Raw genomic sequence first — 72,089 nt, 5'->3', positions numbered from 1 at the left:
TTAAACCACCATCTACCACCAGGACTTAATAATCCACTCCTCTTACCTTGTGATAACTTGATATTCACCCCCATTACTGCTATATGATCCATAACATCATTGATTCTTCTGATGATCCCCCCTCTCCCACTTTACATTAAACTCTTTAATTCCATCTTATATTATTCAACCATATAGTAGGTTATAGATTTATATTTATTACTATAGGTAAAGTTACATAAGACATACTTGGGATGGTCGGGATCATTGTCCATCCATATGGGACAAACCAGGCCAATAGCTGGAACCTGGCCCCGTTTGGATGGACTCCTTTCCTGACAGAACCTAGATAGATCTGTCATAAATAGACAATACTTTGTTTATTCAATCTTTACAAATATTGTACTATTATTCTTCTAGTTTAATCTTAACCTCACCAAGTATTGTACTAACAATAATAATTATAATTTGAAAAGTGCAGAAAAGTTTACACATACTCGTATACCTTGTTTTTAAGACATGAATTTATTATTTTTACTCTTCTATGTTTATTTGAGAAGTTTCTCTATTCATGTTATATATATCATATTTTATTGTAAAATATGTACTAATAATATGTACTGTATTATCTTCAATAAAATGGAGAAATAGGCCTTCTGTGTACAAAGAAAAAGTCGTAGATCTTTAAGTTCAGATCATGATAAATAGGGGCAAACACAAAAGTGTTGCATTTGTAATATTGCTCAGTATATATAAAAATAAACTATTTAATAAAATCACCAGATCTGGCAATTAGTGGTTACTTCCAGTAGGCAATGATGTCAGCAAGAGGGTCCACTGACGCATTTCATCATCAAAGAACGCTTTCCGGGGTATAGATTGATATATACATCTTATTTGACAGCTGGTGAGCAGAGGGGCTGTTTTTAACTGCCATTTGATGCCCGCTCCTTTTTCCTAAATTGGTGCCTATGAGAGGAACTATACTAAAAGGAACATATGACACACATTTGAGACCAGAAGAAGTGGATCAGTCCACGAAACGCATCGTCTTTGGTTCCACTTCTTGTCTATCCTGTAGACTCATGTTTTAAAAAACAAAACAAAAAACCACACGTCAATTTCCTCTGTAAACATACATCCAATGCATATTTAAAATGTGACTTTAATGCCCATTTGGGTGGATTTTATTGTAACTTTGTATTCACATAGAATATATTTTTACTGGCTTGTTGTGCTACAAGTTTACTATGGGAGGTAGGGATGAGCTTCGTGTTCGAGTCGAACGTACGTTCGACTCGAACATTGGCTGTTCGCCCGTTCGGCGAATTCCGAACGTTTTGGCCGTTCGCGTCAAAATTCGAGTGACGCGCACGCGGACCACAATGCACTGCGTTGGCGCAGTGCATTGCTGTCCGATGATTGGCCAAGCATGCACTGTGACCCCGCATGCTTGGCCAATCGCAGCACCGGCAGCGAGGAGAGCCATGATTGGCCACAGGCAGGATGCCTGTGGCCAATCATAGCTCAGGCTGTGTAGTGCACGCCCCACACTATATAAGGCCGCCTTTAAGGCGGCCTCCTGTAGTGTGTTACTTTGTATCTGAAGCAGTGGGTGTTCTGTGTACCTTCAACACAGTACACACCAATCGTTTTTGGCTGATTTCCTATCTTGCTGCTGTGTAGTGGTTGTTGTCTGTGCCCTGACTGCAGTATACACCACTATATTCACCTCACCTATATAGCTAGTGATCTAGCTTTAACCACTTAACAACTGCCCATTGCCGATTAATGGCTTCAGGGCGGTTGTTTAACTCAGAGAGGCCGTTAATTAACGGCCTCCCAGAATTCTGCTCTCGCGTGCCCCGAGGTGTGCGCACTCGAGAGCATCCGTGACCGCCGGGTCCATAGGACCCGGCGCATCACGGTAAACGGCCGCTCATAGCGGCCGTTTACCACGTGATTGCTCCGTCAAATGACGGAGTGATCACTTGGAAACAAACCGGCGTCATGTTATGACGCCTGTTCCTCCCTCCCCTTTCTGTACCGATCGGTACAGCGGAGGGGAAAGAGATCGGTGTCAGCAGCGATGTGGGCTGCATCTGCAGTGCCCACATCGCTGCTCACCGAATTTAACCCCTCAATTCCCTGCCAATACTCTGCAATACCAGTGCATACTCTGCAGTACCCTGCCATTACTCTGCAGTACCCCCCATTACTCTGCAGTAACCCCCATTACTCTGCAGTACCCCCCAATACTCTGCAGTACCCGCCATTACTCTGCAGTACCCCACCATTACTCTGCAGTGCAGTACCCCGCCATTACTCTGCAGTGCAGTACCCCGCCATTACTCTGCAGTGCAGTACCCCGCCATTACTCTGCAGTGCAGTACCCCGCCATTACTCTGCAGTGCAGTACCCTGCTATTACTCTGCAGTACCCCCAATACTCTGCAGTACCCTGCTATTACTCTGTAGTACCCCGCCAATACCCCGCCAATACTCTGTAATACCCTGCCATAAATTGCCATACCCAGCCATACTCAGAGATACCCAGCCATACTCGGTGATACCCTGAAGTACCCAGCCATAGACGCCCCCCACCCCTCACCGCCCTCCGGTGCTTCTACCAACTCGCCAGTACGATAGGTGAGATGTGGGGTCATATTGACCCCCCAGATTTCACTGTAAAGAGGACCTGTCACCCCATATTCCTATTACAAGGGATGTTTACATTTCTTGTAATAGGAATAAAAGTGATCAAAAATATATTTTTGGGAAAAAAAATGTCAAACTAAAATAAAGTAAAATGAACAATAAAAAAATAAAATAAAAATTAAAGCGCCCATGTCCCCATGTGCTCGCATGTGCCACACATGTGAGGTATCGCCAAGAATGTTAGAGCGAGAGCAATAATTCTAGTCCTAGACCTCCTCTGCAACTCAAAACATGTAACCAGTAAAAAAATATTTAAAGCGTCGCCTATGGGGATTTTTTAAGTAGCGACATTTGGCGCCATTCCACGGGCATGTGCAATTTTGAAGAGTGACATGTTTGATATCTATTTACTCAGCATAACTTCATCTTTCACTTTATGCAAACATTGGGCTAACAAGTGGTTAATAATAGAGCTTGCAGTCAGTAGTGTTAGGAGATAGTGCGTGCTGTCTGCATGCTCTGTACCCAGTACATGCCGCTATAATATAGGGCAGGCCCCTACTTTCAAACATCCAACTTACAAACATCTCCTACTTGCAAACGGAAGGAGACAGCAGCAAGTGAGATGAAAAAAGATGGACGACAAAACAAATTATACAGGGGTGATAACCCTTCCCTATGTTTTCCAAAAAGCTTAAAAATATTTTTTTTGACTGGAGCTACACTTTAAAAATGTACCAGTTGAAAATGACAAACAGATTCAACTTAACACAACAAACCTACACAGTCCCTGTCTTGTTTGCATCGCCTGTATACTGCTGTTCTGAGTATATAGGGCCTGGGGGCCACACGCATTTCCTTTTTTTAATATGGGTACGGGGTTCCCCTTAATATGTGTACAAGACCCAAATAGGCTGGTAATGGGCAGGGAGGGCTACCCATGCCATTTTTCTGAATGATTTTCAACCATATTGCAGGAACCAGATATAACATTAAAACTGCAAGCAGTTTTAAATGGTGTTATTTCCGTTTAATGTCATTTTGTGCAGGGACTGTTCTAAACACGGGAAACACGTGGCACTTCACAGGCATACTATAGACACCCCCCAGGCACCATATTTAAAGGAATACTTCACTTTTTTTTTTCACTTTAATCGTCATTAAAATCAGTGCTCCCGCCAAAACGGTAGTTTTTAAAACTTTTTTTTGCAGTGACCCATGTCCCCTGAGGCAGGAGGCAGATCGCCAAACCCTTTTTAGCACACTATCTTGCATATCAGCCGTTAAAATTAGCATTTTCCAATTCGAACGTTCGAGTCCCATAGACTTCAATGGGGTTCTAACGTTCGTACCGAACGCGGGGGTCGTTCGCAAGTTCTGGTGCGAACCGAACCGGGGGGTGTTCGGCTCATCCCTAATGGGAGGTATACCTAAAATCCCTTTTCTTGATCATACATCACGGGACACAGGAGCTTCATTACATAGTGGGTTATATAGGCACCTCTGGTGATTGGACACTGGTTGACCCAATTAAAGAAAATTCCTCCCCTATATAACCCCTCCCATTAGGGAGGCACCTCAGTTTTTTCGCCAGTGTCTGGTCGATGGTCACGTAAAACTTAGCTCTATGCGGGTCCCGGCGAGGGCCGAAGGGCTACAACAAACCGGATCCATACCTCGGGCCGATAATTGACTCCCAAGATGGTATGGTACCCGGGCCTCGTCTGCCGAAGACACGAGGTTTTGCCTGTAAGTCCTCTCCATTGGAAGACTGGACTCTGGGACAACCAGACTTGGGGTACTGTTTACTCAGGGCGCCCGTAAGTTCTGGCAGAGTTTTCTACAAGGCCCAGGTAGGAGAATCTTTTCGTAAGATTCCCAGATACGCCTGAAGGTTGGCTAACAATACCCGCCGTGATGGGTGAAGGCTGGAATTGGTCTGAAATCAGCAATTCCTGCGGCGGGGAACAGGTATGGGAAGTCATCCTATATATTTAATATATGAATGGATTTCTTCATTTTGAGTAGTTGTATGTCTTACCTGGTTTCCACCACTTGAGGGAGTAAGAGCAAGCCTGATGCATACTTACATGCCTTTCAAACAAACACGCTCAGTGAAATGCCTGGTCCTCCCAGCTATCACGTTTCCTTGCAGTCCCTGCCACAATACAAATGAAAAAGGGGTCCCACGCAGATCAGGGGGTCCCAGGTCACTCCTTTTGGGTTCCCCTTCCCCCCTCCGGATCCCACGGTCCTCGTGCACGCGCGCGGGCGCGTGCACGCGCGCCGGGCGCGCTCCCGGCCTAATAGGGAAAGGGGGGGGGGTGTGGTTGCCAGCTGTGCACAATCAAGTGCTCCAGACTGCAATGCAGGCGCCAAAACGGCCGTTTTTAAAAGCCCAGAGCGTCAGGGGACTGTAAGGTGAGACACAGGAGCTGTGGGCTGTAAGCATCCGTGGGATTGGATCCAGGCGAACCTTAAGACACCTACTCAGCATCATATTGTGCAGTTAAGCTTATATTGATTTATTGTGAGACTTTAAGCACAACAAAGTGATTGCATTTTACACTAGTAACTCTGCTTTGTAGCTCAGTACTATGTCTCCTCGTAAGAGGGTTTCAGGGGCAGGTAACAAAAGCACTGGCAGGTCACCGCCTAGGTCTAGGGGTTCTAAAAGTGCATGCAGATTACCATCCCCCTCTGCAAGAGTGGAGCCTGCATCTCAAGACGAGTCAGTGCCCCTTTCAGGCTTTGCAGCCTCTCCTAATGTCGCAGCCCCGGTCTATGTCACGGAGGACTCCCTTAGGGCTTCATTGGAGAGTTTTGAAGGGAGGATAATGAATTTTATTTCTGCTTCCCTAAAAGATAGCAAGAAAAGGGGTAGATCCCCTCCCTCTGCTGAAATCCCTCTCTCAGACAGCTGCTCTGAAAATGAGGAGAGATCCCTATCTTTGGAAAGGGATCATGAGCAGTCGGATCAGTCAGAGGATGAGGAGTCAGTCCCCTCCTCCCAGGCACTCAGAAAGCAGGTGCAGTATTACACTGAATTGGTGCGTACCACGTTCAGAATGCCAGCTGCTGAAGTCGCTACATCCTCTGTCTCTTCCCTGGGAGTCAGGAAAGCTCCACAGACTGCTTGTTCCTTCCCAATTCATCCTTTAATGGCTGACTTGATGTATAAGGACTGGGGACATCCCGATAAACTGTTTACTCCTCCCAAGAGGTTTTCTATGTATTATCCCGTGGAGGAAAGCTTCACCAAGAGATGGGGGGCCCCATCTGTGGATGCGGCTATCTCTTGTGTGAATAAAAACCTAACTTGTCCTTTGGATAATGCGCAGGTATTTAAGGACCCAGCTGACAAAAGGCTGGAAACCTTGTTAAAAGCCTCCTTTTCCATGGCCGGCGCTGTGGTGCAACCTACAGTCGCAGCCGTGGGGTTGTGTCAGTTCCTTAAGGAACAGGTTAAACAGATGTTTGAACTCCTTCCTAATGAGGAAGTAGAGAAATATGCAGAGATGCCTCACATCTTATGTTTCATAATTGATGCGATTTTGGATTCTGTCCAACAAGCATCACGTTTGTCCCTCATGTTGGTACACATGCGTAGGGCTCTATGGCTAAAAAATTGGGCTGCTGAAATGTCATGCAAAAAGCATTTGACTGGGTTCCCGTTTAAAGGGGAACGGTTGTTTGGAGAGGAATTAGATAAATTCGTCCAAAATATTTCGGGAGGTAAATCTACACTCCTTCCAGTCAAGAAGAGTAAACGTCCTTCATTCAGGCGTACTCTCTCTCCCGAAGCGTCAAGCTCTAAACAGTGGCGACGGCCTTCTCAGCCCTCCTCGGCTGCAAAGCCTCAGGGCCGAGCCCAGGGACAGAAAAAGACTTGGGGGCGGAAGCCTGCCAAGCAGACCTCCAAGACATCCTTGTGAAGGGGCGCCCCCGCTCGGCCGAGTGGGGGGAAGGCTCCTGCAGTTTGCAGGCGCCTGGCGGGAAGAGATTCAGGACAAATGGGTGATCTCTTCAGTATCTCTGGGCTACAAGCTAGAGTTTCAGGAGATTCCACCTTCCCGTTTTCTAAGGTCAAGGATCCCCAGGGATCCGATAAAGCAGAAACCGCTATTTCTGGCCTTAGATCAATTACTATCCCAAGGTGTGATAGTAGAGATGAGCCCGAAAGATCAGGGTTCAGGTTTCTATTCGAATCTCTTCACCGTTCCAAAACCAAACGGAAGTGTCAGACCTATCTTGGATCTGAGAGACTTAAACCGGTTTCTACACATCCAGACCTTCCGGATGCAGTCAATACGCACTGTGGTCTCCTCCCTGCAAGGAGGAGAATTCATGGCATCAATAGATATCAAAGACGCATATCTCCATGTGCCAATATTTCCCGCACACCAGAAGTTTCTGAGGTTCGCGGTAGAGCAGCGCCATTTTCAATTTGTGGCCCTGCCGTTCGGCCTAGCCACGGCCCCTCGAGTCTTCACGAAGATTCTAGACCCTCTCTTAGCAATCTTAAGAGTTCAGGGCATAGCCGTCATGGCTTACCTAGACGACTTGCTTCTCGTAGAGAGAACTGCAACATGCCTAAGTCGCAGCGTCACCAAAACGCTAGAACATCTGGGCCGCCTAGGTTGGATTATAAACCTAGAAAAGTCGTCTTTACAACCGACCACCAGGTTGGATTACCTGGGTCTGATTATCGACACCGCTCAGGGCGGGGTGTTCCTTCCAAAGCCAAAGGCCTTGGTCATTGGAGATCTAGTGCGCCTGATTCTGGGCAGAAGATCCTCCTCCATTCGGTTGTACATGAGACTGTTGGGAAAGATGGTCGCCTCTTTCGAGGCCGTTCCATTTGCCCAGTTCCACTCAAGGCCCCTGCAAAGATGCATCCTTGCGATTTGGAACAGGAAGCCCCAATCCCTGGATCTTCCTATGCGTTTATCCCCTCGGGCACGCAAAAGTCTTGTCTGGTGGTTACAGACCAAAAATTTGCTGAAAGGCAAAACCTTTCTTCCCCTCTCATGGAAGATTGTCACCACGGATGCCAGCCTGACAGGCTGGGGAGCCGTGTTGCAGGAAACATGCTCGCAGGGAAAATGGTCTGCGACCGAAAGTCTGCTGCCCATAAATGTCTTGGAGATTCGGGCAGTTTACATGGCACTCAGAGAGTGGTCTCACAGACTGCGAGGTTTCCCAGTTCGGATTCAGTCCGACAATGCCACCGCAGTGGCTTACATCAATCACCAGGGCGGTACCAGAAGTCTGGTGGCCCAAAAGGAGGTGAATCGCATACTTGTCTGGGCAGAAGAGCATGTTCCGTGCCTCTCTGCAGTCTTTATCCCAGGAGTGGAGAATTGGCAGGCAGATTATCTCAGCCGCCAGCAGTTGTGCCCAGGAGAATGGGCTCTGCACCCCGATGTGTTTCAAGACATATGTCACAAGTGGGGCACTCCAGACGTGGATTTGTTTGCGTCCAGATTCAACAGGAAACTGGACAACTTTGTGTCAAGGACAAGAGATGCACTTGCTCGGGGGTCAGATGCTCTGACAGTTCCCTGGGATCAGTACAATCTGATCTATGCCTTCCCCCCGAACCCGCTGTTATCGAGGTTCTTGGGAAGGGTCAAGAGGGAGACGAAGCCGGTCCTTCTAGTGGCCTCGGCTTGGCCCAGGCGACCATGGTTCGCAGAAATCATGAAGTTGGCAGTAGGCAGGTCATGGACCCTCCCTCTCCGGCCAGATCTGCTCTCACAGGGTCCAATTTACCACCCTGCTTTACGCAGTCTGAATTTGACGGTCTGGCTGCTGAGACCCACATTTTGAGAGGCCGTGGTCTTTCGGGGCCAGTCCTCTCCACTCTGGTCAATGCCAGAAAACCGGCCTCCAGGCGTATCTATTACAAGATCTGGAGGGCATATGTTTCCTGGTGTGAACCCAGGAGATGGCATCCTAGAAGGTATGTCATTAGCAGAATCTTGGCCTTTCTCCAATCAGGCCTTGAAATGAATTTGGCCATAAGCACCATCAAGGTGCAGATTTCGGCCCTATCGGTCTTTTTTCAAAGATCGCTTGCATCACATTCCCTAGTACGGGCTTTTATCCAGGGGGCTATGCGGGTGAGACCGCCAGTCAAACCTCCGGTATGCCCTTGGGATCTGAATTTGGTTCTCTCGGCCTTAGAAGCCCAACCATTTGAACCTCTGCATCTGGCTTCTTTAACTCTCCTGACAAAGAAGCTGGTGTTCCTAGTAGCCATATCCACGGCTAGAAGGGTATCAGAATTGGCAGCTCTTTCCTGTAAAGAGCCCTATTTAATTATCCATAAGGACCGAGTGGTCATGCGTCCCAACGGGTCCTTTCTACCTAAGGTAGTTTCAGGTTTTCACCTGAATCAGGATGTAATCCTACCATCCTTTTTTCCAAACCCTCAGTCCATAGAGGAAGAATCCTTACACACTTTAGATGTGGTTAGAGCAATCAGTCTTTATCTTCAGGCAACTGCTCAGATAAGGAAAACTGACTGTTTATTTATTCTGCCAGAAGGCCCTAAAAGGGGTCAGGCAGCGTCAAAGTCCACTCTCTCGAGGTGGATCAGACAGGTTATTTCTCAGGCCTATGACTTAAAGGGGAAGATTCCTCCTTTTCAGGTGAAAGCGCACTCTACTAGGGCTGTAAGTGCTTCTTGGGCAGTGCATCACCAGGCCTCCCTGGCTCAGATCTGTAAGGCTGCGACTTGGTCATCAGTCCACACATTCACCAGATTCTATCAGGTGGATGTCAGAGGGCAGGAGGATATTGCCTTTGGGCGCAGTGTACTGCAGGCTGCAGTTTAGGTCCTCAAGTCCCTGGCGGTCTTCAATTATGATCTGTGTCTCCCTCCCCTCAACCTGAGCATTGCTATGGGACATCCCACTATGTAATGAAGCTCCTGTGTCCCGTGATGTATGATCAAGAAAATAGGATTTTTATATACAGCTTACCTGTAAAATCCTTTTCTTGAGAGTACATCACGGGACACAGGGCTCCCACCCCTCTTGGGTTTTACGTGGTTTCTTATTGCTTTGCTACAAAACTGAGGTGCCTCCCTAATGGGAGGGGTTATATAGGGGAGGAATTCTCTTTAATTGGGTCAACCAGTGTCCAATCACCAGAGGTGCCTATATAACCCACTATGTAATGAAGCTCCTGTGTCCCGTGATGTACTCTCAAGAAAAGGATTTTACAGGTAAGCTGTATATAAAAATCCTATTTTTTTGTATATAGATATTGGTAAATGACTTTTTGGGGAGGATAGCTCCTTTAGCGTCATTAACCTAATTACGACATCCCACCTATAGCAGACTTGTTAGTACAAGATGGTCAGTTTGGCACGGATCACAATCCAGACTCCGATCCACTCAACAATGAAATGAGGGCAGCAGAAAACATGAGTAGAGAAACAAAGCCGACCACATAACTTAGATTCAGCATTAATCATTATTAATCCCAAAAGGAAATTATTGCAACACATGCCACACACAAAAGACAACACAAGATCACAACAATGAACAGAAAGACATTACAAAATAAACGATAGTATAACACTGTATAAAACTGCTGCATTTATTCAGAATAGAGGATCCTCACATGAAAATAAATGAAAGAAGCTCAAAGTCCGTTCGGAAGCCTTGGCAAACCTAATGGAGACCATAGCTTAGGTTCCACCCAACATGTTTTGTCACAGAAAACATCTTCAGGCGTCCTGGCCCACTCCTGGTATAAGTATGGATAAAGCTTTGTAATGGAGCCCCCAGATATCAGTTAAAGCCCGACAGGGCTATTTATATCCAAAACTCAGAAGTTTTAGCTGAACACACCATTTAAAAGTCAGTACCTCCCTGAACTGAGGGATAACCCTTTCTGGGCTGCCATAAGAGGGTAAAAGTGTCCATTTACATATGTCTTGTTTAAACCTGCGAACACCTAGGTTATTTGATAGGGTCTGCTATTAGAATGGAGCTCAATCAAGAGTTGGTATAGCAGTACAACCTGATATTTCTGCTTCGACAGGGATTTAATACGAGTACATTGTAAACAAACACAAATATTTGCACTTTTTGTTTAAAAAAAAAAAAAAAGGGGGAGATGCCTGCAGGACCATTAGGCTCCATTCACACTTGACTCCAAAGTTGTGCAACTATGATGCAACTTTGGATGGGTGCGACTTGGATGCAACTTTGGCTTTGACCAAAGATAATGAACAACTGTCACACATCTAACTTTCAGGAGCAACTTTCATGTGACTTGAGGGTGTATATTGCAGTCTATGACACTCAAGTCTCATGAAAGTCGTCATGTGACTTTAGTGTTCACAGTCACGACACATCGCACAAGTGTGAATGGAGCCTAAAAGTAGGCTATATCTAAAATAAAAATATATAAAAGTAGAGCCTGCTATACCAGGTAAATTCACTACTAGGGGACAACAGGTGCCCGGAAAATGGAAAATTAATAATCCAAACTCCAAGTGATTTGCTTTGCTATATGGTAGAATACTGCCTGATTTTTTTTTTTTTTTTAGTGCCACCAAAAGTAAATTTTTCAGGACAAGCTTTAAGAGATTTACCCCCTTTTTGGTCCAAGCAGTACTAATTACTAGAGCTTTTGCAAAATATTAAGTAAAACCTCCTACAGGCCTCCTTAAAGTGGAGGGCCACCCAAAAAAAAATAAAAAAAAATTTTTTTACAAAAATGTACCTTACCAGAAATCCCTGTTGCTAGGCAGTCTTCCTAATCTGCCTCTTCCTACTCCGCTGTGATCTTCGGTCTTCTGGATAATGGGGCACGCTGTTTTCTGGGAACTGTGCGTTTCCCAACACAGCGCTTCCCATTCACAAAGCGCTGTGCGACTCGCACATGCGCAGTAGGAAACAGGCAGTGAAGACGCAAGGCTCCACTGTCAGTTTCCCTTAGTGAGGATGGTGGCACCGGGACCAGAGAGACGGGCCCGGCCTCGGGCGGCCGACATCGCGGGCGCCATGGAAAGGTGAGTGTCCTTATTAAAAAAAAATCCCCGCTGGAACACCTTTAAACATACATGATCACAAACCCCAAACCCTCTACAAATTATAATAGGTACTGTATGTCACAAGAGAACTATTGCTGAATAAAGCCGGGTGCCTGGCCTCAAACATGCAACAAATAACAGAAAGGGAAAAATGCAGAATTCCTTATCTGTTTGTTACATGTCAAGTGACTCGAGATGTAATGAAGCCAGAGGATTAACAGCCAGAAAACTAGCATTCTAAGAAGGTCAAAAATGTAACTCATATGAACAAACCCCTCTAACAGGTTTCCTTTCATTCTACATCATTGCTAAACTACAAACAAGGATCCTATGTGCACTGCATAATGTAATTAGATACACTATATCAGCGGTCTCCAACCTTTTTGGTACAAGGGCCAGCCAGTTTTTCCAGGGACCAGGAGGTTGATATATTCATGGAGTCATGCCTCAGCCCCCTTCACACCGCAACCCCCTTTATATCAGTGTCAACAGTCCCCCATTTAAGGCAGTTCCACAGTGTCTTCAGTTGTCACACAAGCCCCTCTTTTACATTAGTGTCCCTTTACAGTGCAGTCCCCTTTACATGAATGTAATTAGGACTGCACTGGAAAGGGGGCCGTGATGTGAATGCACCGTGATATATACAGGGGACTGCACTGTAAAGGGGCACAGTAACAACTACAGTGCCCTTTATAGTGCAGTCACCTTTATACCCCAGTGCACCATGCCCTCCACCCTGTTCAGGCTCTGCCTCCCCTGCACAGTCCTACCTTTAGCAGGGCAGAGGCAGGATTCTGCCTGTTTGTCCCATCTAGGGTCTCCCACCGTCTGCCAATGATATCCTACCAGCAGGACAGGGGGCGAGAGAAACAGGTCATACAGCAGGAGTTCAGTGGCAACTGCGGTCTGCGCTAGTCCTATCCGGGACTGTGGTCACCACTCACCTTCTGCCGTGCGGCTCGATCATCAACAGGCCACAGACTGGTGCCTGGGGGTTGCACTATATGGCCAAAAGCTTTATGGACACCTGGCCATCGCACATATATGAGCTTGGACACCCAATACTAAAACCACACCCTTTAATGTGGAGTTGGGCCTCCTTTGCAGCTGCAACAGATTCCACGCTTCTGGCAAGGCTTTAAATTAGATTTTAAATGGGCATCAATTTCAAAATACAGACCTTACAGGGATGTTCTATTTAGGTGAATAACAAATGCATCAGATGTATCAAAATACATTGACTGTAGCACCCTCCTATAGCTAGGTTGCTATAGTTGAGGCAAATTTAGCTTTTGGTTCCCTAGTAAAAGAGGAGCAGTGTTCAAATGCTTTTGGCTGTTACAGGTTCAACTACTTCCCACTGCATTCTGCCAAGTTCTGGAATATAATGGGTGGAAGAAGCGAACCCTGGGCTGATAATTCATGTGGTCTCAGCCAATTCCTGGTTGGGGTGGGTGACCTGCAGGGGGCTGGAGGTGGGCATAACTAGTCTTTATTCCTATGGGAAAAGACCCAGCCTTGGGGCTGAGGGACTCTGGACTGCTAGCTGCAGATAAGAAAAAAAACATCTGGGTCCCAGCTCCAGCTAGAGCTCAGGGACCCATATACAGTGGTGTGAAAAAGTGTTTGCCCCCTTCCTCATTTCCTGTTCCTTTGCATGTTTGTCACACTTTAGGCCGCGTACACACGGGCGGACTGTTCGCCCAACCTTGTCCGCTGAACAGTGTTTGGGCGGACAGTCCGCTCGTGTGTGGGCTTTCAGCGGACAGTTTCAGCGGACAGTTGGACGGACAAAGTCTTTCGGAAATTCCGAAAAACTGTCCGCTGAAACTGTGTTTGAGCGAACAGTCCGCCCGTGTGTGGGCCTGTCCGCTGTACTTTCGAAATGAGCGGACTGTTCCCGCTCGGAAAGTCCGCCCATTTCGAGCGCGTGTACAGGTAGGCGGGGCCCGCGAAGGAGACGTCGCGGACTCCGCCGCCTGGAATGGGCTTAAAGGGGAACCCCAACGCCGAAAAAAATCGGCGTGGGGGTTCCCCCCAAGTCCACACCAGACCCTTGTCCGAGCACGCTACCCGGCCGGCCAGGAAAGGGGGGCGAGCGAGCGCCCCCCCCCCTCCTGAGCCGTACCAGGCCGCGTGCCCTCAACATGGGGGGTGCCTTGGGGAAGGGGGGGCCGCGCAGCCCCCCCCACCCCAAAGCACCTTGTCCCCATGTTGATGAGGACAAGGGCCTCTTCCCGACAACCCTGGCCGTTGGTTGTCGGGGTCTGCGGGCGGGGGGCTTATCGGAATCCGGGAGCCCCCTTTAAGAAGGGGGCCCCCGGATACCGGCCCCCCACCCTATGTGAATGAGTATGGGGTACAATGTACCCCTACCCATTCACCTGTGAAATAAAGTACCAAAAAAAACACAACACATGGAAAAAGTATTTTATTGCACAGCTCCGGGGGTCTTCCGTCTTCGGGGGTCTTCTTGCCGGACTCCTCCGCTATGTGTGTGTAGCTCTTTTGCTAGCGGAGGAGTCCGGCTTTCTTCCTCCCCGCCGCCGGCCTCTTCTCCCGACTTCGGGGGTCTTGTCCCCCTCTTCGGTTCTTCTGCCGGGCCACCGCGCCTGGTCCGGTGGCCCGGTCTTCTGTCGCCGCTGCCTTCCGTTCTTCTGTCGCCACCTTCGGTTCTTCTGCCGGGCCACCGCGCCTTCTTGTAGCTCTTTTACAGGCGGTGGCCCGGTCTTCTGTCGCCGCCGACTTCCGTTCGTGTTCTTCTTCTTGTTCTTCTCCAGGAGATGTTGACACGTCGCTCCCTCCGGCCGGAATGCCAGAGCCGCCCTGCGCAGTCACTTATATAGTGACAATGGGGCGGGGTCACATGGTATATGTCACATGGGTTGGTCACATGGGTTGATGTCACATGGGGACTATGACATCGTAAGGGGGCGGGGTCACCATGTGACCAACCCATGTGACATATACCATGTGACCCCGCCCCATTGTCACTATATAAGTGACTGCGCAGGGCTTCTTAAAGGGGGCTCCCGGATTCCGATAAGCCCCCCGCCCGCAGACCCCGACAACCAACGGCCAGGGTTGTCGGGAAGAGGCCCTTGTCCTCATCAACATGGGGACAAGGTGCTTTGGGGTGGGGGGGCCGCGCGGCCCCCCCTTCCCCAAGGCACCCCCCCATGTTGAGGGCACGCGGCCTGGTACGGCTCAGGAGGGGGGGGGCGCTCGCTCGCCCCCCTTTCCTGGCCGGCCGGGTAGCGTGCTCGGACAAGGGTCTGGTGTGGACTTGGGGGGGAACCCCCACGCCGATTTTTTTCGGCGTTGGGGTTCCCTTTAAGCCCATTCCAGGCGGCGGAGCCCGCGAAGTCTCCTTCGCGGGCCCCGCCTACCTGTACACGCGCTCGAAATGGGCGGATTTGCCTCCTCCTTACGTGGGCGAGTCCGTTCATTTCAAAAGTTGAGCGAACTGTTTGCCCAACCTTGTTCGTCAAACAGTCCGCTCGTGTGTGGGCAAGTCCGCTCATGCAAATTTTGAGCGGACTGTTTGCCCAAACTGTTTGACGAACAAGGTTGGGCAAACAGTCCGCGCGTGTGTATGCGGCCTAAGTGTTTCGGAACATCAAACCAATTTAAACAATAGTCAAGGACAACACAAGTAAACACAAAATGCAATTTGTAAATGAAGGTCTTTATTATTAAAGGTGAAAAAAAATCCAAACCATCATGGCCCTGTGTGAAAAAGTGATTGCCCCCTAAACCTAATAACTGGTTGGGCCACCCTTAGCAGCAACAACTGCAACCAAGCATTTGCGATAACGTGCAATGAGGCTTTTACAGCGTCCTGGAGGAATTTTGGCCCACTCATCTTTGCAGAATTGTCCTAATTCAGTTACATTAGAGGGTTTTCGAGCATGAACGGCCTTTTTAAGGTCATACCACAACATCTCAATAGGATTCAGGTCAGGACTTTGGCTAGGCCACTCCAAAGTCTTCATTTTGTTTTTCTTCAGCCATTCGGTGGTGGACTTGCTGGTGTGTTTAGGATCATTGTCCTGCTGCAGAACCCAAGTTCGTTTCAGCTTGAGTACACGAACAGATGGTCGGACATTCTCCTTCAGGATCTCTTGGTAGACAGCAGAATTCATAGTTCCTTTTATCACAGCAAGTCTTCCAGGTCCTGAAGCAGCAAAACAGCCCCAGACCATCACACTACCACCACCATATTTTACTGTTGGTATAATGTTCTTTTTATGAAATTCAGTGTTCCTTCTACGCCAGATATACTTGGACACACACCTTCCAAAGAGTTCCACTTTTGTCTCATCGGTCCACAGAATGTTGTCCCAAAAGTCTTGGGGATCATCAAGATGTGTTGTGGAGAAATTGAGACGAGCTTTGATGTTCTTTTTGCTCAGCAGTGGTTTTCTCCTTGGAACTCTGCCATGCAGGCCATTTTTGCCCAGTCTTTTCCTGATGGTGGAGGCATGAACGCTGACCTTAACTGAGGCAAGTGAGGCCTGCAGTTCCTTGGACGTTGTTGTGGGGTCTTTTGTGACCTCTTGGATGAGTCGTCGCTGCGCTCTTGGGGTAATTTTGGGCGGCCGGCCACTCCTGGGAAGGTTCACCATTGTTCCATGTCTTCGCCATTTGTGGATAATGGCTCTCACTGTGGTTCGCTGGATTCCCAAAGCTTTGGAAATGGCTTTATAACCCTTTCCAGACTGATAGATCTCAATTACTTTCTTTCTCAATTGTTCCTGAATTTCTTTGGGTCTCAGCATGATGTGTAGCTTTTAAGGATCTTCTGGTGGACCTTACTGTGTCAAGCAGCTCCTATTTAAGTGATGCCTTGATTGTGAACAGGTGTGGCAATAATCAGGCCTGGGTGTGGCTAGAGAAATTGAACTCAGGTGTGGACAACCACAGTTATAGTATGTTTTAACAAGGGGGGCAATCACTTTTTCACACAGGGCCATGATGGTTTGGATTTTTTTTTACCTTTAATAATAAACACCTTCATTTACAAATTGCATTTTGTGTTTACTTGTGTTGTCCTTGACTATTGTTTAAATTGGTTTGATGTTCCGAAACACTTAAGTGTGACAAACATGCAAAGGGACAGGAAATGAGGAAGGGGGCAAACACTTTTTCACACCACTGTATCTAGAGTCCTTAAAAGCAGTGCAGGAAGTTCAGACTTGGAGTCATTCAGTACAGAGGCTGGTACTAGAAGAGAACATTAAAGTACCAAGGGGGCAGTGGGTACAAGCCTTAAGGATTCTAGAGACTGTCCTTGTCACCTTTGGGAGAGCTCACTCCTGATACTGACTCTGGATATATCTTCACAAAAAGGTGTCCCTGGACTTGTAGTTCACCAGAGACAAAATACAACTAGGTGGGTGCACCCTGAAGAGACAGTCAACAGTGTTGACTCACAACATTTCAGTTCATTTGGTGCATCCTGAAGCCAAGTTATACCAGCAGTCACTGACTTGAGTGACTGGACTACTGTGTACTGGCTGCAATGTAAAAAACACACACACACACACACACACACGGTTGGAGCTGTTGTACTAACTATCCAACGTTAGTGGGGGGTGAATCATTGTACTGAGATGTGTACAGACAGGGGAATACTCAAAACAGTTGCTGGTTTTCCAGCATGCTCATCCGACAGAAGGCGGGTAAACAGGCAGCTTCTGTTAGACACAGTGCTATACACACGGACCGAATAACCAATGACGCCTGAAAGTCAGTCCGTGTGTATGGGGCTAAAGGCCCCTTTTACACAGGGAGGATCAATTTTGACAGGTCCTTCTCCGCTCACTGTGCAGAGACAGACCTCTCCTCTATGGGGAGATTGGACGAAAAATGGACCACCTGTCCGATCCGCTGGACATAGGGTGAATGTATCGCCATACATGTTTTCAGCGGATCTTACTGAATCCGATGCCAAGCAGGTGTCATCAGACACATCCGCTTACATACAACTCACCATAGACAGAAATGGGTGGCCTGATCGGATCTGCCTGAAAAACAGACAGGACTGATCGTGTGAAAGGGGCCCCAAGACGTGCAACATAAAACATCTAAACACCAAAATAAAGTATATCACACCACAATTGGCTACAAATACAAGCAAAGACCAGAAATGGGTGACAATTTTTTGATTTTATTGCAAGATAAGCAACAGGAGGCTTTTGACAACTTTAACGGTTGGACTTGGCAACTCTCTCCAATTCATCTTTCTTCTTGATTGCGTAGGAGTTAGAGGAGCCCTGAAAGGAAAAAGCCAAAGATTAGACTTAGAGAAAACCTGCATTATTTTTTTTCCCTCAGTTTGGACCGATAAATATTCTACATATTTTTGGTAATAATCGCAATAAGAGTTTGATATACAGCAATCAGTGCAATTAAAAATGCATTGATTACTGTGTAAATGTGACTGGCAGTAAAGGGGTTAACCACTAGGTGGCACTGTAGGGGTTATGTGTGTCCTAGGGAGTGATTCTAACTGTAGGGTGTGTGTGTCTACACTGATCAGCGCTCTTGATCACAGGGAGCTGTGAATAGTGTCACTAGGCAGAAGGGGGAGGATGCTTGTTTACATTAGCATCTCCCCGTTCTTCATCACTGTGAGATGGTCAGCGCTCCCGGCGGCGTGCAACATACAGGTACGTTAATCTGCCTGTACATGCCCTTCTGCCGCAGTATCTGCACCAGGCGGTCGGGAAGAGGTTAATGCACCAATAAAAAAAATATTTTTACATATTTTTTGGGGATATTATAGCAAAAAGTAATTTTTCTAAATAGTTGCCATTTTTTGTTTATAGCACAAAAAAAAAAAGTGGTGATCAAATACCACCAAAAGAAAGCTCTATGGGGGGGGGGGGGGGCATTTGGGGTCTTTTAGACACCCCCCCCCCCCCTAAAGAGTACCTGTCACTGCTGATTATAAGGGATGTTTACATGCCTTGTGACAGCAAAAGTGATCAGATTTTATTTTTTTAAGGGACAGTAAAATGAAAAGGTTTACAGCGCTCCTGCAGAAAATACACACACAAGTCGCTCCCACAAATGTAAACTGTTAAAATCACAGATCATTCGTGTGAAAATACTCAGTATCGGCACTAATATCGATCCATTGCTAATATTTAGTGATTTATACTCCCAACTTTAGACACTTTGTTTACATCTAAAATTATTCTCAATGCACCCATCATTTACCTTTGCTGCATTGATGAGCTCATCGGCGACACATTCAGCAATGGTCTTAATGTTTCTGAAGGCAGCTTCACGAGCTCCGGTGCACAAGAGCCAGATAGCCTGAGATAACAAGAGCAAGATTTAGAGACAGAATCTGATAGACATAAATTGTGAAGATTCACACATTCTAGCATAGATGTCCCTGCAGGAGCACTTCAAGGATAACTGTAGCAAAAGGCAAAATGCTTTGGGTATTGGCAACCATCGTTGTTGACCAGATATTTATTTTTTTCATTCAAACGCTAAAAGTGGCATGTGTAGCCACCCTACGCATGTCACTGCTCACCCGTATAGTTACATGCGATGAAGGGCCCCAATCAACCTTGGAGGCAGTCTGCATCCCGGGTCAGTATTTCTGGCTATATACAAACCGGCCGCAGCCAACGGTCCAATGTGCAAGTGACCATTATGCACAGTGCTGTGTCCAGACACATTTGTCACACTAGAAAAAAAAGCCACCAATTTGTCCAAAATGAGACCATATAAAATATACAGAGGACCTGTGGTTGCTTTGAAAAGCACTTGTTGCCCAAATGCCATTTAAAGTTCTGGGCATGTAGCAAATCTTAATGGAACCATCACTTCACTAGGACATTCCACTGTACCAGATTTTGCTAGCAGAACTCCACTTTGGTACCATATGACAGGTACACTTAAAAACTAAACCCTGGGGTCACTTGGAACCCCCCAAAAAAATTTGAGAATATAGATCTCTATTTTACACACACTTTTTTAGTAGACACCCTAGAAAATAAAATAGCAGTTGTTGCAATATGTCACACTCAGCAGCAAATCTTTCAAATGCAATAAAAAAAAAAACACACCACGTAAAGTTAGCCTTTTTGTATGTGAAAAAGGTTACATTTTTCTATCAAAAAATAAATAAAAAATCGTGATTCTCATTATGACCAGAATCGTGCAGCTCTGATAGGTATACTTCCAATTACAGCCCAAAACACATTCTGGTACTCTGAGTATGGAGCTACCACATGTGAGACGTTTACACAGCCTGGCCACTTAGAGGCCCAACATGCAGGGAGCACCATCTCACCATCTAGGAACATAAATTACAATTTTCTGATGACCTATTACACTTTTGAAGTTCCTGGTTTACCAAGACGATTAAATTACCCACAAAATTACCCCAACGCACATTCTAGGAGGCATGGGCTGCAGATCAGTACAGGCGGTCCCTGGGTTAAAAGGATTGTAAGGCGGCGTACACACGGGCGGACTGTCTGCCCAAACTAAGTTCGTCAAACAGTCCGCTCAAACTTTTGAATGAACGAACTTGCCCACACACGGCACTTTTTGAGCGGACTAATACGGCAAACTAAGTTCGTCATACTAAGTCCGCGCAACTTTTGAAATGAACGGACTCGCCCACACACGCGGAGGACAGTCAGCTCATTTCGAGCGCGTGTCAATGGACTTAAAGGGGAACCCAACGCCAAAAAAAAAAAATTGGTGTGGGGGTCCCCCCCAAGTCCACAACAGACCCTTGTCCGAGCACACTACCCGGCCGGCCAGGAAAGGGGGGCGAGCGAGAGCGCCCCCCGTCCTGAGCCATACCAGGCCGCGTGCCCTCAACATGGGGGGTGCCTTGGGGAAGGGGGGGCCGCGCAGCCCCCCCACCCCAAAGCACCTTGTCCCCATGTTGATGAGGACAAGGGCCTCTTCCCGACAACCCTGGCCGTTGGTTGTCGGGGTCTGCGGGCGGGGGGCTTATCGGAATCCGGGAGACCCCTTTAAGAAGGGGGCCCCCGGATACCGGCCCCCCACCCTATGTGAATGAGTATGGGGTACAATGTACCCCTACCCATTCACCTGTAAAATAAAAGTACCCAAAAAAAAACACAACACACGAGATAAAATATTTTATTGCACAGCTCCGGGGGTCTTCCGTCTTCGGGGGTCTTCTCGCCGGACTCCTCCGCTATCTTCTTGTAGCTCTTTTGCTAGCGGAGGAGTCCGGCTTTCTTCCTCCCCGCCGCCGGCCTCTTCGGTTCTTCTGCCGGGCCACCGCGCCTTCTTATAGCTCTTTTAGAGGCGGTGGCCCGGTCTTCTGTCGCCGCCTTCGGTTCTTCTTCTTCTTCTCCAGGAGATGTTGACACGATGCTCTCTCCGGCCGGAATGCCAGAGGCGCGCTGCATTGTACCCCATACTCATTCACATAGGGTGGGGAGCCGGTATCCGGGGGCCCCCTTATTAAAGGGGGCTCCCGGATTCCGATAAGCCCCCCGCCCGCAGACCCCGACAACCAACGGCCAGGGTTGTCGGGAAGAGGCCCTTGTCCTCATCAACATGGGGACAAGGTGCTTTGGGGTGGGGGGGCTGCGCGGCCCCCCCTTCTCCAAGGCACCCCCCATGTTGAGGGCACGCGGCCTGGTACGGCTCAGGACGGGGGGCGCGCTCACTCGCCCCCCTTTCCTGGCCGGCCGGGTAGCGTGCTCGGACAAGGGTCTGTTGTGGACTTGGGGGGGGGACCCCCACGCCGATTTTTTTCAGCGTTGGGGTTCCCCTTTAAGTCCATACCAGGCGGCGGGGCCCGTGAAGTCTCCTTCGCGGGCCCCGCCTACCTGGAGACACGCTCGAAATGAGCGGACTTTTCTCCGGGCGGGAACAGTTCGCTCATTTCGAAAGTACAGCGGACTGGCCCACACATGGGCGGACTGTCCGCTCAAACCAAGTTTCAGCGGACAGTTTTACGGAAATTCCGTAAGACTTTGTTCGTCAGACTGTCCGCTGAAACTGTCCGCTGAAACTGTCCGCTGAAGCCCACACACGAGCGGACTGTCCGCTGAAACACTGTTCAGCGGACAAAGTTGGGCGAACAGTCCGCCCGTGTGTACGCGGCCTAAAGGTTTTTATTTTTTTCTTCTTAAAACATGTTATACTTACCTCCACTGTGCAGCTCGTTTTGCACAGAGTGGCCCCGAACCTAGTCTTCTGGGGTCCCTCTGCGGCTGTCTGCTTCCTCCCGCAGGCGCTTCTCACGCTCATGCGAGCTCCCTCGCATTGGTGAGAAGCACCTGCGGGCGCGCTCCCGTGATACAGCCGGTGGCTATAGCCGCACGCTGTATCACATATCCCCGCCCCCCGCGTCATTGGATGTGATTGACAGCAGCGCGAGCCAATGGCTGCGCTGCCTTCAATCCATCCACTCCAGCCAATCAGCGGCCAGGCTGAGTGGTGAAGAGGAAGTCGGGAGCGAGCGCAGGACTTTCGAGGGGTGAGGCAAGTAAAAGGGGGGGGGGGTTTGGGGGGCTGCCGGCACTGTCAGATGTTTTTTCACCTTAATGCATAGAATGCATTAAGGGGAAAAAAAACATTTACCTTTACAACCCCTTGAAACATGCGGCTTACAAATAACGCCTACTTAAAAACGGAAGGAGACAACAGGAAGTGAGAAGAAATCTACCCCTAGGAAGGGAAATTCACTCCTGTAAGAGTTATCCGGCAAAAATGTGTCTCCACTGATGCTTTATCACCAATCCAAATCTTTTTTTAAATCCAATTGTCACAGGGGCAGAAAGTGAGGTGAAATCTTCTGAACAGAGGCACAGACAGCAAACATTACAGGGGGTGTTAACCCTTCCCTATACAGAGCAGAGAGGAGAAAAAAAACTAAAAAAAAAAAAAAAAAATAGTGTACCTGTTCCAACTTGCATACAAAATAAAAACTTAAACCTGGGGACTTCCTGTACTCAGGTACTCTGATGGGCTAGTGACAGGTCCTTTATTGGGGGGGGGAAGTAAGGCACTGTACGATACATTTTTAGTCAGGTCTCCTATTCACACATTGAGGAGAAAGTGGAAACGACACTAAAGCCATTTTGGTCATTATTTGTGACTGGCTGTGCATTTTTATTAGCCCATCTCTGATCGGGGTAAAGAGCCGCGTCCCAAGGGACACACCTCATCACTGATCTCCACGTGCCCCCATGACATCCACTCAGAGGGACAGTGTTTCCGCCAGTGTCATTTTATAATAGGCTGGTATGGAACTGGTTAAAGTGATTGTAAACAATTGCTTGGAAAACCACCCATTTGCCCCTCTTTTTAATAAGTGATCACATTCCCTCTGTTCTCAGCTACATAAGACCTGGGGAGGAGGAGGAAAAGCAGCAGCATACTGAGCTTAGCGATTGACTGTGCAACAATGGCATGTCAGAACAAGTCTGGTCATTTGAGAGTATACAGAGTTCCCAACACAGCTACACATGACAGGAACGCCAGGGATTTTACACAAAGGAAGAAAGAAATCCAAAAGAACAGGAGACCCTCTTACACAAGAACATGGTACAGCAGACACATAAGGAATATGAAGTGTTGGGGGTAACAAACTTTAAAAACGACATCAGTTTGGCAACACATTATAAAAAGGACTTTAAAGTATTGTGCTGGAAGAACCAATTAAGAAACACTTCATCTGCAGTCACCTGATTGACTCTCCCCAGTGGAGAAACATCCACGGCCTGTCTTCTTACTGTTCCGGCTCTATCAATACGGGTGGAGTCTTCACGAGGGCCACTGTTAATGATAGCGTTCACCAACACTTGCAGGGGGTTCTATAAAAAAATAAATAAATAAATAAATGTATCAGAGGAAAAAAAGTATACAGGATCTCCTACAAAACACCTCCACATCTTCTCCCTAAATAAAATTTTTGCGAGCTACCAAATTGCTTATCCACACCCTCAGAAACTGTGTACCCCCTGTTCTCGTAAATGCTCTTGAATCATTTACAAGAACACATTCCTGGGATGTCTTTAGACATGCATGCTCTCCTCAACTGGCCACTGCAAGTGACTTTAGAAGAGAACTCTTCTTACCATTTGCTTGACCATGCATGTCCAACGGGATGCCAGGTATGTGTTCTTTCACATGCTTGGGAAAAAATTATTGACAATGTTGAAAGCCAAAAGCTGGGGCATAATACAGATCAGGAGGAGGAGAGGGGGCTGATTATGAAGTTCAGGCAGGTTTTAAAGTGAAGTTGCAGCCGTTTGTTTACGAAAAGTGTAGCTGCTGTCTTTTAACAGCCACTCAACTGTCCCACGATCTACGATTGTGCACTGCACATGTCGCATGTCCTGAATGGCAGAGCAATCTTTAGGGACCCGTGACGTGTCCCAGAAGATAGCAGGGAGAAAGAGGGGAGAACTTCCACTTGAGTCAAGATGCCGCCAGCAGAACCCGTGTAAAAGGGTCTTATGCGAAAGTTAACGACACCCCCAGATCAGTTTGCACATTGCAGTGCGAACTGCCAATTCAGACACGAATCGGATCGCACAGGTGTTAAAGAGGGATTCCACTGAAAAAAATAATATTAAAAGCCAGCAGCTATAAATATTACAGCTGCTGACTTAATAAATGGACACTCACCTGTCCCAGGATTCAGCGATGTCAGCAGCCAAGGCCGATCGATCGGCTCTCGGCTGCTGCCGCCATTCTCGGTGAGGGAATCGGGAAGTGAAGTATCGCGGCTTCACTTCTCGGTTCCCTACTGCGCATGCACGAGTCCTGCAGCTCAATAGAAATGGTCCGCGCTGTCTCTGGGATCCGTGTGCGTGTCCCAGCAGACAGCGCAGCGAGACAGGAAATGGCATAGACTCCCGTGAGAGTCTATGCCTGGACGCGAGTGCAAATAGCTGTCTTAGACAGGTATCTGCACCCCCTCCCCCCTGAAAGGTGCCAACTGACACTGGGGGGGGGGGGGGTGTGGTTTCCGATGAGCGGAAGTTCCACTTTAGGTGGAACTCCGCTTTAATACCCATGTGATTCAATTCTGGTGCAGACCAAAAAGGGTCCTGTCCAATTTGTATTGCATTCGGACCTGTATGGCAGAATTTGTAACGCCCAGACATTGCATGCAGTTTTCACAGCATACCGATGTGAACTGATCCCGAGACATGATTTGTGCAAGTGCCACATATGTGGTCAATAGGGCGGAGAAAGGGGTGGCACCGATGAAGCTGCACGGATGATCAGTGTAAATGTACCCTTTAACACTGGCCGGTTATCGGTTCCCTCCTCACACTGATAGTGGCAGGTACGCGGGATCTGGGAGGTCAATAGACGCCATCCCAGAACTGGACAGCCACGCTGTAGCCATCATTCGGCTATAGCGCGCATCCACCTCCCCCCGAAAAATGTCATCGAAAGCAAACACCTTGTTTACGTCCCCCCCCACCCCACCCCCCATCATTCCAGCAACGAGAACAAGCACAGTAGCTCCAGGAGCTGTCTCGGGTCTTCACTGGATAGATAACAGCAGCATTGGCTCCCACTGCTATCAATCAAATCCAGTGGCACAGGAACCAGGGTGAGTCCAGCCATGTGTCAATGGACGCAGCAGCGGGACACGGCATGGATAGCGGCTCTCTGTGGGGACACTGGAAGAGGAAGAGCCAGGAGTGCCACCACGGGACTCCAGAAAATGAAGATCAAGGCAGCTCTGTGCAAAACCCTTGCACAAAGCAGGTATTACGTTTATATATATATATATTAAAGTAAAAAAAAAAAAAAAAAAAAAACCCTGAACCTTTACAAACACTTTAAATGCTTGTTGACCCATCAGCTCTGGTGTTGTCATGCACTGGAACATTTACTTCCTTTTAATCATAAAGCACTAAAACATTACTGGCACTGTCATAGTGCACCCCATAAGGGGTTTTCTGGAGGAGAAGTCACTTACCTCACCGGTCAGCAGGTGGATGATCTCAAAGGCGTGCTTTGTAATCCTGACTCATCAGCTTCTTGCCGTTGTTCCTGCCGTGCATCATGAGGGAGTTTGTCAGACGCTCCACAATGGGGCACTGGGCCTTACGGAAGCGCTTGGCGGCATAACGTCCTCCGCTGTGTGGAAGGTACTTGGCATACTTCTCCTTAACAGCAATGTAATCCTGGAAACCAAATGGTCATGGTAAGTTCAAGGCAACACAGACAGATCACATTAAAGTATGCCTGTCATACACAATACAAAGCAGCAACACCGATATTAAAACATGTCATAAATTCTAGTGACCGCATACACAAGTCATTTGACTTCAGGTGGGTCTAGCGAGATGCCTGCAGCTACACATCATCCCAGTATATTTTGTTTCAGGAGGTAACCGGCTTTAGTGCGTTACTAAACCCAGGACCCTGCATACACTATATCTGCTCTCCCACAGGACATAGAAATGCAATTATTTTAATAAATATAAAACTGCTAAAAACCTTTTCTCATCAGCAGTATATAGCAGTCTTGTGACTTCTATCAGTGTCTGGTTAAAGTCTGTAGAAGGAGTTTTCATTCTACTCTGACTGTCCTATGACTGAGGCTGCAGAACCTCTGACTGTATGGAAAGTGCTGATTGGCCCTCACATGCACCATCAAAAAAAAAAAAAAAAATCTCCCTAGTAGTATACACCAAACTGAGCATATGCACAGTGACTCCAAAGGCTGTTCCCTCAGGAGATGGATTGGGGAAGAGGATCAGAGAAGACAGGATCAAACAGCCTTTTTACACGATGCAGAGGATTAACCCCTTAGCTTCCAGCGAGTATAACAAGCATGCTTTACTACAGTGGTTCTCAACCCTGTCCTCAAGGCCATTGACCGATTTAAAGCCCTTGTGCAAGATAAAAACTTGCAAACATGGCCTGTTGGGGGGTACTTGAGAACAGGGAAGAGAACCACTGCATATATACAGACTGATGTTACTGCTGTGGGTTTAGTAACACTTTAATGTAAAGCCCATCATAGTGGCTACATAGCGCCCCCACCCCCTGAGGGATCCACCGCCCCTCTCCAGCCAGTGTCTCCTGTTCTACTGGAGTTTCCCCCCCCCCCCTCCAAAGTAAAGGCACAATGTGCTAGTATGCATCGCATCCTAGCACATTATGTGGCACTTACCCGCAAATGGCCGCATCCATCTTTGCCCGTCTTCTTTCCGGGGCAGCGGACTTCGGCTCCGACTCAAAGCCACGTGACGTCACTCCTGCGCATGCAGTCACGACACACGCTCCTGAAGGACCAGCAAGGGGTGGCTGTTCCTTCAGAGTGCATGCGCCGATGAGTATACAGTAAATATCGGCTAAATGACGCACGTTTAAGGAGATATTTACAGTACCTGTAGGTGAGCCTAGAATAAGGCTTACTTAGAGGGAAGTTCACAAACTCTTTAAGGGCACAGACCCCTCCATAACCACTTTACGACCGGTACACGACGATGTACGTTCATTTTTTGAAGAGGGATATCTCTGTAACGGCAGCAACTGCTGCCACAACCGAGATATCTATCCCTTCAGGTGCTGGTCGTGTGTGCAATAATGGTGGTCTCTGCCGTGGGTTCGGTGCCATCCCCCCTCCCGCTGCTTACTGGAGTCGTCGGAAGCGGCAGAGGCAATCGGGACCTGTCATGTCCTGGGTATGGAGACAGGTGAGGGGAAGATGACCCCCACCCATGTCCATAGCAGGACGAAAGCGACGTCAAAACATCACTTCTGCCCATACTTCTTAAAAAGGTACATTTTTTCAAATTACTTTCAACTATGAGATCTGGGGACCTTTTGACCCCAGATCTCATATTTAAGAGGACCTGTCATGCTTTTTTCTATTACAAGGGATGTTTACATTCCTTGTAATAGGAATAAAAGTCATCCATTTTTTATTTTATTTTTTTAAAAACAGTGTAAATAAAAAGAAAAATATATATATATATATATATTTTTTAAAACACCCCGTCCCGACGAGCTCACGAGCAGAAGCGAACGCATATGTGAGTAGCGCCCGCATATGAAAACGGTAGTCAAACCACACGTGAGGTATTACCGCGATCGGTAGAGTGAGAACAATAATTCTAGCCCCTAGACCTCCTCTAACACAAAACATGCAACCTGTAGAATTTTTTTTTTAATTTCGCTTATGGAGATTTGAGGGTAAAGGTTTGATGTCATTTCACGAGCAGGCACAATTTTGAAGTGTGACATGCTGGGTATCAATTTACTCAGCTTAACATCTTTCACAATATAAAAAAATTGGGCTGATGTTACGGTTTTATTTTTGTTATTCAAAAAAGTGATTTCCCCCCCCCCCCCCCCCAAAAAAAAAAAAAAAAAAAAGTGTGCTTGTAAGACCGCTGCGCAAACACGGTGTAAAAAAGTATTGCAATGACCACCATTTTATTCTCTAGGGCAGTGATGACGAACCTAGGCATCCCAGATGTTTTGGAACTACATTTCCCATGATGCTCATGCACTCTGCAGTGTTGAGAATCATGGGAAATGTAGTTCCAAAACATCTGGGGTGCCAAGGTTCGCCATCACTGCCCTAGGGTGTTAGAAAAAAAAAAAGTATATAAAGTTTGGGGCTTCCAAGTAATTTTCTAGCAAAAAAAACAAAAACCTGTATTAAATATGTAAACACATAATCTGAAAAAGAGGACTGGTCCCTAAGTGGATAAAGAGGGCCTTTCACTGCCTATTGCAGTCACAAGACTGGTTATTTCAGTATTAGAAGTGATATAGCACCTAACCTCAGGTACAAGGCCAACCAGGGGTGGATGCAGTAAAGATGGTTGCCTCAGACGGCAGCACCACCTGTGGGCACCCGCTCACACAGGCAGTGATGCTCTGACCCTACAGGCTCGTCCAGCAGAGCTCCGAGTGTCCGCTGCACCAATAAAGAAGATCAGTGGCCAGACACATTGTGCTCAGTGACACTGCAACCTGCAGTTTTACCATATTCTGCATCACTGAACGCGCCCAGACACTGCATCTGCCTGTGTGATAGCTGCAGCATTAGGCAGGGAGCTCAGTGACACCGAACCCATTATTTAATAAGAATCAGTGCTACTGAGTTACACTGCAGACAAAGCATCCTGTATGAACACTCTGGCCTTTAGTGCAGCTCCCCCCAATGAGTACTGCCTTAATTAGCCTCATGGGTGAGAGCACAACAGTCAGACAACCACCCTTGAATTCCTTTCTGATATAACCCAGGGGATGAGTTGGCCCACAAAACTCCATTCATAAAGACAGACCAAGGGACCAGGTGAAGGTAAGGCCCATAAAACCAAAATGGCAGCCAGAATTCATTCATCAAAAAAAAAAAAAATAATAATTTGGCCGGTATGGATCACATTGTCAGAAAATTCATTCCCAGCCCTCACCCAATACCTGCAGTGAGATGTCATTGATCTGGACATCATCGGTACTCCATTTCCCGAACAGTTTAATTTCAGGGGACTCGGCCCCAACGGGTACAGATTCCCAGTCTGCCATCCTGCAACAAAACAAAAAATGACGTTAGATGAACCAGAAGATTCCAACAAGACAGATCACCAATTCCTAAACCAAAAAGGAAAATCACTATATATTTTCAACAGCTGGAAACTTGCTGGCAATGGAAGCTGTCACTGGGCACTGCCAATTAGGTTTACATACGACTGTAGGGTGGGGACCTCCTTGGCTGTTTGGCGTGCACCAAGACTGCTTCCCAGCGGGATCAAAATGGGATGTGTCTGAGCTCCTCCTATTGCTGGGTACAGATGGGCTGAAGATCAGCCGGTAACATTCGGTCAGTTTATACAGCTGTGTCAGAAACTGGTCTAACGATCGGCTTTTACAGCCCTTATACACTGATAGCGCCCGGGCGTCGGTGGTAAAGTGCCGCTTGTTTTAGAGGCGCTTTTAACTGTTACTGTGGGTGGGCGATTAAAGGGTTAAAAGCACCTGTTGCAGGCGCTGCCCATTGATTTCAATGGGCAGGAGCGCATGAACCAGAGGTTCACACAATTTTAACCTCTGCTTTTCGGAAATGTCCGGTGTCACATTTGACACCTTTCAGGTGGGAGGGGGTGCAGATGCCCCATACACATACGATCCGAATATCGCACGACCGTTTTTGGTTAACAACAACAAGTAGAAATTGAATAGCCAAATAAAGTCACGAAAATTATTTTACAATAGAGGAAAATAAATAAAAAATAATCGGAAGTGATGTCACGTGTTGTAATGTGTTTGTATTGTATTTTCGGATGACAACTGTACTGACTAAAAGAAAATCATACGATCTGGAATCGTACGAGGAAAATTTCCGTGAATGTCTGATCGAATATCGGATGAAGGGTCGTGATCGGCTGTTGAAAGTAGCGCACACACTATCTGAAAATCGAACAACCGTTTTCGTATGATATTCGGATCGTGTGTACGGGCCATAAGACAGGTATAAGCACCCATTTCTGGGCATAGACTCCCACGGGAGTCCATGCATCTTCCTGACCCGCCGGGCTGCCCGCTGGAACACACACAGGTCCCAAAGACAGCGCGGACCATTCTCATTGCGCTGCGCGACTCCAGCATGCGCGGTAGGGAACCGGGAAGTGAAGCCGCAATACTTCACTTCCCGATTTCCCTCACCAAGAATGGCGCCGGCAACAGCTGAGCGATTGCTCGGCTGCCGACATCGCTGGACTCCAGGACAGGCAAGCGTCCATTTATTAAAAGTCAGCAGCTGCAGTATTTGTAGCGGCTGTTTTTTTTGTGGACCTTCTCTTTGAGGAGCAGCGTATTCACCACTCCTAAAGCGCCTCAAAGAAGCTGCTTGCAGGACTTTTTTTTTTGGACGTCCTGCCAGTGCATCGCGCCAGTGTGCAAGCGTGGGGGCTTGCAGATGAGGCTTTTTTTCAGGTGCTTTACAGGCGTTATTTTTCGCACTAAAGCACCTGAAAAAATGCTTCCAGTGTGAAAGGGTTCTTAATAAAGAGACATGTTGGAAAAACAAGCATCCAGTCAGTGCTTGCAGCCAATGGCCAATTGGGGGGGGGGGGGGGGGGGTAATCAGTCCCTCTGTGAAAACACAGTCAGTGTGGGAGATCGCTGTACCAATATTGCTTTTGTTAGGCCCCTTTCACACAGGGGTGGTGTCGACGGTAAAACCCCGCTTTTTTTAGCAGTGCTTTACCGTCAATTTCACAGCGCTGTTCTACCGCTAGTGGGACACTTTTACAAACCACTAGCGGCCAAGAAAGGGTTAAAACCACCTACAAAGCGCTGCTTTGCCGGTGGTATAGCCGTACTACCCCCAATGATTTCAGTGTGAAGGAGTGGTGTATACACCGCGCCAAAGATGCTGCCAGCAGGATTTTTTTTTTTAGTCCCGCCTGCTCAGCGCTCCGGTGTGAAAGCCCTCGGGCTCTTTCGGGTTGCTATGCTGGCACTATTTCTAGCGCTGCAGTGCCTGCAAAGTGCCCCAGTATGAAAGGGGTCTGAGCGTAGGGATTTTTTTTTAGTTCAGCCCACTGGGATAAACGAAAAGCCCCACCAGTGTGCACCAGGCATTATTACTCCTGACCTCTCTTCTCTATACCTTGTTTGCACCCTTTGCCCCATGTCAGAAGGTTCCGGGGGATTACACGGGGCTTATGTCGTCTCCACCTCCCCCCCAACTTCAAGTGACTGATCAGGCCTGAGGATTGGTAGCTCAAGCTTTCCCAATAATAATAATAATAATAATAAGAAGAAGAGACATGTAGTAAGCAGTGACTGAGGCAGGTGCGGGGAAAGGGTGCCAAGGCAGAAGACAAGAGAAGAGGGCAAGGTAAAGAGAATGGAAAGGTGAAAGGCAGGGGGGCATGGAATGGGCAAGGGACAGGCAGAAGGTGGGAAGGCAATAGGGTAGGGTATGGGCATGAAAGGGAAGGTAAAAGGGCAGGGTGGCTCTGAGAAGGGGGCTAACATTAAAACTTGTCCTATCCCCCAGGGTGTGTAACATGTCAGATTATATGGCCTGGTTGTACAGCCTGACACACACCGTCAGATCCCTCCATGGTGGGAGGATTGGACACATGGCGGAGGGAGAGGAGAGCCCTCGTTACCACATTTAGAAGTGATTGGTGTCAGGTTGTCTTTATTCCAGTTGTAAAAGAAAGTGTACTCCCCACCCCCCTCACACAGGAATGTCCAGGCCTCACAGTGTACACACGGGAGGGAGAACTCGTGTCCCCCCCCCCCGAGCAAACCCCGCCTCTCCTCCACTCCCGGTGTCCCCCCCATACAAATTACACCGGGCCCGCTCCGCCCGGAGCCCCGTGTAGTGTCACATTTTGCTGCCTATCACAGGATGCTGCGGAAGTGACGTTGCCGCCAGAAATTGCGTACTGCGCATGCGCGATGCGTTCCAAACACTCGCGCCGTGCGTTCCAACATAGTTTCAGCAATACAGTTCAGCGAAACCATCACATAATGTTACGGAGTCCCAAGTTACAAGTCCCAGCAATGCAAAACCTACTAGGTAACAAGGGAAGTATTAGTGTTGTAACGAACGGCCCAGTGTTTGTGTTATGTGTAACATCACTTCCGTAACATTATGTGATGGTTTCGCTGAACTGTATTGCCGAAACTATGTTGAAACGCACGGCGCGAGTGTTTGGAACGCATCGCGCATGCGCAGTACGCAATTTCTGGCGGCAACGTCACTTCCGCAGCATCCTGTGATAGGCAGCAAAATGTGACACTACAATGGCGACCCGTCAGAATTAGTAGGGGGAAGAGGCGTCCCATCGCCGCCATCTTGCTACACCCCGCACTCCTCCGCAGTAACGACACACCGAGAAAGGGGCAAGCGGACATCTTGTTACACCAACCGGAGTTTTGCATTTCACTTCACAGTTATTATATGGTGAAATACAATGTTTGGAAATCTATCGGACTATTTACATGTTGAATTTTAAAAACAACGGCAAACCTGCTGATTTCACAGGTTTTCTAATCTGACAGAACACCGCTGTTTTTATAATTAAACATGTAACTAGTCCGATTGATTTCCAAATACTGTTATTCACCATATATCCTCAGTTTACTATTAACCACTTGCTTACTGGGCACTTAAAGCGGTAGTAAACCCGCTATTTTTTTATTTCATTTTTAACACCTGCAAAGCAAAAGGCATAATGAGCTAGTATGCACCGCATACTAGCTCATTATGAATTACTTACCTTAGAACGAGGCCCCCGACATCTGGCACGATCCACGCCGAGGGAGCTCACATGCTCCCTCTGCGTTTCTTCCGGGTATTGCGGCTCCGGCGCTGTGAGTGGCTGGAGCCGCGATAGCGTCACTCCCGCGCATGCGCACGGGAGATTTCTTTCCGGCCGCCGGCCACTGCCGGATTTTCAGGCCGAGAATCCCCTCGTGCGCATGCGCCGCTGCAGTCAGCGGCGCATACCGAGGGGAATATCTCCTAAACCGTACAGGTTTAGGAGATATTTTTTTTACCTAAAGGTAAGCCTTATTATAGGCTTTCCTGTAGGTAAAAGTTACAAAAAAAGAGTATACAACCGCTTTAAACACCCTTCCTGCCCAGACCAATTTTCAGCTTTCGGTGCTCTCACACTTTGAATGACAATTACTCAGTCATGCAACACTGTACCCAAATTAATTTTTTGTCCGTTTTTTCCCACAAATAGAGCTTTCTTTTGGTGGTATTTGATCACCTCTGGGGTTTTTTATTTTTTGCGCTATAAATGAAAAAAAGACCGAAAATTTTTTAAAAAAAACCTGCATATTTCTTTTTTTCTGTGACAGAACTATGCAAATTATTAATTTTTCTTCATAAATTTTGGCCACAATTTATACTGCTACATATCTTTGGTAAAAATAACCCAAATTAGTGGATATTATTTGGTCTTTGTGAAAGTTAGAGAGTCCACAAGCTGTGGTGCGAATCGCACAAAATTGATCACATCTAATGTACTGGTGGACTATTTCGCTTCTTGCAACCCGAACAAGTCAGGAAAGTACAAATACCCCCCAAATTACTCCTTTTTGGAAAGTAGACATTCCAAGGTATTTAGTAAGAGGCATGGGGAGCTTTTTTATGTTGTCATTTTTTTCCCACAATTCTTTGCAAAATTAACATTTTTTCATTTTTTTAAATTTTTCTCCACAAAATTGTCATTGTAATAGGTTATTTCTCTCACATGGCATGTGTATACCACAAATGACACCCCCAAAAAAATTCTGCTACTCCTCCTGAGTATTACAATACCACAAGTGTGGGACTTTTTCACAGCCTGGCCACATTGAGAGGCCCAACATGCAGGGAGCGCCATCATGTGTTCTAGGAGCATAAATTACACATCTAACCTGTTGACTACCTATTACACTTTTGAAGGCCCTGGAGCACCAGGACAATGACAAGTGGCACTGATGACAGATGGCACTAATGCGTGGCACTGATGACAGATGGCACCGATGACGCGTGACACTGATGACAGATGGCACTGATAAGTGGCATTGGTGACACTGACAACAGATGGTACGTGACACTGACAGGTGGCACTGATGACAAATGGCACTGATGACAGATGGCACTAATATGTGGCACTGATGACAGATGGCACTATGTGGCACTGATGACAGATGGCACTATGTGGCACTGATGACAGATGGCACTGGGGCAGGATGGCACTTTTTTTAACTTTTTTTTTTTTACACTTACGGCCGCTGCAGCCGTTCATCTCTCCCTTCTCACACTCTGTCTGTGTGAGGAGGGAGAGCGGCGCTGAGAGATGATCTCATATGTTTACATATGAGATCATCTCTCATTGGACACGGCGATTGCGCTGTAAACGGCCGCTGTGAGCGGCCGTTTACAGCGATCTGTGTTTGCCTGTCTCCGGGGCAAACACAGAACTTCCCCGATGCGCGGCGCGCATTGCGGAAGTAAACAGGACATCCAGGGACGGCCTCCCGGACGAAAGCGCCTGCTCTACGGCCGTCATTCGGCTATAGGGCGGGCGCCAAGAGGTTAAAAATAACTGTGAGATGCAAAACTCCAGTGGGTGTAACAAGATGTCCGCTTGCCCCCTTCTTGGTGCATCTTTACTGTGGAGGAGTGCGCAGTGTAGCAAGATGATGGCAATGGAATGTCACTTCCATTACCAATTCTGACGGGTCGTCAGGGGTAGCTGCATGGTGTGCTTGTATCAACTTTATTGAGATGTGACAATGAGAATCTAGCAGCAAAACTAGAGCCTGCAAAGGCAAAGCATAATGGACTACTATACATCACATAGTAGTCCATTGTGTGTCACTTACCTGACACAGGAGCCCGCGAAGTCGCCACTGTCCCCTGTAGTCCGCCTCATCCATCTTTTTGGTGGGGTCTCGCAGCTTCGCCGGTGTCATTTGGCGAAGCCGCGATGACGTCACTCCCGCGCATGCGCACGGGAGCCGACACGCGCGGCAGCTCCGTCATTGAGAATGCCGCGCTCAGTGCGCCTGCGCGCCGCTGTCTATGGCGCATGCGCCGTAGACAGCGGTGCCTGTTTTCGGGCAAATATCTCCTAAACCATATAGGTTTAGGAGATATTTCTTGGACCTACAGGTAAGCCTTAATCTAGGCTTACCTGTAGGTCATAGTGGTTTGTAAGGGTGTACAACCACTTTAACCACTTACTCTCCGGAAGATTTACCCCCCCTTCATGACCAGGTCATTATTTTATTTTTTTTGTGATACGGCACTGCGTTACTTTAACTGACAATTGCGTGGTCGTGCGACGCTGTACCAAAATAAAATGTATGCCGTCCCCCCCACAAATAGAGCTGTCAAATGTGTCAGTTAGTGTCCGATCTGCACGCCGCGGTATCGCAGTCCCGCTATAAGTCGCTGATCTCCGCCATTACTAGGAAAAAAAACAAAAAAAACAAAAAAAAAAAACACATACATATATATAAAACTTTTGCACAAACCAATTAATAGACGCTTATTTGATTTTTTTTTTTTTTTTTAAACAAAAATATGTAGCAGAAAACACATTGGCCTAAATTGATGAAGAAATTAGATTTTTTTTTATTTGTTTTATTTCATTGAATGTATCTCACAAAAGTAAGTACACCCCTCAGTCACATTTGTGTAAATGTTTTCTTCTATCTTTGCATGTGACAACACTGAAGAAATGACACTTGTCTATGTAGCACTGACCCCCAAAGGAGCTGCTGATTTTAATGGGCTTACCGTTACCTTTTTGATCTCGATGCGTCTAGGGGTTTCCTGAGGTAGATGGCCCAAAAGAATTGTAGAAACCGACACTGGATCCGCTTTTTGGGATATTTATTGGAAGAGAGAGACAACACAGTCCCACAATGAAGGGTGGAGGGTTAGGAAGGAAAGTTCAGGTACTTTTGGATCTGCAAAAGATAGGAAGTCTCTCACTATACAAAACCAGAGAATTACCGTTTCACAGCTGGATTCTCACAGCTTGTCTATAGACAAGACACACTTGTCTTTGTCCTCCTCACCTGGTTTCCCCCACACACGCTTGACACCATCTGACACCAAATACGTTTATCTTGGTCTCATCAGACCACATGACATGGTTCCAGTAATCCATGTCCTTAGTCTGCTTGTCTTCAGCAAACTGTTTGCGGTCTTTCTTGTGCATCATCTTTAGAAGAAGCTTCCTTCTGGGACGATAGCCATGCAGACCAATTTGATGCAGTGTGCGGTGTATGGTCTGAGCACTGACAGGCTGACCCCCCCCCACCCCTATAACCTCTGCAGCAATGCTGGCAGCACTCATACGTCTATTTCCCAAAGACAACCTCTGGATATGACGCTGAGCACGTGACCTCAACTTCTTTGGTGGACCATGGTGAGGCCTGTTCTGAGTGGAACCTGTCCTGTTATACCACTGTATGGTCTTGGCCACCATGCTGCAGCTCAGTTTCAGGGTCTTGGCAATCTTCTTATAGCCTAGGCCACGGCTTGACAAATTTGCTTTAAAACTAGGAGCCAACTAAAAAAAGTTAGGAGCCAGTTTTTTAAATCAGCTGCCTGGCGCCCAGAACTACATGTCCAGGGCGTCAGGTAATAGGAATTGCTCACTCCTGGTGCCAAACAAAAACAGACCGAAAAACAAAAGGTTTTTGTTATAAAAGTTTGCAAAGTGATATTTCTCCTTCACTGATGTGCGCTGATAGGTTGAACTGATGAGGAGGCACTGATAGGTGGCACTGATGGGCACTAATAGGCACCACTGATAGGCACCGAAGGGCGACACTGATGGGGACCGATGAGGAGGCACTGATGAGGTGGCATTGGTAGGCGGCACTAATGTGGAGAAACTGATTAGGAGGTACTAATAGGTGGAACTGATGAGGAGGCACTGATAGGCGGCACGGATGAGGGGGCCTTAATGATGAGGCACTGAGGAGGAGGCACCGATGAGAAGGCACTAATAGGCGGAACTGATGAGGAGGTACTAATTAGGTGGCACTGACAAGGAGGCACATATAGGTGCCACTGATAAGCACTAATAGGGGGCATTTATGAGGAGGCACTGATAGGTGGCATTGATAAGGAGGCACTGATGGGCACTAATATGCGGCAGTGATGGGGCTGCATTGATGATGAGTGCCCTCATTATTTGTGTACATTCCCTGTCACACTGCCCATCCACTCACCAGCATTAAGGAAAGGGTGCCAGGTCAAGCCTGCAACACCAGTACCCAGCTGTCAAACTGGGAAGGAGATGTCAGAGGTGGGTGGGCAGTGAGAGCAAGAAAGGAAAGCCCTCAGTCAGAACGGCAGGCATGCTGCGCTCATCACAGCCCTGCCTGCCAGAGGAGGGCATCAGAACCCACAAACGAGAGCTTTATCCCACTCCAGCAGGCTGCAAAGCTGCTGCCCCAATTACTGGGCTAGCCCGGTGTCTTAGGCCGCGTACACACGGGCGGATTGTCTGTCCAACTTAGTCCGCTGAACCGTGTTTCAGTGGACAATCCGCTCGTGTGTGGGCTTCAGCGGACTGTCTGACGAACAAAGTCTTACGGAATTTCCGAAATTTTGTCCGTTCAAACTTGGTTTTGTCCGTCCAAACTTGGTTTCAGCGGACAGTCCGCTCGTGTGTAGGCATGTTGGACGGACTAAGTATAGCGCATACTCAGAAAGGATTTACACGGCCGAAGGTTGCATTGCAGTGTATAGGACACCGTTTTTCTAGTCCCGTCGTACGTGCTGTACACGTCATCGCGCACGCTTTCAGCGGACTGTCTGCTCATCGTGTGTGGTCAAGTCCGTTCATGCAAATTTTGAACGGACTGTCTGTCGGATTGTCTGACGAACTTAGTTGGGCAGACAATCCGCCCGTGTGTACGCGGCCTTAGGCTGCGCACCCACAGGGGGGGGGGTCACATGGGGAGACTGAATCCAGATTGCTGCTGCAGTGTAGCCAAAGCACCAGGTTTGCAATTTTCAGTCACCATGGCAACCTAATGACTGGGATTTGTTGAGCCCTGGTGCATGGGGTGTGCCGGGTGTACCCACATCCTAATCACCCCGTGCGCCACTGGCGGAGATTCAGGGGTCTAAATGGCAATCCCTCCCATGCTGCAAGGGGCCTGTGCAACCTCCCTGTCACATTAGGATTTGCAGGGGCCAATTATAGGATCTGATCCCCTAAACAGCTCGGCCTGTACCAGCTGAAAGCCAGTTTCTCCGCCTCCTCCCTCCCGCTGCTTTCAGCTGCTGCACAGAGAGCCATACAGGGGAACTGTTCCTCTAATTGCACCTCCACCACACAGGTCACCCTCTCCTGTCCACTATCAGATTCCCCATGCTGCTTCAATTTATGAATGAACAGGGAGGCTGTGCAGAGCTCTTCCTGTTCATTCATGCAAAACATCAATCACAGGCATGCAACTGAGCCTGCAGAAAGCAACTAGGGAATGTGTTTACTCAGTCCCCTTCTCTGTCCCAAAAGTGAGACTTCCAAAAAATGTAAAAAAATTTGGAACATAAATAAAAAAGTGAAAATAATTAAAAATGTAACATATAATTTTAAAAAATAGGGGCTTATTCACACTTAGACACACACAGACACGTTTTTTGAACTCTGGGATACAATAGGCTGCGCACACCTATGGGGGTATCATTCTTGCCTGCGCTGTGATGTTTTTCATGTGCGTCCAGCCACCGTTTCAGATTAAGGGGACAATCGAGGGGTTGTAAAACTGCGGCTCAACCAGCTATTTTTATCCAAGTCCTAAAAGGGTTGTTTATAATATAACAGAGTCGGTTTTATGCTACACGGTTAGTTTAGATGCATACAGTTCTCAGCTGCATTCTTTAAAAAGATACTTGGTACATGCCTTACAGTAATGACGGCCTAAGGCTAGAAATATAAAAGTACTCTGATCCTTTCTTACTGCACATAGCACTGCAGAGGGAATTGGAGGATCAGAAATGTAAACAGGCCCAGGGCAAAATCATGTTTCATTTTACAACTGCTAAAGGAGTATCTGAAAACTCTGTTGCCATGTCCATGTCGGCCAAAATGATCCGTAATGAAGCTAAAAAAGTTAGTGTCAGAGGGGAGATGATAACAGAGCATTAGAGAAACCCCTCAATAACACACAAGCAATTAAACCAACACAGAAGATACAAAACATTATCAGAGGATGCCGATTATTACCATGATCCCCGCCACCCCCGCCACCAAAGGATCCGCCTGAAAATTCTATGGCAATACGGACTTAACCTCTTGCTTACCGGGCACTTAAACCCCCCTCCTGTCCAGACCAATTTTCAGCTTTCAGCGATGACAGACTTTGAAGGACAATTGCGCAGTCATACAACATTGCACCCAAATGAAATTTTTATAATTTTTTTTCCCCACAAATAGAGCTTTCTTTTTGGTGGTATTTGATCACAGCTGGGACTTTTATTTTTTTGCTAAACAAACCAAAAAAGCTGGAAAATTGACAAAAAAAAAAATCATGTTTAATAGTTTGTTATAAAATTTTGCAAACAGGTAATTTTTCTGCTTCATTGATATGCGCTGATGAGGCGGCGCTGGTGGGCACCGATAGGCTGCACTTAAGGCGGGACTGATAGGCACAGATAAGGTGCCACTGATGAGGACAGATAAGTCGGTACTGATGGGCACAGATAAGGCGGCACTGATGGGGGGCACGGATGGGCACTGATAGGTGACACTGTGCAGCACTGTTCTTTAGGCACTGACAGATGGTGCTGGTGGGCACTGGTAGGCGGCACTGTTGCCTACTGCTAGGTGACACTTGTAGGGGGCACAGGTGGGCACTGAGAAGCTGGCGGCAGATTGCAGTGATCGGGACTGATGTCCCTCTCACTGCCACCGGTGATCGGCTTTTTTCTGTCCTCGTGCTGTCAGCACGGATGGATGGATGAAATACGGATATAATGTCCGCATGTGTGAAAGGGGCCTTATGCCCCGTACACGGTTGGATTTTCCAAAGAAAAAAAAGTTTGATGGGAGCTTTTTGCTGGAAATTCCGACCGTGTATAGGCTCCATCGGACATTTACCATCGGAATTTCCAACACACAAAATAAGCAATCGTTTTTCTGATCGCTGCATTAGCGTCACTGGTGCCACTAGGCAGCTAGTTATTTTTTTAGGTTCACAGGTTTTTATATAGCGTCAGGGACTCCCATATACTACCTAATAAAGATTTTAACCCCCTGGTTGCCCCTAGTTAACCCTTTCACCAGTGATCACCGTATAAGTGTTACGGGTGACTCTGGTTAGTTTGCGTTTTATAGCATCAGGGCACCCACCATTTATTACCCACTAAAAGTTTAACCCCCTGATCACCCGGCGGGTGATATCAATTAGGTTTTACGGTCAGGGTCTGCGTCACCCCAGGCAGCGCTAGGTTAGTGCCAGTACCGCTAACACCCACACGCAAAGCATACACCTCCCGTAGTGGTATAGTATCTGAACATATCAATATCTGATCTGATCAGATCTATACTAGTGTCTCCAGCAGTTTAGGGTTCCAAAAAAAGGCATTGTTAGCGGGATAAGCCCAGATACCTGCTAGCACCTGTGTTTTGCCCCTCTGCCCAGCCCACCCAAGTGCAGTATCGATCGATCACTGTCACTTACAAAACACTAAACACATAACTGCAGCGTTCGCAGAGTCAGGCCTGATCCCTGCGATCTCTAAGTTCATTTTGGTAGCGTTTTATATTTAAATCCGGAAGGCAGTGCTTGGTTGTTGGGGTCCCGTACGTGGCTAGGCTCCCAAAAAATCCCCCACATGTGGTATCCCCGTACTCGGGAGAAGCAGCAGAATTTATTTTGGGGTGTAATTTCACTTATGCCCATAGCATATGTGAGCAATATATCATTTAGTGACAACTTTGTGCAAAAAAAATAAATAAAAATTGTAATATTCCTGCAACTTGTGGCAAAATATAAAATATTTCATGGACTCAACATTCCTCTCAGTATATAGCTTGGGGTGTCTACTTTCCAAAATGGGGTCATTTGGGGGGGGGTTGTGCCATTTTGCATTTTATGACCTTCGAAACTGTGATAGGTAGTGAGGAGTGAAATCAAAAATTTGCACCCTAAGGCCGCGTACACACGCGGGGACTGTTCGCTCAACTTTGTTCGTCAAACAGTTGCCGCAACAGTCCGCTCAAAATTTGCATGAGCGGACTTGCCTACACACGACGAACGAACAGTCCGCTGAAACATAGCGCGATGACGTTTCGGCACGTACGACGGATTGAAAAATTCAACGTCCAATACACTGCAATGCAACCTTCTGACGTGGAAATCCTTTCTGAGCATGCGCGCAACTTAGTTTGTCGAACAAGCCTACACACGCGGGGACTGTCCGCTGAAACCAAGTTTCGGCGGACAGTTTTTCGGAAATTTCGAAAAACTTTGTTCAGCAGACTGTTCGTTGAAACTGTCCGCTGAAGCCCACACACGAGCGGACTGTCCGCTGAAACACTGTTCAGCGGACAGAGTTGAGTGAACAGTCCCCGCGTGTGTACACGGCCTTAGAAATCCTGAAGGCAGTGATTGGATTTCGGGGTGCCGTACGCGGCTAGACTCCCAAAAAGTCCCACATATATGGTATCCCCGTACTCAGGAGAAGCAGCAGCATATATTTCGGGGTGCAATTCCACATACAACTATGGCATGTGTGAGGAATATATCATTTAGTGACAACTTTTTGTAAACTTTTTTTTTTTTTGTGTCATTATTCAATCACTTGGGACAAAAAAAAATATTCAATGGGCTCAACATGCCCCTCAGCAATTTCCTTGGGGTGTCTACTTTCCAAAATGGGGTCATTTGGGGGGGGGGGGGGTTGTACTGCCCTGCCATTTTAGCACCTCAAGAAATGAGATGGGCAGTCATAAATTAAAAGCTGTGTAAATTCCAGAAAATGTACTCTAGTTTGTAGACGCTATAACTTTTGCGCAAACCAATAAATATACGCTTATTGACTTTTTTTTTTTTACTAAAGACATGTGGCTGAATACATTTTGGCCTAAATGTATGACTAAAATTTAGGTCATTCGATTTTTCTTATAACAAAAAGTAGAAAATATCTTTAAAAAAAAAAAAAAATTCAGTCTTTCCTTTTATATCGTAAAAAATAAATATCGCAGAGGCAATCAAATACCAATCAAATAAAAGAAAGCTCTATTTGTGGGAAGAAAAGGACGCAAATTTCGTTTGGGTACAACATTGCATGACCGCGCAATTACCAGTTAAAGCAGTGCAGTGCCAAATTGTAAAAAGACCTCTGGTCCTTAAGCTGACAATTGGTCCGGGGCTGAAGTGGTTAAGGGGGTAAATCCTTTCCGGACTTTAAGTAGTTAAAAATATTTATTGCCTTATCTGCATTAAATTAGCCCCAAACCCTGTATAATTCATATGTAATCGGGTTTCAAGGGATGAGGTGGCAATCCTAGATCAGATCTGTCACCAGACATATGATGGCCTCATAATTGGGTTGAGAGCACAAACAGTTAAAGCAGAACCAAACCCATCAGTTTACAGTGACACTAAAGCCCCATACACACGGTCGGACTTGTACAAACTTTTCCGTGGACTTTTGTACAAAGTGTGTTGTCCACAAGTTTGTATTGCATACACACGGTCGGACTTTTTGACAACAAACACGAACGTGGTGACGTCACAACGTACGGACGCCACTTCAAAAGAGGACGTTCAATGACTCCAGCGCCACCTTTGGTCAACTTCTGTATTGTAGTCTGATCGTTTGCAATGGTTCTGAGCATGCGTGTTTGTACCTTGTACAAAAGTCCGATGCTTTTGCATACACACGGTCGGACTTTGCTCCATCGGACTTCTGTTGTCAAAAAGTTTGTCCGTTCGCAGAGCCAACAAAAGTCCGATGAAAACAGAAAAAGTTTGTCCGATGGAGCGTACACACAGTCGGATGTTGCTCCAAAACAGCTAATTTGCATGTTTGTTGTCAAAAAGTCCGACCGTGTGTACGGGCCTTAAGGGCTCCTTCACACGTGAGGTCAGGGGGCGGTAATACTAGGCAGTTCAGCCATGATTTTACTGCCCCCTGAATCCTTATGGCTGTACACATATTGCAGCCATAGTGCCACCACCAAATGCGACTGATGCAGTTCTATTGGGCGGTAGTAGGACAGTGAGTGGGGCTGCTCTGCAAGCACCCTGCAACCCTGTGCAATGCACACAGGTGCGACGCACTATTGTGGGCTTCAAAGGCCTGATTCACACATATGTAGGTTGCGATTGATGCATTTTGGGTGTGTTTTGTGTTTTTCACACGCGTTTTTGGCGCATTTTTGGGAGGTGTCCCAAAACCAGCAAAAATGCAGCAGAAACGTATTAAAAACACAAGCACTGTGGTTTTGTTTCCATCAAAGTCTACAGAACCAAAAACGCAACTTGCGGGAATAAAAGTTCTAAAGCCCTGGTTCACACTCATGCACCCCATAGTGCTGCTGGTGGCAACGGACAGTTAACGACACCCCAAAAGCTGGTCGCAGACGCAGTGCGTTTGTCTAAATGGGATCACATGGGTACAAACACCCATGCAATTCGTTTTTAGTGTGAATAAAAAAAAAGTCGCAGACACCTTTTTTGATGTGGCTGCGGTGCGCTTTGATCAATCAATCACACCGCACATTGCGTTTGCCGCTGCATTTTTTGTACACTTTGTCACACATTCGCAAGGTGTGAATGGAGCCTTATGCCGCATACACACGGTCGGATTTTCCAATGGAAGCCTTTTGTCGGAAATTCTGACCGTGTGTAAGCTCCATCGGACATTTTCCATCAGAATTTCCGACACAAAAAATTGGAGATCTGGATCTCAAATTTTCCGACAAAAAAATCCGTTGACGGAAATTCCGATCGTGTGTACACAATTCCGACGCACAAAGTTCCACGCATGCTCGGAATCAAGCAGAAGAGCCGCACTGGCTATTGAATCTCTAGGTTTGGATAGATTGATGAGGGGTTAGAACCTTTATCAGGTATTAGTTGTTGCTTGTGTCCCGGCCATCAGCATGCTAGTAATATAAAAAAAAACAAAAAAAATTTCACCTTTTTCATTACATACCTTATTATAGATCATGTGACATCAAGGAGTCTCTGTGCCTTTCTATGTAATGGAGCCAGAACATGGCTGATGGGTGGGGGCCAGCAGGGTGCTGTACATGGCTTCCTGAACACATTACAGCACCCGTCCTCAATACTCCTCTCAGGAGCCCTCAGCCCTGATGCAAGCATTAGGCTGGCTCTTATGAGGAGTTATACAAATATCAAAATACCTTAATTGGTGGATGTGCATCTGGAGAGGTGGGTATGCCTAGGAACACTGGCCTAGGAAATGCCTATATGTATCTCTGAGTCTCCATAATTGAAAGAAATGAAATCTAATTAATGAAAGGGACAGTTTTTGGACAGTCAGTCAGGAGGAAAGACAAGATGATGTGGGCCCTATCTGTGAGAACCTCACAGTGCACTAATGTTATGTGTTATAAAAAAGCTTCACCACCATTTTATTCTCTGGGGTCCCTATCTTCATAAAATATATAATGTTTGGGGGTTTTAACCATACCCCCCAACTTTTTGAGGTGGGAACGGGGCGGGACGCCTATTAGCAAAAGTATGTAGGCATAGGACACACCGCCTGTCTATTTGGTACACAAAAGTTCTTTTCAGGACTGGTATAGGTGTTAGGTGTATATAGGTTTGCTGTGCTACTGATTCTTGCAGCAGCCTGAGTGTCTTTTGTCAGTTTAGAGAAAGGGACAGGACGTTGTGTGCTACAGGGAGAGTCAGTTTAGTCATCATCATCATCATTAGCTGTTACTATCAGGTCCACAAAAGAGCTATTCCAGTAACCACTAATCGTTCCAGTCTCCTCTTTTTTGCCACTTTGTATAGGGACAGGAAGGAAGCAGTGTGTCAGGCAGTGAGGGTCAGTTTAAAGACTTGCTGCTACTATTAGTTCCACAAAGGTTCTTTTCAGGACTGGTATCAGTGGTACGGTAATAGGCTTGTACACGTATAATATTCTTTCTTCCAAATATAGAAAGAATATTATACTTGACTGCTGCCCTTCTGCTGCAGTCTGCTCATCATTCACAACTCACTTGTTCCACAAAGCTCTTTATCAGGACTGGTAACTTGGTCTGTCTAGGGTGCTACAGTACATAGGGTTGAGTGAGGTACAGTCTGCTGTTCTGTAAGGACCGCTATCGGTCCACAATAGATAGGGTTGAGGTGCACCACTGCTGACCGCTGCCCTATACTGCAGCAGTCCTTCATTGGTATAGGGACTGAAGTACAGTCTGCTAATCACTAACACACAACCTGCTTGGTCCACAAAAGTTCTTATAAGGACTGGTAACTTGGTCTAGGGTGCTACAGTACATAGGGTTGAGTGCGGTACAGTCTGCTGTTCTGTAAGGACCGCTATCGGTCCACAATAGATAGGGTTGAGGTGCACCACTGCTGACCGCTGCCCTATACTGCAGCAGTCCTTCATTGGTATAGGGACTGAAGTACAGTCTGCTAATCACTAACACACAACCTGCTTGGTCCACAAAAGTTCTTATAAGGACTGGTAACTTGGTCTAGGGTGCTACAGTACATAGGGTTGAGTGAGGTACAGTCTGCTATTCTATAAGGACTGTTATCGGTCCACAATACATAGGGTTGAGGTGCACCACTGCTGACCGCTGCCCTATACTGCAGCAGTCCTTCAGCGGTATAGGGACTGACGTACAGTCTGCTAATCAGTCACACACAACCTACTTGGTCCACAAAGGTCCTTATAAGGATTGGTAACTTGGTGAAGGGTGCTACAGTACATAGGGTTGAGTGCGGTACAGTCTGCTGTTCTGTAAGGACCGGTATCGGTCCACAATACATAGGGTTGAGGTGCACCACTGCTGACCGCTGCCCTATACTGCACCAGTCCTTCATCGGTATAGGGACTAAGAGTTTTGTCACAGGGTCATTTAAAAAATGATAGGCAGAGGAAGAGGCAGGCTCTTCCGCAGGGGTGGTAGGGGTAGGACAGGAGCAACAGCCTTGAGCCTAAGTGGGAAGTTGCAGAAGGTGCGTTCAATTACTTTAAAGGACGCACCAGACTTGGTTGAGTGGCTCACTCAGCCTTACTCTTCTGCACCCTCCTCATCCTCTCGATCTGCACCCTCTTCTTCACTCTCTGCTATGTGCACCCCCTGGGGGTTCTTATTATGAGGGGATCACACCATCCCTGGCTGTGCTGATTTTCTCCTGGGGCTGCTTACGGTGCTGCTGTCAGTGCTGTATATCACGGTGCTGGTGTGAGTGCTTAATGTCACGCTTCTGATGTCAGTGCTGTATGTCACGGTGCTGCTGTCAGTGCTGTATGTCACGGTGCTGCTGTCAGTGCTGTATATCACGGTGCTGATGTCAGTGCTGTATGTCACGCTTCTGATGTCAGTGCTCTCTATCACGGTGTTGCTGTCAATGCTGTATGTCACGGTGCTGGTGTTAATGCTTTATGTCACGCTGCTGATGTCAGTGCCCTCTATCACGGTGCTGTTGTCAGATGCCTCTATCACGGTGCATGTGTCATTGCTGTATGTCACGCTGCTGGTGATCATCTCCTGCACCCTCTTCTCTGCCTACCCTGGTCCCTGACCTTCCCTCTCCTCCATTGCCTTCATGCGCTCCACAGTCCTGAATTGTCAGAACAATTTTCCATATAAAAAAAGAATGCTTGTAGTTATCGATCCCAAATTCACCTCATACATGTGTTATGTCATTGGCTATGTGGTGGGACTATGTTTGCCCAGCTAATAATTATCCTGTGGCTGGAAATTCGACCTAAAGGTTTGAAACGTTTGCCTCCCATTGAAGTCAATGGGGCCCGCCGCGAACGTTCGGTTTCGCGAACAGTCGTCCCCGTTCGTGGTCCACGTTCGCGAAACGTCCCATCGGAAGTTCGTCCATCACTATTAAAGAGTGAAAACCATTTATTGGACTCTAAACTGTCCTCTCTGGTTGGATTGAGATACTGACACACCAGGGTTCCATAGAGAAGGACAACAACAGTGAGGTGTGAGGAACAAGTGTAGAAGGCTTTATATCTCCCACCACTTGTACGAATCCTTACTATTGCAGCAATAATGAAAACATAAGGAGTGAAGGTGAGGACAAAGGGTGTAAGGCTTAAAAGTAATAGTCCTTCAATGAAGCTCAACATCTCCAAGGCAGAGGTGTCACTGCAAGAGAGACTGCGAAGAGGCACAAGATCACAAAAAAAATGATTTATGATGTTGGATTTATAACATGAGACTTCCAACAGTAGTGCAAGATAGGGTACCACCTCTAAAAAAGAAACGACCCAACAGACTGTGGCCAAGAGGGTGCAAACTCTTGGGTTCATGAGGATAGAGTAATGTAAGGGATTGCAGATGGCGACATAGTGGTCATAACTCATGGCTGTTAATATCAATAGCTCATTACAGGCCAAGGAGGAGAACACGTAGAACTGTGCTATGCAACCCAGGAAAGAGACTGTCTTGTCTTGTGTTAAAAAAGCTACAAGAACCTTATGCAGAGTGGTGGTGGAGGAGGACATGTCCAAGACGGACAAGTTGGCCAAGAAGAAGTACATGGGAGTATGGAAATTGGAGTCCAGGCAAACCAATAGAAGAATGACCAGGTTTCCACCAAGAGTCAGAAGATAAATGAGAAGAACCAGGAGGAAAATCAGAAGTTGCAATTTGGGGACATTTGAAATCCCATTGATTATAAAATAGGAAACAGTAGTCTTGTTATTTGAATCCATGTAATAAAATATACAAAGTATTCTTCACACTGCTGGAAATATTGATGCATTATATTGATGAAAGCTGATGAAATATCAATTCTAGTCTGCATTTTCAACCCTTTAAATCTTAACATGATTCCTGAAATCTCATCTTTTTAGGTTTGGATAGATTGATGAGGGGTTAGAACCTTTATCAGGTATTAGTTGTTGCTTGTGTCCCTGCCATCAGCATGCTAGTAATATAAAAAAAACTTTCACCTTTTTCATTACATACCTTATTATAGATCATGTGACATCAAGGAGTCTATGTGCCTTTCTATGCAATGGAGCCAGAACATGGCTGATGGGTGGGGGCCAGCAGGGTGCTGTACATGGCTTCCTGAACACATTACAGCACCCGTCCTCAGTACTCCTCTCAGGAGCCCTCAGCCCTGATGCAAGCATTAGGCTGGCTCTTATGAGGAGTTATACAAATATAAAAATACCTTAATTGGTGGATGTGCATCTGGAGAGGTGGGTATGCCTAGGAAGACTGGCCTAGGAAATGCCTATATGTAACTCTGAGTCTCCGTAATTGAAAGAAATGAAATCTAATTAATGAAAGGGACAGTTTTTGGACAGTCAGTCAGGAGGAAAGACAAGATGATGTGGGCCCTATCTGTGAGAATCTCACAGCGCACTAATGGTATGTGGCATAAAAAAGTTTCACCACCATTTTATAGGTCCCTATCTTCAGAAAATATATAATGTTTGGGGGTTTTAACCATACCCCCCCCATCTTTTTGAGGTGGGAACGGGGCGGGACACCTATTAGCAAAAGTATGTAGGCATAGGACACACCGCCTGTCACTCCCCCTTAAAGCAGAATTATTTAAAAAAAAAGCATTAAGTAAACTCACAAGTGCATTTTTTCACCACTACGATTCCTTTATATTGGCTTTTAAAATTTACAAATGCAACGATTTAGAAAATGGATGAAAGGTTTAGCACTGGGAAACACTTTTTGTAAGATAAATAGTGCATTTTATATACAATGATATAGATCAGACCAAAATGAGGGACAAATAAGGAGAAAAGAGGGACAGAGGGACTTTTTCTAAGGGCAGATGTTCCCAAGGATCCAGAGAAAAAGAAATTTCTCTTTCAGGCTTTGGATCATCTATTACCCCAGTTGGTGATATCAGAGGTTCCCTTAGTGGAACAGGGCACAGGTTTTTGATTCAAACCTTTTACAGTTTCAGAACCAAACGGAGAGGTAAGACCCATTCTAGATCTCAAAAATCTGAATCGGCAATCCGATCGGTTGTGTCCATCCTGCAAGGAGGGGAGTTGCGTCAGCACTTACATTGACCTTCTGAACGGGCTTTCGCATGCTGGCCGGCATTTCATGCTTTTTTACTGCTGTGTTTGTGAGTATATTTTGTTTATTTAACCACTTCCTGACCAGCGCGCGACGATGTACGTCGACAGAATGGCACGGGCAGGCATATTGGCGTACAGGTACGTCCAATATTCAATCCCGCGCTGGTCGGGACCCCCGTGAGTCCGGTCGCGGGACCCGCGGACTAGATCGCCGAGGGCATCCCCGTGATCATCTCACGGAGCGGCCGAATGGAGGAAATGCCGAGTAAACAGCATTTCTCCATTCTGCCTAGCAACTAGTGACGCTGATCTCTGCTCCATGTGATTGGAGCAGAGATCAGTGTTCACTAAATGAAAGCCCAACCCCCCCACAGTTAGTAACACACCCCTAGGAACACTTAACCCCTACACTGCCACCCACCGGTTAACCCCTTCACTGCCAGTGTCATTTACACAGGAATCACTGCATTTATATAGCAGTGATTACTGTATGAATGACAATGCTCCCAAAAATGTGTCAAAAATGTCTGATGGGTCCCCCACAATGTCGCAGTCACAATAAAAATCGCTGATCGCCGCCATTACTAGTAAAAAAAAAAATAATAAAAAATTATTAATAAAAATGCTATAAAACTATCCCTATTTTGTAAACGCTATAACTTTTGCGCAAACCAATCAACAATCGCTTATTGTGATTTTTTTTACCAAAAATATGTAGAAGAATACGTATCGGCCTAAACTGAGGGAAAAAAAAGGTTTTTTTATATATTTTTGGGGGATATTTATTATAAAAAATGCGTCTAAAATAACCCCGAGACTCTTCGCTTTGGTCTTTGGGGAGATAGTCTGCCCAAAGACGGTTGGTGGAGACCAGGAGGTTTTGGTTGCGGGCTTATGATTTGAGTGTAAGATAAGAAGCTCTGTCTTTGATTGGTTCAGCTGGAGGGAGTTGGTGGTCATCCAGTCCTCTATTGATTTGAGGCAGTTTTCAAGTTGTTGTTGGTGATCTTTTTTTCCATTGATCCGGAAATAAAGTTGCGTGTCGTCAGCGTAAGAGTGGAAGAAGAGATCTGAGCATCTGATGATTTGAAGGAGTGGGCGAATGTAAATGTTAAGGAGAACGGGTGACAACGGAGAGCCTTGAGGGACTCCGCAGGTGACTGCCCGAGTTTCGGAGAGGAATTTTCCTAGTTTCACTGTCTGTGACCGATTTCCTAGGAAGGACGCGAACCAGTGGAGATCCATGTCTTGGACTCCGGCTACTTCTGTGAGGCGGACGAGTAGAGTATTATGATCTACTGTATCAAACGCTGCACTTAGGTCTAGCAGTACAAGGAGACACGGCTCTCCGTCATCTGCTGCTTCGAGGGCGTCATCCCAAATCTTGAGGAGAGCTGTTTCTGTTCCATGACCAGGGCGGAAGCCTGATTGCAGCGGGTCCAGGAGTTTGTGAGTATCCAGGTGAAGTTGTAGCTGATGTACTACAGCTTTCTCCATGATCTTAGAGATGGTGTTGAGGCTTGTAATCGGCCTACGGTTGTTTGGATCCTGAGGGTCCAGGTTTGGTTTCTTGAGTAGAGGTTTGACGATGCCTTGTTTGAGGATGCTGGGAACAATCCCTTCCTTTTTGGCTTTGAAGATTGCTTTCCGATAATTCTCTGTCAGACCTTTGTAGTTAAATAGGTTTTCCTCGGTGGGATTTCTTCTCCATGTTCTTTCCGCTCTTCTGCGTTCTTGCTTTAGTATGGAGAGGGAGCTATTAAACCATCCAGCATTTTTCTTCCTGATGAGAGCCCTGCGTTTTGGTGCTACCGAGTCTGCTGATTGCAGTAATGCCTTGTTCAGGGAGTTGAGTGTTTCCTCCGTAGAGTGGTTTAAGGTTATTGTAGATATCTTTTTGGACAGAGTGGTTTTGAAGGCTTCGGAGTACAGTTTTTTATGCGATCTGGTCCAGTGCGTTGTTACAGGTTTCCATTTTGCGTTGGTGATGTTGGTAGTGATTTTGAATTTGATGGCGTGGTGATCCGTCCATGGCAGAGTTATGTTGTCGAGTATGTTGACGTCGATGTTCTGTTTGAAAATGAGGTCCAGGGTGTGTCCTGACCCATGCGTGGGAGTCTATCAGTTGCTGTAGACCCAGTTCTTCTAGTTGATTGATGCAGGCAGTCGCGATGGGGTCTTTAGGCTCGTTTGCCCAAAGGTTGAAATCTCCGAGTGCCAGGAAATTTTTGAATTTTAGGGTGTGCATTGCAAAGGATTCCGTGAGGGGTGAAAGAAGATTGGACTTTGGTCCCGGTGGTCTGTAGCACAGTAGAATATGAGTGGTGTCATGGGGTGTTGGTTGAAAATGTAGCGTCAGGGTTTCCATAAAAGACACTGGGAAGAGAAGGCACTACATTCCCTTGATGTAGTAAGGGCGATCAGAGTCTATTTAAAGGCGACCGCTCAGGTTCGCAAAATACACGTTTTGTTTGTACTGCCAGAGGGTCCAAAATGTGGACAGGCAGTGTCAAAATTCACTATTTTCCAAATGGATTTGTCAGTGATTGTTCAAGCTTCAGCTTAAAGAAGAAAATTCTTCCTTCTTATGTTAGAGCACACTCATCCAGGGTGATTAGTGCCTCTTGGGTGGTGCATCATCAGGCCTCTATGGCTCAGATCTGTAAGGCCGCGACTCGGTCTTCGGGTTCATACGTTTATCAGATTTTATCAAATCGATATTAAAGGTCATGAGGATATTGCCTTTGGGCAGTCCTCTGGCCTCTTTTTTTTTTTTTGTGTCTCCCTCCCTTCATTTGCCATTGCTATGAGAATATGTACTATGGCTCTGTGTCCCCGATGTAAGAAAAGAAAACAGGATTTTTAAAACAATTTACCTGTAAAATCCCTTTCTTTGATGTACATACACTTGTATTGCTTGGCTACAAAACTGAGGACTCCCAGTAGTGGGAGGGGTTATATAGGGAGTACATAACCCACATAATAAGTACTATGGCTCTGTGTCCCCTGATGTACATCAAAGAAAAGGACTTTACAGGTAAGCTGTTTTAAAAATCCTGTTCTTTTGTGTTTTTGATATAATAAATTTTTTCATTTTGCACTTGCACAGTGGACTGTGTATTTCCATTTCCCTTTTCCCTATCCCCCTTATGTCATTGGAGTTGAGTCCAAACAGGGTTTTTATTATGAGTTTTTGATCCCCCACCCCTGCACAGCCAGGCACACCACATTTTCCCAGGCACCCCAGGAAAGGGAACAGTCCGTGACTTTGTTTTTGTTATTTATTGAGGGATAATAACTTAGGCTCGGTTCACACAGGGGCGGCTTATCCAGGCGACTTCGCTGCCTGACAAGGCGCGCTCCGTTCTGTACTATGGAACCGTTCTAATAGGAACAACTCAAGTCGCTCCGACTTAGAAAAAAGGTTCCTGTACTACTTTGGGGCGACTTCAGGCGACTTGCATTGACTTCTATGCAGAAGTCGTTTTGCAAGTCACCGCTGATCGTGTGCAGGTCGCGGCGCTGCAAGTCGTGCCGCCCCTGTGTGAACCGAGCCTTAGGGATAGGGATGGAAGGGTATGGGATGCCCACTTGACTAGGCAAACTTCGGTAACAACTTCAAGGGCATCTTCCTATATACAGTCTATACACAGTCTCCTCTACTTTCCTCCTGCCCACATTTGTAAACTGGTTCCAGCTCGATCCCTGTTAGTGGATCTGACAGGCTCTCAGTCAGATTTAAGCAATAACCCTTTACAGGCAGGAATTTGTAGCCCCTTATTGTGTAGCAGAATACAGTAACCAACTTGTACTTCTCTTCCTGTGGCTACTGACCTCAACACCACCTCTTCAGTCACTACCAGCCCATTTGGCTGCTGATGTCACTTTCACTAGCCCTCCAGGCTAACTTCTTCACAGCAGTCCTCCAGACCAACTCTTCACCAGCCCATCTTGCTGACCCATGTCACCAGCCTACCCAGCTGACTCTCAGGAAATCTCCTGGGGAAGGATGAAGACTAAGCCCACTACTATTTTCAGGGAGAACTGGCTACATGTGGCAGTCTCCCCCCTTTGTCAGGTCCCAGTAGTACTGACCTACTCACGCCGTCCTCTCTCTCTTGCTCCCATGCCTCCTGGAAGGGCTTCCTCTGTGTGTTGTGGCAGGATCCTTCCAGCACCCATACCCCGGTCCCAGGCAGGACACCTCCCTCCCCAGACTAGTAGGTACCCCTGAGGGCCACCGGCAGCCTCCTCAGCACTATATCGCCATCTTCCACCCGACTGCCCCTGCTGGCATGCTCATGCCTGTTTATGAGGCAAGTTCTGCCCGCTGCCAGCCCATTCCTGGGGATTGGCAGAGGCCTCATAAATATTCAAGACATCTCCTCCTAACATCCACCCGCTAGCTCTAGAAGATTCTACAACCTTCTAGACCAGGGGGAGACAGTAGAGGAGCTGTCAGAATGAGTCATGCAGCCCTGATTCACTGAACCCTGACCCAGATTCATAGCTCAGGCTTAGCCCTGAGCTAAACAAAACATACCCACCCTAACAGTACTTCTAGCACTCACTAGAAGGTACTACACTAATCTTCAGTCCTAAAATGTGAATTTTAACATGTGTACAAACAATGAAAGAAAGGCTCTGGGACTGAAGTAGTTAAGAAATCCATTTATTACTGACCTAAATCCACTGTCATGAGTACAGCTTTGGTGCCTGTTCAGTTGGAAATTGGTGATCTAGAGCAGCCTTTTTCAACCAGGGTGCCTTGACAAAATGTTTAAGAATTGGCCAAAAATGAGTAAAACCAGTGATGTCAATCAGTGTTGATAAGAAGGGTGTTGATCATCTGCCCAACATCCTTGTATGACTCTCTCCTGCCCCTCTCCATCAGCATTGTGGGTCTCATTAGCGGAGTGATGGAGAGAAACTGAGGGAGAGGAGAAACACTGGGATAGCGGTCAGTACCAGTGTGCAAAATTGTCTTTGCTTTGGAAGAATAAATCACCTCAAACATTTAATGTCCATGTGTTGATGCTGCCGCATTATGTAAAACTTTTAGTATAGTTTTTTACATTTTAGAATGGGGTGCCTCGAGACTTTCCATAATTTTAAAGGGTACCTTGAGATTGTCCATTATTTTAATGGATGCCTTGACTGAAAAATGGTTGAGAAACATGGATCTAGAGCTGCAGTATGTGCCCACTCCAAACTGTATTTTTTGCGGTGTCGTCATCACGTCGCCACAGTTCTGGAGCCAGAGAGGAACCTGCCACTGGATAGGCACTGAGAAATGTCCTGGAGAATGACCCTCCAACTTTGCTGTGCTAAGAAAGATGACTTGGGAGCCAGAGTGTCACATGAATGTGGATTTGGGTGAGGATTTAGGGGCTTTCTGAAAATGCTAGAACCAAGCTTCTCCTTAACCATCATCACGTGGGGGCTGAAACAACCAACCACTGACATTGTGTACAACAACATTGGAGAGTGTCACCGGTCCTCCATCAAGTCGTAGGTCAGAAACATTGAATTATTTGCTGTGATTATATATATTCATGGAATAAAAGCAGACTTATTTTTAAAACATGGTGTGCTATACATTCAATTAATGATCCACAAAAGTTGCAGCAAATTGAGTAGCACAAGGGTTAGTGGTTAGCACTTCTACTTGGCAGCACTAAGTTTGTTGGCACTACCTGCGCATAGTTTGCATGTTCTCCCTGAGCCTGCGCATTCCAAAAACATACTGGTAGGTGCCGAGGGCAGAGACTGATGTTAATGTATAAATACATAATATAATATGTATAATAAACACAGATATTGATGTCGCTGAAATAAAACTGGAGTGAACTCAGAAGTTCATATTTGAGTATCTGTTTCAGGTTAGTCATATCAAAATTTCTGAAGACATTAGCTCATCATGGAAGCCAAGCAATTTACATTTTTAGACTGCGGCGTAAGTAGCGTCACCCTACATGATCCTTCAGTGCATAATGTTTGTATAGACAGAACCATGGCTGTATTTCCATCATAATGGCCTGTAGACACATAGGCATTCATTAACCCCTTTACGCCAACAGTACGCATATATACGGCCCCACTTTTTTTTCCATGGAGCCGCATATATGTGTATCTGTCTTTGTCCAGGGAGCACACCACACAGTGTGCATCCAGCACTGGTTCTGGGTAACCTGATCGCTGTGATAGCCTTTGATTGGCTAACACAGAGATTAGTCACCCCTGTATTTCTCTCTTTGTGAATGAGTCGGAAAAATACATTGTATATCTCCCTCTTCTTGCAGAGAGAGAAACAAACAACTTTGTTTAAAAAAATAAAGAAAGAAAGAAAGAAAATAAAATAAAGAAAAACACCCTAAATGAAGGTTTGGTGTAGTTTTGTGCCAGGGTTAGTGTGTGTGTAATGTGTAAGTAAGGGTCAAAGGTAAAAGTTAGGGTTAAAGGTCATGGTCAATATATTTTGGGCAGGATTAAAAAAAATTAATTAGTATCAGTGTGCTTTATGCAGGATAAAAAAAGTAAAATGCACACTATTGTTTCTGGGCTGTACTATGGTTACAAACAACAAATAACATGCACACGTGTGGTATTGCTTCGATCGTCGGGAGCAGGAGAATTTATTTTGGGTTGTTCTTTGGTGGTAGGTTATGATAGAAACAAGAACTATACAGCTAAATTTAAAAAGTATACATATATTTTGTACAGACCGGAAGATTTTCCCCCTTAATGACCAGTCCATTTTTTGCGATACGGCATTGCATCGCTTTAACTAACAGTTGCCCCGGTCGTGCAAAGCTGTACCCCAACAAAATTGAAGTCCTTTTTCCCCACAAATAGAACTTTCTTTTGGTGGTGTTTGATCACCTCCGCAGTTTTTATTTTTTGTGCTATAAACAAAAAAAAGCGACAATTTTGAAAAAAAAAAAATATTTTTTACTTTTTGCTATGATAAATATCCCCCCAAAAAAAATAATAAATAAATCTTCATCATTTTAGACCAATATGTATTCTTCTACATATTTTTGGTAAAAAAAGAAATCGCAATAAGTGTATATTGTTTTGTTTGTGCAAAAGTTATAGCATCTAGGGGATATATTTATATACAAAATAGTGGATATATTTATGGCATTTTTTTTTACTAGTAATGGTGGCGATCTGTGATTTTTAGCAGGACTGCAACATTGCAGCAGACAGATCAGACACTTTTGACACTTTTTTTTGGGACCATTGACATTTATACAGTGATCAGAGCTAAGAATAGCAACTAATTACTGTATAAATGGCAGGGAAGGGGTTAACACTAGGGGCAATCAAGAGGTTAAGTGTGTTTCCTGGGAGTGTTTCCAACTGCATGGGGGCTGGGCTGACTGGAGGAAGAGCAGATCTCTTTTTAACTCCCCTGTCAGAACAGGGATCTGTCTGTTTACATTGACAGATTCCCATTCAGGCTCTTGTTCCTGCCGGATGGACGGTTCCTGTTCCTGCCGGATGCATCACTGACGGCAGACATCGCTGTCGCCGGCCACGTGCATCTGGTGCCCCGCCGTACGGCGGGCATGCTCACACCCCTCCTACGGCTCCATTAAGGAGCTGATGTACACCTATGGCGATTTGCAGGAACGTGCCAACCTGCCACTGTATATAACGATGGCGGCTGGTCGACAAGTGGTTAAACCGGATTTTCTACTTGTCATTTACTCAAGAACGTGAAAATTCGACCCTAAAACCCGGCCTTTCTTAACCTTTTTACTGCAGAGGAAAAATTGTTTCTTAGGGGATCATTTGGGAGCAGATGTCCCTGTTGCAGTGGTGGTCACAATGCCACCCTTACAGACAGATTTGCAGAGTTCATACAGCTGGCTCTGCCAATTGGTGTTGATCCTAGAACTTTGCAGGCGCCATGAAATAGAAGGTCAATCAGCCACAGATCAAGAAATCCCTAGCAACCTTTGTAGGAACCCTAGATTTCCATGGAACCCTGGTTGAGCATGGCTTTGGTGCCCAATGCAACAGTCCTCTTCTATGGATCATCTCATTGGCTAAGAATATTGTGATAAAGTTTTATATATATATATGTATATATATATTAGGGCTGTTACTGATCAAAAATTTTGTGTTCGATGATATTTTTTTTAATCGATTAATCGACTAATTTCGATTAATTATAACGCACATACAGATCCAACTACTTTTAGCTGATCTCCTTGCATTGCAACTCTGCATAAGTCAGTGGTAAATGTGGTATGCACTATATATAATCACCTGACAATACTTAGTTTTCACAATCCATGACTTAACTCCACAGTTCACACAAACGTTTTAAATTCAAACTGTAGCAATGACGTTAGCAATGTAGCAATGACGTTTTTTTTTCCACAGTAGCGTGACAATCCCTCCACCTCCGGTCTAACTAATCACTCTCACCTTATGGCATGAACCCCTGTGCAAACAGGTGGTCATGCATGCGGGTATCAAAAGGGTTAACACGGACCATAAACTTCTCTCACAATCTCAGGTCGTGGGTAGAAAGAAAAGATCAAAGTGCTCACCGCTTAAGAATAAGATTTAATTTTTGTGTTCAAACACAAACTACTCACATAAAGATGATAAATACACAGCATGTAAAGCCGACAATCGTGTTAGTTCCGTAGGGCAGCAGCGGGGGGCGTCATGCGTCGCTCCTCCCCCGTACATGTTACGTTCAATCAGAAACTTCAATGTCACGGACTCCTCCCCCCTTCCCTTCGTTAGCAGACGGAGGCACTTGGGGAAGGGGGAGGAGTCCGGTGATGTCACCGGATCTCCGGCGGAACTCCCTGAAGACCCAGGAAGTCGGCGGAGAGGTGAGTACCGATCAAAAAAAATTTGATCGATCAAAAAAATTAACGATTAATCGAGGAATTAATCTTTAATTTTCACAGCCCTAATATATATATATATATATATATATATATATATATATATATATATATATATATATAAGTATATTCCAATATTGTATGTTTTAACAAGGGGGCAATCACTTTTTCACACAGGGCCATGATGGTTTGGATTTCTTTTCACCTTTAATAATAAAGACCTTCATTTACAAATTGCATTTTGTGTTTACTTGTGTTGTCCTTGACTATTGTTTAAATTGGTTTGATGTTCCGAAACACTTAAGTGTGACAAACATGCAAAGGAACAGGAAATGAGGAAGGGGGCAAACACTTTTTCACACCACTGTACACTCCACCTACCCCGCTCCATTTAGAGGGAAAGTCCGCTCAGGAGAAATGAACCTGTCACAGACACCACAGCCGCTGCCTAATCACCAGTACGGGGTGCCCTCCGCCGTAAAGTACCGTCAAACGACACAGCGCCTTCTTCCGGTGCCCCGTCTAGGTGTCAGAAGAGAGAGGAGAGCTCCGTTTCCGCTTCCGGGAAAGCGTCAGAGCGCGCGCAGTGACAAGCGGGAGAAGAAGAGGGGTGGGGCCAGATAGGATGAGGAAGGGAGGAGACAGAGCGTGGGGATGAGGGGGGGCGGTGCAAGGGAGAATGAGGCGGAAGAATGAGGTGGAGCTGGAGGAGGAGAAAGGCGGAGCTGGCGGAGGAGAAAGGCGGAGCTGGAGGAGGAGAAAGGCGGAGCTGGAGGAGAGGGGCGGAGCAGCAGAGAGAGAGAGGAGGAAGCTGGGTCGAAGGTAGATGAAGGTGGGGCCGGAGCGAGTGCACAGGAGGAGGAGGGTGGGGCTTTATAGAAAAAAGGAGTGTCTGAAGCGCGGCCATGAGAGCGCGCTCCCGTCTGTTCCCCAGTGTACAGTGTACTTTGAGCGTTTCCGTCACGCACCCCCAGGGCCGCTGATAAGCCAGTACAGCCAGCACTGTTGTACCGGGCTCGGCCAGCAGGGGGGGGCCTGTGCAACTTCAAAGACAGTTCAGTGGAGAAAACACAAAAAACGCTTTCTAATTTACAAGTGGCTCCCTGCGCTCATTGTACACTACACACTGGATCTTTCCATTACAAAATCCTGGACACAGAATCCAGGAATCTGTGTCTCCCAGGACCTCAGCTGAGCTCTGTAATCCAGTCCAGAGCTTCTAGATTGCCTTCTCCACAGACCCAAGACCACACCCCTCCGCTGCTCTCACTGGTTGGAGGAGAGAAGTTGAAGGATTAGCAGCCCAGAACAGGAGATTCTTAGGTAAGAGACACGCTGCTATGCAGGAGAGTTCTCTCATGTGGGCACAGATTAAAACAGGCCCTCTGACACTGCATCTGGCCTGCCAGCACAGACACAACATGAACAGTCAGAAATGTTTTGTAATGTAAACGATCCTAACACCTCCTGAGAGGCCCCCTCCCCCACCAACCTGAAATGGGGACTGATGTTGAGGGGGGCTCTGCTGTGATATAAGGGGCTCTGCTGTGATGGAGGGGGCTCTGCTGTGATGGAGGGGGCTCTGCTGTGATGGAGGGGGCTCTGCTGTGATGGAGGGGGCTCTGCTGTGATGGAGGGGACTCTGCTGTGATGGAGGGGGCTCTGCTGTGATGGAGGAGACTCTGCTGTGATGGAGGGGCTCTGCTGTGATGGAGGGGACTCTGCTGGAGGAGACTCTGCTGTGATGGAGGGGGCTCTGCTGTGATGGAGGGGGCTCTGCTGTGATGGAGGGGGCTCTGCTGTGATGGAGGGGGCTCTGCTGTGATGGAGGGGGCTCTGCTGTGATGGAGGGGGCTCTGATGTGATGGAGGGGACTCTGATGTGATGGAGGGGACTCTGCTGTGATGGAGGGGACTCTGCTGTGATGGAGGGGGCTCTGCTGTGATGGAGGGGACTCTGCTGTGATGGAGGGGGCTCTGCTGTGATGGAGGGGACTCTGCTGTGATGGAGGGGGCTCTGCTGTGATGGAGGGGACTCTGCTGTGATGGAGGGGGCTCTGCTGTGATGGAGGGGGCTCTGATGTGATGGAGGGGACTCTGCTGTGATGGAGGGGACTCTGCTGTGATGGAGGGGCTCTGATGTGAAATGGGGGACTCTGTCCTTTGTTCTACTGACCTACCCCCTGCATCTTCTGCCAGTTATACTGACTTTGCTGCATATTTTAATATAATGCACATAAATAAAAAGATTGTAAGTTTACAAAGTAAGACATGGGCACCTCTTGGCATCATTAACCCCTTCCCACCTATATTAGCCCTTTTGCTGGATGGATAGGTGGGGTTGAGGTTGGGGCAGAAGGGGGCCCCATCAGGTAGGCTGTACGGGGCCCCATGGTTTCTATCAGCAGCCCTGCGCACCCCCAACCTTATATGTCCAGCAGCCATGTCAGGACGGGACAAGTGATTGTAAACGATCACCTTGTAAAACAACCCATTCAGTTTAAAATAGAAAGGAATCCCCCCCCCATCATAGTACTCTTTTATAAATGATAAGTAGAGGCTGTCCCCTCCCCCGGGCTCTGTATGTAATCAGAGATAAGCTGTTCCAGCTCCTCCCCCACCGCCCATCACTGTGTATAAGATGCTTTGGTAACCATGGCAACAAAAGCCTGGTCCCCCTTTTTAAAAATGGCGCTTGGCACCGCCTTGCTTCGTGCCATTTGCAATTTTGAAATAAGGCGATGCTACGGCCCCGCGATGCCTATTCTCTCCTGGGATTGGTGACACACATCTCCCAGGAGGCATTGCAAACCCGGAAATGAAGAGCTCGGCCGCCGCCCCCGAGGAGGAAATGAGGATTTCAGTCTTCAATATAACAGTCGGTTTAAAAATAAAAAGATCTGCCAAATCATTTTCAGCGCACACAGCGACTTCAAAAAGTGGGTGGAACTCCACTTTAACACATGGGGGAACCTACTGGCTTGGTAATGAAAGGGTTAAAAAAAATAAAATAATTTCGTTTGGCGATAAAAAGTGTTTCAAAAAACAAAAAAAAAATATTTTTTCCTAGAAAGGTTAAAAAATTAAAAAAAAAATATGGTTTGGCAGTGAAATGGTTCATGAATAAAAAAGGAAAAACATTTGATTTGGCATTTAAAGGGTTGAAAACGGTGGTGAAATCTGATTTGGCGGTATAATTTAACATATGGGGGAGAAATGGGGGGAAAAAAATGATTTGGCGGTGAACGGGTTAATATAGGGGGAGGGGGGTTTGCTTGGTTTGGCAGTTAAAGGCTTGAACCAAATGAACAAATATAGTTTGGTAGTGAAAGGGTTAAATTTCATTCACCATCACATGTTTTCTTCCAGGAGCCGTATCCCTATGAGATCCGTATATACTCAATCCTACAGGCTGCAATTCACAAAGTTGACAAATAAGGACGTGGCCCCTTTAAGAAAAATCGTCAGTTATTTTTTCAAAAAAAAAAAAAAAAAAACTGACGATGATGTCATCAGCTGGGCCACTATATATGCTGACGCACGATGGTTCAGTCAGCAGAATCTCAGAGGACACTGTCCAGTCAGGACATGCCTTCTGATCTCTCCTGAGAGATTTCTTGCGATTTGATTGGATTTGATTTAATTCAATTGAATTTATTTGCGATTTCTTTAGTACATTTAAAGCGAGTTTCTTTATTCTTAATAATGAACCGATTTAAATGTAATCCGATTATTTCTCTGAAAAACAGCAAAGAGAAACCCAGTGAAGGAAGGGCATCTATTGTAGGAGGTATCGGTGACCAGCCTTCAGATCCTCCAATCAGAATGAAGAGGACCCGGACATTTGTACGCCGCTGTCTCAGGGCCCTTCTTGGATGTTTTGGATTCCGCGGCAATCACCAGAACACAGACACAGAGACTGGTGAGTAATATTGATAGTGATAGATACAAAAAGTACACTGGAGAAGTCACCTACACTCATGGGGCAGAGCAGTGCTGCCAACCTACCAGATTGAAATTTACTGACACAACACCCAAAATTTACTGGCACAGACAAGTTTTTACTGACATTTCCAAAAGTTACAAAATGACAAAATGACAGTGTTAAGTGCAAACTAGAAAATGCATTTCCTGGAGGAAATGGGTGGGAATGCTGAATAGCATGAAAACTGCCCATCATATTCCTCTATTATAAATCAGTACATGGTGTGTCTGTGCCCTCCCCCACTGCCCATCACTGTGTATAAGAAGTGTTGGTAACCATGGAAACAAAGCAGACGACAAAAGCCTGGCTGCCCTAAATGTAACCACTAGGCGTCCGCTCTATAGCGGAAAGACGGCTGCAGCGCGGATGCCAATTGCTGAAGCATTCCCACTAATGAGAGTATATATGCTACAAATACAATATGCAATTAGCAATGTGATGTCATTATTAACCACTTCCATGAAGGGCATTTTGCCCCCCCCCCCCCCCGCCCAGGCCAATTTTCAGCTTTCAGCGCTGTCACACTTTGAACGAGAATTGCACGGTCGTGCGACGTTATACCCAAACTAATTTTGATCATTTCCCCCCCCCCCACAAATAGAGCTTTCTTTTGGTGGTATTTGATCACCTCTGCGGTTTTTATTTTTTTCCTCTATAAACAAAAAAAGCGACAATTTTGAAAAAAAATATTTATTCGTTTTTGCTATAATAAATATCCCAATTATTTTTTTCCTCAGTTTAGGCTGATATGTATTTTTACATATTTTTGATAAAAAATAAATAAATATCGCAATAAGCATATATATTGGTTGAATTGCGCAAAATTTATAGCGTCTACAAAATAGGGGATAGAATTATGGCATTTTTTTTTTTTTTTTACTAGTAATTGCAGTGATTTGCGATTTTTATCATGACTGCGATATTGCGGCGGACAGATCAGACACTTTTGACACTATTTTGGGACCAGTGATATTTATACAGCAATCCATGCTATAAAATGCACTGATTACTGTATAAATGTCACTGGCAGGGAATGGGGTTAACCACTAGGGGGTGATCAAAGGCTTAAAGTGAGAGTTTCGCCAAAGAATTATTGCTCTCGCTCTAACGATCGCGGCGATACCTCCCATGTGTGTGAACACCGGTTTCATATGCGGGCGCTGCTCACGTATGCGGTCGCTTCTGCACGTGAGCTCGGCTGGATGGGGCGCATTTTTTTTTCTTATTTATTTTAGCTTTTATTTTTAATTTTCACACTGTGCTCTAAAAAAAAAAAAAAAAAAAAAAAAAAATTGTGTCGCTTTTATCCCTATTACAAGGAATGTAAACATCCCTTGTAATAGAAAAAAAAAAAAAGCATGACAGGGCCTCTTAAATATGAGATCCGGGTTCACATCTCATATTTACACAAAATGCAATAAAAAAAAAAAGTCGTTTGAAAAAAACAAAAAAATTTTTTTTTCTTTAAGAGCTATGGGGGGGGGGGGGGGGGGAGTGACGTTTTGATGTCACTTCTGCCCTCCAGTGGTATGGAGATGGGTGGGGGCAATCTTCCCCTCACTCAGCTCCATACCACACACGGTAACGGAAGCTGCCGGCGGCTCCGGTAAGCGGCGGAGGGCATCGGAGCATGGCAGGAGGGGGGGGCCCTCTCCCGCCGCCAATAAAAGGGATCTCATTGTGAATCCGCCGCAGAGACCACTTTTATCTGACCGCCCGCTAAAGAAAAAAAATAGCGGGGTTATGGTAGCTAGTTCTGCCATAACAACGATATTCCTCTTCAAATTACTGGCGTATAACGACGGCCGGCGGTCCGTAATTGGTTAGAGACAGAGATAACAGCAGAGATAACCCCTTGCCAATAGTGATGGAGTTCAGGACATCTCCATAACATATGTATTAAATTAGCCAGCCCAATATTACATCTACGACAAAGAGGGGTATCTTTACGCTGCCATTTAAACAAATATCTTAGCGGTATTAGAAGTCCTGTGTGAAATGAATAGTTGGTTTACTTTCTGTGTGGAAGATAAAGAGACGATGGGCAGTGTGGGCAATGCCGCCTCCCAATCACCATCCGATATGGACCCAGATCTCTTCTACATGGAGGAAGTGGCTGCGACTGTGCAGCTGTACGTTCTAATCATTTTCAATGGACTGCCTGCATGTAGCACCTGAAAGTTACAGATGCTGCAAAAACGCTCCGTTCATGCTATATGGGCGTCATCACCCTTATATTCACGGCCAGACAGACAGACAAAACGAATGCAAATAAAACAGCGCTAATTATCCATGAGCGTTTTATTATGCACTATCCCTTTCACCTAAGTGTCTGTGTTCCTAAAGCCGGCAATACACAGAATTTTGGCCAGTTCAGCAGGGACCAGCCGAGATTCTAAACATGTGCAGGCTGATTACATCAGATGTTTCATGCGATTATTGCCAGTCAGTGGGTCGGGATGAGTGGCAGGCAACCAGCATCTTTATAGGAAGGCCAACAATAGTCATCCTTGTGTCCCTGTCATGTCAAGTTTATTCATTGTCCCTGGCACAAGAGTTTTGAACTGTTCTCTCTATAATTTGTATATGTTAAAAAAATATGAAATGTAGGTGAAGGTGCTAAATCAAATTCTTCTCTTTTTTTTATTGAAGATGTATGCGGTATTAACTGGGGCTCACACAGCATGTCTGTGTATTACATTCAGACTCCACCAGAGTGTGCCCCAAGCGAGGCCACTCCACCAGAGTGTGCCCCAAGCGAGGCCACTCCAACAGAGTGTGCCCCAGGCGAGGCCACTCCACCAGAGTGTGCCCCAGGCGAGGCCACTCCACCAGAGTGTGCCCCAGGCGAGGCCACTCCACCAGAGTGTGCCCCAGGCGAGGCCACTCCACCAGAGTGTGCCCCAGGCGAGGCCACTCCACCAGAGTGTGCCCCAGGCGAGGCCACTCCACCAGAGTGTGCCCCAGGCGAGGCCACTCCACCAGAGTGTGCCCCAGGCGAGGCCACTCCACCAGAGTGTGCCCCAGGCGAGGCCACTCCACCAGAGTGTGCCCCAGACGAGGCCACTCCACCAGAGTGTGCCCCAAGCGAGGCCACTCCAACAGAGTGTGCCCCAAGCGAGGCCACTCCACCAGAGTGCGCCCCAGACGAGGCCACTCCACCAGAGTGCGCCCCAGACGAGGCCACTCCACCAGAGTGCGCCCCAGACGAGGCCACTCCACCAGAGTGCGCCCCAGACGAGGCCACTCCACCAGAGTGCGCCCCAGACGAGGCCACTCCACCAGAGTGCGCCCCAGACGAGGCCACTCCACCAGAGTGCGCCCCAGACGAGGCCACTCCACCAGAGTGCGCCCCAGACGAGGCCACTCCACCAGAGTGCGCCCCAGACGAGGCCACTCCACCAGAGTGCGCCCCAGACGAGGCCACTCCACCAGAGTGCGCCCCAGACGAGGCCACTCCACCAGAGTGCGCCCCAAGCGAGGCCACTCCAACAGAGTGCGCCCCAAGCGAGGCCACTCCAACAGAGTGCGCCCCAAGCGAGGCCACTCCAACAGAGTGCGCCCCAAGCGAGGCCACTCCACCAGAGTGTGCCCCAAGCGAGGCCACTCCACCAGAGTGTGCCCCAAGCGAGGCCACTCCAACAGAGTGTGCCCCAAGCGAGGCCACTCCACCAGAGTGTGCCCCAAGCGAGGCCACTCCACCAGAGTGTGCCCCAAGCGAGGCCACTCCACCAGAGTGTGCCCCAGGCGAGGCCACTCCACCAGAGTGTGCCGCAGAGGAGGCCACTCCACCAGAATGCACCGCAGAGGAGGCCACTCCACCAGAGTGCGCCCCAGACGTAGACAAACCAAAACGTCGTGTTCGTTTTACGCTTCCTCCAGGTCATGAAGATGATAACAGACCAAGGAGAAAGCACTTCTATATAAGAAAAGTAAAACGTCATGTTCACTTTTTGCTTCCCCCAGAGCCACGAAAAAGCCAAAAAGACATACAGAAAAAAATGGAAAGACCACGAAAGCCATCACCTCCCCCTCCCTGCAGGACTACCCTCGATTATGAACCAAAGAAAAAGAAGCAAAACAACAAAAATAGAAAAAAAAATAAAAGACAGTACGAGTTGGAGTAGCTGTGAAGGGAGGATGGAAGCCAGTAAATTTTTTCTTTCCTGCTGTCATGTGTTGGGCCAGCTTTGAGGGGAGGTTGGAGACAAGAAGACATTATTTTCTAAAGGCGTGTGTTGGATCGGCTAAGGGGAGGTTGGAGGCCGATAGACCTTTTCTTCACGAGAGCGTGCCCCAGGCGAGGCCGCTCCACCAGAGCGTGCCCCAGGCGAGGCCGCTCCACCAGAGCGTGCCCCAGGCGAGGCCGCTCCACCAGAGCGTGCCCCAGGCGAGGCCGCTCCACCAGAGTGCGCCCCAGACATAGAGAAACCAGGCGTGTGTTGGATCGGCTAAGGGGAGGTTGGAGGCCGATAGACTTTTTCTTCACGAGAGTGTGCCCCGTGCGAGGCCGCTCCACCAGAGTGTGCCCCGTGCGAGGCCGCTCCACCAGAGTGTGCCCCGTGGGAGGCCGCTCCACCAGAGTGTGCCCCGTGCGAAGCCGCTCCACCAGAGTGTGCCCCGTGCGAAGCCGCTCCACCAGAGTGTGCCCCGTGCGAAGCCGCTCCACCAGAGTGTGCCCCGTGCGAAGCCGCTCCACCAGAGTGTGCCCCGTGCGAAGCCGCTCCACCAGAGTGTGCCCCGTGCGAAGCCGCTCCACCAGAGTGTGCCCCGTGCGAAGCCGCTCCACCAGAGTGTGCCCCGTGCGAGGCCGCTCCACCAGAGTGTGCCCCGTGCGAGGCCGCTCCACCAGAGTGTGCCCCGTGCGAGGCCGCTCCACCAGAGTGTGCCCCGTGCGAGGCCGCTCCACCAGAGTGTGCCCCAGGCGAGGCCGCTCCACCAGAGTGTGCCCCAGGCGAGGCCGCTCCACCAGAGTGTGCCCCTGGCGAGGCCGCTCCACCAGAGTGTGCCCCAGACGAGGCCGCTCCACCAGAGTGTGCCCCAGGCGAGGCCGCTCCACCAGAGTTGGAGGCTGGAAGACTTTTCTTTTTCTGCAGGCGTGTGTTGGATCGGCTGTGAGGGGAGGTTGGAGGCCGATAGACTTTTTCTTCACCAGAGTGTGCCCCAGGCGAGGCCACTACACCAGAGTGCGCCCCAGGCGAGGCCGCTCCACCAGAGTGTGCCCAGGCGAGGCCGCTCCACCAGAGTGTGCCCCAGGCAAGGCCGCTCCACCAGAGTGTGCCCCAGGCGAGGCCGCTCCACCAGAGTTGGAGGCTGGAAGACTTTTCTTTTTCTGCAGGCGTGTGTTGGATCGGCTGTGAGGGGAGGTTGGAGGCCGATAGACTTTTTCTTCACCAGAGTGTGCCCCAGGCGAGGCCACTACACCAGAGTGCGCCCCAGGCGAGGCCACTACACCAGAGTGCGCCCCAGGCGAGGCCGCTCCACCAGAGTGTGCCCAGGCGAGGCCGCTCCACCAGAATGTGCCCCAGGCAAGGCCGCTCCACCAGAGTGTGCCCCAGGCAAGGCCGCTCCACCAGAGTGTGCCCCAGGCAAGGCCGCTCCACCAGAGTTGGAGGCTGGAAGACTTTTCTTTTTCTGCAGGCGTGTGTTGGATCGGCTGTGAGGGGAGGTTGGAGGCCGATAGACTTTTTCTTCACCAGAGTGTGCCCCAGGCGAGGCCACTACACCAGAGGGCACCCCACACGGGGCCACTCCACCAGAGTGTGACCTAGACATGGCCACTCCACCAGAGTGTGCCCCACATGAGGCCACTCCACCAGAGTGTGCCCCACATGAGGCCACTCCACCAGAGTGTGCCCCACATGAGGCCACTCCACCAGAGTGCCCCCCACACGGGGCCACTCCATCTGAGTGTGACATAGACATTGCCACTCCACCAGAGTGTGACTTCTACATAGAGAAACCAAAATGTCATTTTGGCTTTACACTTCCTCCAGGGCATGAAGATGATAATCAACCAAGACGAAGCCACTTCTACATAAAAAAATAAAACGTTGTGTTCGCTTTATGCTTCCTCCAGAGCATGAAACTGATATGACGAAAAAGTGGCGCTCGCTGACCCCCTCCCCCGCAGGGAGAAGATCCCCTGTTTGCCGTCACAAGGAGGGGGGTGGATTGGGGGGAAAGAGGGGGCAGATTTTGAACATGTTACATGTTATACCCTAAATATGGATGTTCAGAAAGGTGAACTTATCCCTTTAAAGTTCTGCTTTTTCAGAATATCTAATATACTTTAGTGTTCATGAACTGGGTATTGGCTCACTTAAACTGTATTAAACTCCAAAACAAAAAATGTAATATATTGCAGCTTACCAATCATTAGATGCTGTAGCTGCAATCATTTTTTGATAGGCTTTTCTCCCTTTGTTTTAACCTAGTGATCTGGCCAGTAACACACTTCCTGTATTAGAGCACCCCTACTCTGGATGAAGGAGCACAGGGGGGCACATTTGGACAGCTGCACTGTCAATCCTGGGAAGGGGAGTGTTAGATGGACTAGGAGATTTAGATACACTAACCATTTGAAGCCAAACTCCTGCTAATACATAAGAAGAAGATTAGCCCAGTTTAAGATGACGCAGGCCACAGGAGGTTCGAGGATAAGATTTTTGTTGTTTTTCTGGAATAATAAAGCTTCACTTGCATTGGATTTTATGCTGTGCCACCGGCTTATTTGTTTTGATTATACAAAGAGGTGTTTTGGATCCTTATAGATTTTTAAAAGCTGTGCTCCACTTTAACCAATTGCAGACCCCCCACCATGCATATAATATCTCACAAAAGTGAGTATACACCTCACATTTTTGTAAATATTTTATTATAAATTTTCATTTGACAAACTTGAAAAAAAAATCAGGTGTGCCGTCCTGAAAGATTTCCTAGAAAAGACGTTACCGGTAAGTGTAACTGGTCATTTTCTCCAGTCATCTTCCAGGACGGCACACCTGAGAGGATAAGCAAGAAGTTCAGGCCTACCTTTAGGGCGGGACAACCGCTTGTAGGACCTTCCTGCCAAATGCCAAATCCTGAGGGGACAACAGCTCCACTCTGTAGTGCCTCAGAAAAGTTCTATGGCTCGTCCATGTTGCTGCTCTGCAGATCTGGTCGATTGAGGCGCCTGCCCTTTCTGCCCAGGAGGCCGCCAGGGATCTGGTTGAATGCGCCTTAAGGCGAATTGGTACTGGTTTACCGGCCTGCCTATAAGCGATAGATATGGTTTGTCTAACCCATCTAGCTATCGTTTTAGATGCTTGTAGACCCTTTCTCTTCCCTGAGAAGGTGATCAATAAATGACTGGATCTCCTAAAGTCTCTCACCCTTTCTAAATAGAGTAGGAGACAACGCCTGACATCTAAGCAATGGAATCTTTCCTCTTCCTTATTCTTAGGATTCTGGCAAAAGGATGGGAGAATAATCTCCTGTGTTCTGTGAAATAATGAAGCTACCTTTGGCAAATAAAGAGGATCCTGAGTGAGGATTACTCTATCCTCTAGGATGCGCAAAAATGGCTCTTTAATCGAGAGAGCCTGTATATCACCTACCCTTCTGGCCGTAGTGATAGCCAGAAGGAAGGCCAACTTAAATGATAAGAGTTTAACAGAAATTTGAGCCACCGGCTCAAAAGGCCCCTTTGTTAGGGCATCTAATACCAGGGACAGGTCCCATGGAGGGCAACTGACTGACCTAACTGGAACTACCCTTTCCCTGGCCGACAAAAACCTTTTTATCAGCGGCTCCTGTCCTAGCTTCCTGTCGAAAAACACAGACAGGGCTGCCACCTGGACCTTTAGGGTGCTAACTGCCAAACCCTGGTCCACCCCCTCCTGAAGAAAGTCTAGGATGGTAGGTATCATCTGGAGAGCCCCCTCCTTAGACTGTAGCTAGTGGGAGAAGACTTTCCAGACCTTTGCATAAATTTTTCTGGTGACGCCTTTCCTACTGAGGAGAAGAGTATCTATCACTCTTTCCGAACAGCCCCTGTCTCAGAGTATTTCCTTCTCAATAGCCATGCTGTCAGAGAGAGACGACCCGGGTCGGGGTGAAAGACTGGACCCTGACTGAGCAGGTCGCGTTGTACCGGCAGATGCAGCGGGGGAGCTATCGAGAGACCCTGAATGGTGGGAAACCAAACTCTCTTGGGCCACCAGGGTGCTATTAGTATCAGGTCTGACCCTGAGTAGGTTAATTTCTGTAGGACTCTGGGAAGGAGTACTAATGGGGGAAAGGCATAAGCCAGCCTGAAATCCCACACTTGTACAAGAGCGTCTATCCCTTCTGCTTCTTGATCCTTGTAAAGGGAGAAAAACCTGAGAACCTTCGCATTCTCTCGGGAAGCGAACAAATCTATTTCTGGCTTGCCAAAATGTCTGCACACCAGGAAGAAGATTTCTTTGCTCAATCCCCATTCCCCTTGAAGGATGGGCTGTCTGCTTAGGAAATCTGCCTGCAGATTGAGTGAGCCCTTTATATGAATCGCTGACAGTGAAAGAACCCTCTTTTCTGCTTTCACAAGGATCTGTTGTGCTAACCGTCTTAGTTTGTCCGACCTTGTCCCCCCTTGGTGGTTTAAGTATGCCACCGTGACCAGGTTGTCTGAGAGGACCTGAACCTCCCTGTCCTGCAGTTCCTCTCGGAAATAGTCTAGGGCTTTGCCTACTGCCAGAACTTCCCTGAAATTGGAAGATTCCCTGGCTTGGCTGTGGCTCCAGGACCCCTGGGTATATCGGACTCCCAGATGAGCCCCGCAACCCCAAGCGCTGGCGTCCGTGGTTAAGACCAAAGGGTTTACCTGAGACCAGGGGCGACCCTTCAACAAATTCTGTGGGTCGAGCCACCACCGCAGAGAACGAGATACCTCCTCTGTGATGGGTACTCTGTTCTCTAATGTTTCTCTTTTTCCTCCCCATGAGGCAAGTAGGAAAGACTGAAGCTCCCGAGAATGGAGTTGTGCCCAGGTTACTGCCGGAATGCAGGCCGTCATGAGACCCAGCAGTCTCATTATATATCTCAGAGAGGCTTCTCCTCTTTCGAGAAGGGTGACAACCGCATTCTGGACCTTCGTTACCTTCTCTGTTGGTAAAAATACCTTCTGTGCCTGCGAGTCTAACAGGTAGCCTAGGTATAGTTTTAGCTGAGATGGAGTCAGTGAGGACTTCTCCCGACTGACCATCCAGCGCAAGGTCTCCAGAGTTTCTAACACGATGTCTCTGTCTATAACTGCTTGCCTCTGATCCACACTGTAGATCAGCAAGTCGTCCAGATAGGGTATTAACCGTATCCCTTGCAGATGTAGATATGCTACTACTTCGGCCATCACCTTTGTGAATATCCTTGGACTTGCCGCCAGCCCAAAGGGAAGAGCCCTGAACTGCCAGTGTTGTACCTTCTGCTGTATGCAAACTGCGAAGCGTAGGTACTTCTGGTGTTCGGGGGCAATGGGTACATGTAGATAAGCGTCTTTTAGGTCCAGGGTGACCATAAAGACTCCTCTCTGAAGATGTTTTCTTATTGAGTGAATACTCTCCATCCTGAATTTCTTGTGAAGTAAGGAACGGTTGAGTCTTCTCAAATTTATTATCAACCGAAACCTGCCTGAGGGTTTTGGAACCACAAATACGTGTGAGTAAAAACCCTGGGCTAGCTGACTGGTTGGTACTGGAGCAATCACCCCTTGCTCTGCTAGTTCCTTTAAATTCTTCAGTAACCCCTTTGCCTTGGTTGGGTCCCTGGGA

The 72,089-nt window shown here is 47.2% G+C and overlaps 1 protein-coding gene and 1 pseudogene across 2 annotated transcripts; both read right to left on the bottom strand.

The window, feature by feature from the left end:
- Positions 1-17,843: 17,843 nt before the first annotated feature.
- LOC143986016 (small ribosomal subunit protein uS7-like) lies at positions 17,844-29,273 on the bottom strand (annotated as a pseudogene). Its single transcript, XR_013276244.1, has 5 exons — positions 29,125-29,273; positions 25,658-25,865; positions 23,400-23,528; positions 18,919-19,017; positions 17,844-17,969 (listed from the first exon to the last, which is right to left on the bottom strand). The product of XR_013276244.1 is annotated as a small ribosomal subunit protein uS7-like (transcript).
- Positions 29,274-39,223: 9,950 nt separating this feature from the next.
- LOC143987861 (olfactory receptor 5AR1-like) lies at positions 39,224-48,304 on the bottom strand. The gene is made up of 2 exons (XM_077486979.1): positions 47,257-48,304; positions 39,224-39,300 (listed from the first exon to the last, which is right to left on the bottom strand). The coding sequence occupies exons 1-2, from the start codon at positions 48,092-48,094 to the stop codon at positions 39,224-39,226; spliced, it is 915 nt and encodes a 304-aa protein (XP_077343105.1). The 5' UTR covers positions 48,095-48,304.
- Between the last annotated feature and the right edge of the window lie 23,785 nt (positions 48,305-72,089).

The sequence above is a fragment of the Lithobates pipiens genome, unplaced genomic scaffold (genome assembly GCF_037356315.1).
Source record: "Lithobates pipiens isolate NorthernLeopardFrog02 unplaced genomic scaffold, aLitPip1_a1.2 Scaffold_1, whole genome shotgun sequence".
NCBI lineage: Eukaryota > Metazoa > Chordata > Amphibia > Anura > Ranidae > Lithobates > Lithobates pipiens.
The sequence above is the reverse complement of the archived record's forward strand: the minus strand, read 5'-3'. Positions and strand labels throughout refer to the sequence as shown.

Coding starts and splice junctions, on each gene's coding strand:
- LOC143987861 (XM_077486979.1), bottom strand. CDS start 48,094: ATGGATTCAAATAACAAGACTACTGTTTCCTATTTTATAATCAATGGG. Junction 39,301..47,256: donor ATGGTTTTCACTCTTTAATA/GTGATGGACGAA, acceptor TAACTTTTTTAG/CTTCATTACGGATCATTTTG.